We start from the raw sequence: 60,948 nt of genomic DNA on the forward strand, positions 1-60,948 counted from the left end.
GGTCACTTTTCGCAAAAAAGTCCTAAAATAGTACGAAACTGTTGTTAGAAGCACTTTGGGCAGTGGAAAGGGGAGACTTGTTCTGTTCTTGGTGATTGAAACTAGCTTGCTTGTATACTAAACAATCACCATAGTTACCTTTACTAGTTGTTTACACATCATGAACAAACATCATGCGTGTGTTGCTATTCATCTTTGTTGAGATTTGTCTCATCGAAGCAATCGATGGGACAAATAACAACATACACATAAATAATAAACAAGTATTTTGTGTTACCATGAAAATGGTTTCTGTATAAAAGACAGTTAGAAGGCTGCGAAATGCGTGTGTTGAGGAAGAGTGTTGAGATTAGACTCATCGAAGCAATCGATGAGATGAATAGTTCTATCACCAACTAGAACAAGTCTCTCCTTTCCACTGCCCAAGTGCAGCAGGTTATGGGCCAAGTTCTTGTGGAAAGGAGGAAAAGCGAAATCAACAGTGGCAAGAAGTGCCAGTGCCGATGGAAGGACAACGAGCCGAAGCCCGGGAAGATAACGAACCAGGAACCATTGGGAGGTCATCGAGGCAGGAACCAGAGCCATTGGAAGGTCGTCAGTGCAGAGCCATATGTCGGTTGTTGAGCCGGAGACCGTGGAAGGTTGTCGGACCAGAAGCCAACTGAAAGATCGTTGAATCGGGAAGCTAGGTGAAGGTCGCCGTGCCTTTTGTGAGGCGTCGGGCCAAAATAAGAGCGTCGAGCCGGAACCAAACAAGTCGTCGGACCCGTGCCATGGAATGTCGCTGGGCTGAGAAAACGAAGAAGTTGTCGGGCCAGATTCACTGGGAGGTCGTCGTACCGAAAGCCATGAAAGGTTGGCGGGCCGGTATCATGGAACGTCGTCAAGTCAGGAACCAGGTGGTGCTCGTCGAACTAGAAGTCACTGGTGGACTTGTGAGCGGGGTACCACGGAAGTCGCCAAGCCGGTGTCATGGAAGGTCGTCGGAACGAAAAGCCAAGTGGAGGTTGTCGGGCTGGAACCACTATGAGACAAAGAAGAAAGCTGCGAGCCGCAGCAAGGGAGTCGAGACTAGAATTTAGAAGGAAGGTCGTCGGATCGGAGCCAGATGGAGGTAGTCGGATCAGGGATCATGAAAGGTCGTCGGACCAGGAGCCAATTGGAAGGTCGTCGTACCTGGAGTTCAGTTGGAGGTCGTCGAGGCAGGAATCGTGGAAGATCGAAAAGCCGGAAGCCAGAAGGTTGTAATGAAGGCGAAGAATTAGGTCCGGAGCGTGCGTTGAAGAGCGGCAGCGCCGTTTTCAGGAGGAGCCTCGTGCTCGACGACCTCTAACTGGCCTCTAGGTACGATAACCTTCCAGATCCCTGATCCGACGACCTCCAACTGGCTCCGAACCGACGACCTTCCAGCAGAATTCCGGTCTCGACTCGCTCGAGGCTTACTCCTACGCCTCGACGCCATGAGACCTGACGCCACTCAGTGGTTCCAACCCGACCACCTTCACTTGGCTTTCGACCTTCTATGGCACCGGCTTGACGATCTTCCTTGGTACCCCTCTCTATAAGTCCTCCAGTGGCTTCTGATTCGACGACCACCAGCTGGTTCCTGACTTGACGATGTTCCATGATACCGGCTAGCCAACCTTCATAGCTTTCGATACGACGACCTACCAGTAGATCTGTCCCTACGACTGCTTCGTTGTCTCAGATCAGCAACCTTCCATGGCAGCGGTCCGACGACTTCCACCTGGCTTCCCGGTTCGACGACCTTCCAGTTGACTCCTGGTCCGACAACCTTCCAAGACCCCCGGTTCGCCGACCTTCCAGTGGCCCCGGTGCAGCCCTGACCGACGACTTTCCAGTGGCTCTCGTTCCTGCCTCGATGACCTCCCGAGGATCCTTGTTCGTTGTTCTTACGGGTTTCGGTTTGTTGTTTTTGCTTCGGCGCTGGCTGGCCTTGTCAGTGTTGATTCCTAAATCGCTAGATTCTTCTTCTTCTCCTTTCCACTAGAACTGGGCACATCAAACCCAGTAAAAAACATGGCAACCCCTATTCACTGTCAAATTGTTCAGAACTGCATAAGATTGGATCCAAATCTGCTCAGTTCTGGACCAATCCTTATACCAGTTCTAAAAAAAGGTGAGTTGAAACTGGTATGATGGACCACCAGTGCGGTTGCATTGGTCGGAATTTGGGTCTAAACCGGTTGGTGGGACCCCGGACCACGGATCTAATTTCTTTGGTTCAATTCTTGTATAAATTAGACCCAATAATAGACCACGAATACAGATGCTCTTAGAGCAACTCCTCCTCTTAGAGCATTATACCAGTTTCAACCCAATTTATTTTAGAACCGGTATAAGGACTGATCCAAAACTGATGAGATTTAGATCCAATTCGACGCAGTTCTAAACCGCGTTTGACAGTTAATGGAACACGAGCGGGGTTGCCAGTTTTTTCACGGGATTGGATCTAATTTCGTTCACGAATATAGGTGCTTTTAGTTGTAGAAACTGGAGTACTTTATTTTACTTTTCTACCTTGCTTTTATACTAAACAATCACCATAGTTGCCTTTACTAGTTGTTTGCACATGATAAACAAACATCATGCGTGTGTTGCTATTCATCTTATAGATTGCTTCGATTAGACGAATCTCATCAGAAACTAAATGGGCTATGTTTCTGAGCAAGACATAAAGAAAAACCGGGTTTCTATACTGAAATATCTGAAAGCAGATGATGTATACAGAATCTGCTCGATATAGCGTTAGGATTGTATTTGCAAAAAAAAAAAAAAAAAACATTTTAGTATTCAATTACATGGTTCGGAATTATGTGACAACTAGCTGACCCGATAAACTTCGTTTTACCTGTTACTTAATAAATCATTGGGAAATGTTTACAGTTCTTTAACTTCGTCGTGCTCGTGAATCAGTTTTCATGAAAATCGTCTTCAAGTTGTTCGAGTTTTGTCCCGTTTCTTGATTTTGTATAGGAGCCCCGATCTTTGACCCGAAAAACCATGGATACCAAATTTCACTAAATTCCGACCGACCATTCATACGTGATGGTGTTACAAAGAAACCGCCTCCATTTTTATATATGTATAAGATGTGGAAAAGAGATAATTTTGTATGGGGACCCCTCTTTCATAAAAAGTGAGATTTTTGAAACTATTCTATTACACAAACCATCTTTGACCCGAAAAACCCTCAGATACCAAATTTCACTTAATTACGACCGACCATTCATACGTGATGGTGTTACAAAGAAAACGCCTCCATTTTTATATATAAGATGTGACAACTTGCTTGTCGAGATAGCTTCAAAGCAAGAAATGCTCCGAAGCAAGAAACGACTGACCAGAGGATGCAAGGAAGGTCCATTGCAATCCGAATCTTTGGTTCGTTAAATGCCCCAGAAGATCAATGTGCGGTTCGACCAACATACAGTGAAACAGGCCAGATGCCAGATGTCTTGAAAGTTAGCGAAGCCTCCTAGCTGATCTAATAAGCATAGAACGGGAGTCAAATCCCGCGCCAGGAAACTAAACAAAAAGTGGGTCTAAACCGGCTGCTTGGACCACGGATACAGGTGCTCTCAAAAGAAACAAAATTAAAACAAAAACCGATTTTTACTAATCACTTACTTGTTGTAGAAAACCAGCGTGGTCCTGCCATCGGGCCGTTCGAACCCAACGACGGTGATACTGGAATCGCTGCTGGTCGTTTCGATTCGTGTCGAACCCTCAGCAATAAACCGGGAAAAGTGCCCCAACCCGTAGAAGATCGGTTGCTTGTAGAACTCCTCCCCGGTGGTGCTGTTCACGACCACAGCCGTTTCCACGTAGTTGTTGGCATAGTTTGGTCCACCGATTTCGTTCAGCAACAAATTCCAATCGATCCATCCGTTGACGCTGTGCTGTAGGTCCTGCAAGATGTACTTGATGTAGGACTCGGCTCGATCCCAAGACCCCAGAATCGGTCCATGCGTATCGAAGGGTTTATCGCCAAGTGACGCCTCGGTATTGAACAGCAGTTTACCCGGATACTGTTCCACCGTTTTATCCAGCAGACTAGCGGGTGTAATTCCATCCCAATACCAATGCACTGCTAGACCATCCAAATATTTGGTAGCATTCGGATGCCCTTTGTCCATTTCATTGAACCACCAGGGGAATGTATAACGCTGATCGTCGCCTGCAAATAGTTTGACATCTTTGAAGGCCGAGTTACTCAACGTTGGGCCGAGATTCTCCCCGACCCATTTTCCCTGATTGGAAGCAATCCAGCCGAGACTCATAAATCGAATAAACAGAAATCCGATAACAGCATTCATCGGTTCGTTGCCTGTGGAGATAGCCCAGTAATCCATTCCGGCCGCCTTCATTAATTCAAGATACTTGATGTGATAATCAGCCCAAGCCTGATAAAATTCTGGTCTCAAACGATTGATACCACTCCAATCATTGTTCGACTTCATCCACCTTGGCGGACTCCACGCTGCTCCCATAAATTTGATATCACTATTCTCGGTGACCTGAATCAATTCCTTAATCTGAGCGACCTTGGCAAGGTCCCGGTCATCTAGCCGGGTAAAATTGGACAACTTAACATCGTTTACCGGTTCTTCATTGTAAGCCCACGGCTTCAAATCAAAATCGCATCCTCCGATCGGAATCCGCATAAAATTGTACCCGATCCCGGCCGTCTTCGAGTAATAAGACGTGTACAAACTCTTCCTCAGCTCCGGTTTCATCAAATCCAAATTATAGGAAACGGCCCCGGTAAAAGCCCCACCAAACCCAAGCACCGTCTGGAACTTCCGATCGTGATCGACTACGATCCGCACACCCCGGGAGGCAGCTCGCCTTTGCCTTTGCTGCCCAGCTCGCATTACCACGGGCAAAAATCGAACTTCTTTAATTGCTGTGCTGTTGACCAATTTGCCCCGAGCCATTCGGAAGCGATCCCCGTTGCGGCCGCTCGAAACCAGCACAAATTCGCCCTGGGTTACCGGTTCCGCGAATTCAAGCGTGTCACAGTAGGTCACATTGCAGACGCAGACGGATCCGGACGGGTAGTTGCGCAATGCACAGGGCAGCGAAGTGGTCCAATCGCCACGGGTAGACGTGTCATCGGCTGAGATTGGAAAAAAAAGAAAATTAAGGTTACAAGGTTTTCAGTTTTGAACCCCAATAAGATTTTTTTCAGAGATCTTTTAAACCGTTAGAATTTATTCGGATATTACATTTAATAAAATTTTCCTATGTTTATAGTTGGAAGACCAAAAGAAGTCATAATCAAAATTATATAGTTTGAAAACCTATGCATAGATGAGCATTCATTTACATTTACATTTTCATTTTACAGTTGTAACTTTTAACTGTTTTTTAAGTTTCAATTCTAATTTTGGATTTTAATTACAATTTCTTCAAATTCACTTTAAGGCCTGATTTTTGTTATTTGCGTTGAAATTTCAGATACATATGTTACTCTTTTTTTTATTTTGAGAAGGTTGGATTTCCGATTTCTTGGTTCTGATTCTGATTTTAATGACTCATCAATATTTAAAAAAAATACAAAATACTAATCAAAAATTTCTTCTGAAGCTTACAATAATTCGGTTTTCAAGGAGCTAAACAGTCTGTTTTTCGTAGGTATTAACATGCTACAAAATCAACTGATCTCAGATAACCTTGTGTTGATGATTTGATTTTCGCTTAAAATTACAACATACCTGAAACGCATGTTAGCCGTTGTCCCCCAAAGATACACAGCAGTATTGGGATAACCAACACCCGGAAGTGTCCATCTCCGTGATACTTGTTCCTCATCTGTCGGTTTTCGATGCAATACACCTCCCAGAGAATAGAAAACAGACCAGTTCCAATATCGCCTTGATCCAAATCCGGCACGCAGCAATTGCTGTAATCAAAAGTAGTAACGCAATGTTTTGTGGTGCATTTTTCGACACTTATTTCTCTGCCGTCGTCTTCGTCGGCTCTTGAAAACTGAATGACCACTACTGGCTGACTCGTTTGTCTCCATAACATAGGCCGGTCATTGTTTTGAAATGTCTCTGTCGACTTGCTCTGAGGTGGTGGTCATCGCCCAATTTGCGGAGTACTTAAATGAAAGACGGATCAGTAAGTTATAAAGTGTCCTAAAATTTAGAGAACCTTCAAAAAAAATTCTCTATCGTTGCAGAATAATATATTTATATATTTGTAATCCTTGTTTCGTACTTACTTAAAAAAATATTTAAAGTAGTCAAGTTACACTAGAGTCTACTACCGTAGCACACTCCTAATTTCGAGAGACTCTCTGAGTGCACTTGAAGTTGGAACACAATTATTTAGGATTGACTGATAAGGCAGGTCGATTAACTTCGCTTTATGATTCAGCTTCTCCGTGCAAACGCTTGACTTTAAAGAGAAGAAAAATAAAACTTCTCTTAGGAACTTAGTGGTTTTGCCTTTTAGAAACAAAACTTAGCCAAATGCGGTACTCAACCTGCAGTAGAATTGTCTCTGGTATGTCATACTTTCATTATCTGTCTAATAGCCCTTATTGTACGAACATTCCGTTCCAATAATATATAATAGCTGTTCTCATGCTGCTTGTTGTTCAACATAAGTTGGAATTACTCACGTTCTCATAAAAATTTTTTGAATATATGATCCAGAGATGGGTCAAACATTCAGTCAACGAAACTCCTTAAGGAAAATCGAATTCAACTGTTCAATTTTTTCGAGAAAACGTGCGAAAAAAACGCCTTGTCTTCCGGTGCGACTTGAACCCACATCTTGTGTCTTTCCGAGGGCCTTGTATTACCATTTTACTACACATTACAACCTGCGGTGTATGAAAGTTATACTAGTCGAGGGTCGGAGTCCCTTGGTTGGAATAGATAGAGAATTGTTCTCCCATGTGATCATCTTCATCTTATTCCTTTCATTTTAACTTACAGTAGTTGGACTCTTATTTGGAATATTTTTGCTCGGCAGGATTTGCGTTGCTCTATCACATACTTAGGCTCTCATCGAGGATTTCAAACTACCGAAATCAACTGTTACTGCCAATGTATCTTGAATAATTTGATAAGTGGACCCAAGTATATCTTTGCAATCCTTTCAATTGCTCGTCCAATTTCCAAAGAATTCAATTGACATTCTTTCGTTGAATAAGCACTCGACTCCTTCGATCGATATATACCACATTCCTCCTTCGCTTTAATAAAGATTTTTCTGCCACATTCGAATTATTCCTCAACGATAGCGAACTTCAAACCTATAAAATCATTCTTATCGCGAAGAAACTTCCCTTTTTTAAATGCGGAGTCGTTTGATTTTTTTTTTTCATTTATTGCGAAATCAACGGATCATTTTTCGTAGATGGCGACCTAGCCTCAACTATCCTTAAGAAAGGCGAACGCGCTGGATCCTTTCTTTACAGTTGGCAAACCCGCCTGATGATTTTGTTTCCCATGGCGAACCCGCCTTATCTTTATTTTAAGTAATGGCAAACCCATCTCAACTTTTTTTTACAGATGACGAACCCGCCTCGTTTTTTTTAAGTTGGTGAACTCACCTCATCAGTTTTAGCAAATGGCGAACCCGCCTCTTCATTTTTTTCACTTGGCGAACACGCCTTATCCATGTTTTAATTTTATTGACGGCGAGGCGGGTTGCCTCATCTAAATTTACAAAATTGTCAATTTTTTCAAAATTGACAGGATTGTCAATTTTTTTTTTTCAAAATTGTCAGCACCGGTAAAATAAACAAAATACGGTGGTCAAATCGTGCGCAAAAATTCGCACTGCTAGTGGGGAGATATTTTGAAAAATTTCGTAATAGACAGCATAACTGTTTTCCCTGCAAAGCTCTCCAATACTTTATACTCTGCAAGTCCCAAAAAGTTAATACTCTATTTTAGTTGGATCTGAAATCGTGCCATTACGCAAAAATTTTGATGGAATGATAAAATGTCAAATATGTTGTTTATGTGCCGAAGGAAGACTATCGGCTTAATTCGTTATAACTTCGACCAAATCAAATATTTTGAGTTATTTTTAAGATCAAGCTTCGAAAACGTAATCAAAAATAGCCTTGATTTGAAAAACATGTGGTTCATAGTATAAATTATAGATGCCGCACGTGGTGCCCAAAAATTAAAGTCGAAAAATTTCTTCATTGGTATCTCGAAAACCACTTTCATCTTTAGTTTTACTAATGGCGAACCCGCCTCTTTTTTTATAGCTGGTGAACCCACCTCATCAGTTTTAGCGAATGGCGAACCCGTCTTTTCATTTTTTCGCTTGGCGACAGGCCTTATTCATTTTTTTAAATTTTATTGACGAATCCACCTCGTCAAAATTAATAAAACTGTCAAAATTGACAAAATTGTCGAAATTGTCAAACTTAACAAAATTGTCAAAATTTAAAAAAAAATGGCAAATTGGTCCAAAATGGTCCAACATATTCAAAAATTTATAAATTGTCATAGTAGACTGAGTCGATTTGGGGTCATTTTTGAATTTCCCAAACCCTGGGGTCTTAAAAGCTTCGTCTTGGTCCAAAACTCATCCATGATTTTTTGCAGAATTTTTAAGTAACGTTTACATGAGTAAATTTGAACTTTTAGGTTTGTATGGGAAAATTGAATATTTTGTACTGAAAAATCAACATCGTTTTTGTTTTGTCTGTGGAATCGAGCCAGCTGATGGTTTTTGTGCCAATTTATAAAATTCCTAAGGGAAATTTTCCGCTGAACAACTTTGTCGAAATTAGGCAAAAAAGTTATTAGCAGTTTAATAGGGATATGTCTTTTCGCATTGATAAACAGTAAATTCAATTGACATCACTGCAGGGTGCCTATCGAAGTATTGCATGACTACTTTTCATGCCATACTTCGCGAGGCTCCAGCAGTGATGTCAATTTAATTTACTGTTTATCAATGCGAAAAGACATACCCCTATTAAACTGCTAATAACTTTTTTGCCAAATAAGATACGAAGTTATGGTCTTCGACAAAGTTGTTCAGCGGAAAATTTCCCTTAGGAATTTTATAAATTGGCACAAAAACCATCAGCTGGCTCGATTCCACTGACAAAACAAAAACGATGTTGATTTTCCAGTACAAAATATTCAATTTTCCCATACAAACCTAAAAGTTCAAATTTACTCATGTAAACATTACTTAAAAATTCTGCAAAAAATCATGGATGAGTTTTGGACCAAGACGAAGCTTTTAAGACCCCAAACACGACGACCTCAAACACGAGGACTCCAGCTGACATCACGACGACGCCGACACCGACGCCGAGAATGCTGGACACCAGCTGTTAGAAGCGGTTAAAGTTTTGGATTCAAATTAAATCAGACAGCCGTAACGGAAGCACGCGGCGAAACAATTTGTAAGTGCAGAAAAGTGAAGTAATTTTAAGACATATTGTGAAAATTAAGTGTGTTAATTTAAAATTTTGTATATTTTTTACCTGAATACAGTTTTTCTGAAGATGGCTGAAATTGTCCAGTAGGCCGAAACGTTAAGAAATTGTTATTATTTGGCTCAACAATCACCGAAAAATATCAACTTAAAAAGATAACAACAACTGGCGGTGATCAAAACTCGTGAACACAGACCCCAGGGTTTGAGAAATTCAAAAATGACCCCAAATCGACTCAGTCTATTGTCATAGGTATCATCGTTATTGTTGAAATGTAAAAATTGAAAAGAAATTGACAAATCGTTAAAATTGAGGATTTGGCAAATTTGTCATTAGGCTGGAACAAATATCAATTTCTTCTTTTGTCACTCACCCCCCCCCCCCCCCCTCTTCGAAATTTCCAAAAAACCTGAAGGGGGAAATAAATAAAGTTTGAAGTATTTTACGTAAATTTTGATAAAAAATTCCAATATTTTAAAGATTACAAGATAAAAAACAAAATTAAAGAATTAAAGAAGATGGGAATTATTTCACCTTTTGTTTTCTTATTTTGATTGAATTATTCGATAAAAAATAACTTGACTTATAAGTTTTGTGCAACGATATAGTAAGCAATTTTGTTGCATACAAGCTTCCGTACAATTTATTCCAATTTATTTGTTTTTCGCATTATTTTTTATTGTCCCCCCCCCCCCCCCCTCGCACTTTTGCAACTTCGAGTGACAATATAAGGATTTTAAATTTGTTCTGGCCTTATTGACAATATGGAAAATATGGTCTAAACTGTCCTTATTGCCAAAATTGCTAAAATAACCGATATTTTCAAAACTCTCAAAAAAATAATTTTATCAATTTTACCAATTTTGTCACTTTGGTTCATTTGGACAATAGCGAAAAATTTTAAATGTAGATTACTTTTAACTAACTTAGCAGATTTGGAAATTTTAAGCATATTGAAGTATTTGAAAATTATGACAATCATAACCATTTTGATGGTTTGAACAAGTTGTGTTTTTTTTCTGAATTTTTAGACAAGTTTCAAAATTGCGTTTCTTTATTTTTTAAATTGATACAATTTTGAAAAATTTTGACATATTTTACAATATTCAACTTAACACTGTTCCAGAATTAACCAATTTTGACAATTCCGACTAATAAAAACATGTTGAAAAAAAAAAAACAATTGTAAACTTGTTGATAAATTTGGCAGTTTGATAATTTTTGTTTTGTCTTTATTAGAGAGATTTTCAGCTTTTTGATAATTTTGGATTTAGACAATCTCTAGACTGCAGAATTTTTCAATATTTTAAAATTTGACGTCATGTTAATAATCTGAAAAAACTGATAGAACTGACAGTTTCGACTCGATTGACAGAATGTTCAAAATGAACAAAAGCTACTAGTGTTTTGACTTGTAGGTGACGAAAATCTCATAAATTTCCTTAATTTTCGTCACCTACAAGTCCACTTGACTGGTAGCAAGTTGAAATCGGACCTTGACTTATTTTTACCGATGCTAACACTAGTAGCTTGTACTAGCGAAATCGCGACTAATTTTCGTCACCTACAAGTCCAACCCTTTCACGTGACTGGTCGCAAGTTAAAATCGATGATAAAACCCTTTCACTTGACCGGTCGCAAGTTGAAATCGAGGCCAAAGTAGTTTCTAGCGGTACCAACCCTTGTAACTTATACTAGCGAACTCGCGACACTAATTTTCGTCATCTACAAGTCCATATGACATATGACGAACCCGCCTGATCCATTTTTACAAACAGCGAACCCTTCGAATTTTTTCCAGACGACGGCGAAACTGTATGAAAGTGTTTTTCAAAACTTCCACTGGTGAACTTTTTGGTAGTTTAGTTTTCCTGAGATTCTACACTTGAGTTTGGGTGATTGATGGTGATTAAAATCAAATTGTTTCAAAACCACTCAAATACAGTTAAAAGAATGCATCTATCGCCGTACAACTTATTGGCTCACCGTGCATTCCGAGTACTTGTTTAGACTAGGGTTACCATATCCCGTGACACCAAAAAGAGTACACTGAGATAATTTACCCAACTTGTCAGGAAAAACGTCCATATATAATCGAGCTTCGCGCCCGGATGGTATGCAAAATGATGTACAGTAGAACCCCGCTTACCCGAAGAAGTCGGTCGAGGGACCACCTCGGATAAGTGAAACCTCGGATTAAACGAAATACATTGACAAACCCTTTTGCTCTAGTAAGGCATATCATCCAGGCGCAAAGCTCGGTTCTTACTTGGATTTTATTTTTCTATTTAATAGACATTTCCGGCAAGTTTAGATTTAAAACTTAATAATGTTTCGCGATGATAAAACACATTTTTACACGGATTTTTGATGAAAATTGTGACTCGGATGAGCAGAGTTCTACTGTACATATTTCGTGCTCTCTGAGATGGCACCGAGATATTCCATTTTAATCAACTACTGTTAATGTCTTAAAGGTTATGTGACTTACATGACAATTATAAACTTTCTTTTAAAATATTGTTGTACTTTACCTAGATTTTGTGCATATTGATTACTGTTTGCATATTAAAAGGCGCTTATCGCGCTCATCGTTTATAATGGCTCAAATGCATGTTTATTTAAAAAAAGTTAAATAAAGTAATTTGTTGTAAGCTGTATTCCTTTCGTTGTATTTGTATAAGACGTGGAACAACTTCATAAAATGGAAGGAATTCATTGGTTTTTCTTATCAAATGTCTTTCAACAAAAAAAAAGAGTACATTTGCTAAAATTTCACAAAAAGAAGAGTACGCTCATTTTTCGATCGAAAAAGAGTACATGTACTCTTAAAAGAGTACGTATGGTAACCCTAGTTTAGACTGCACTTTTTATTCTCCTACATTGTTTTTTTTTCATCTGATCGGTCGTCGTGGCATCTTTTTCCAATTAAATTGAATAAAAAACAACACAATTTTCAAACGACGCGATTTTTTATTTACAGTCCTTTGTACTTACAACGCTCACTTACTCCTCGTCGCCAATTTCGTATCTTGAATGATTTGTTTAGTGAACCCAAGAATATCTCTGACGATTGATGACTACATTTAAAATCCTTTAAATCGCTTGTCCACAATTCAATTGATATTCTTCCACGATGGATCGCGCTAAACAAACGTAGCTGTGGAACATTGAAGCGAAGACCACTACGGTAGTCAGGAATTGATTAAAATAACCAAGATGAAACCAATGCGAAACACAATTGCCTAAGCACAAAAATTAAAGAAATTATTTAGCATAATTTATTTTTTTAAACTTCATATCATTTCCTTTAATCATGATAAAATAATAGTTCAGAAAGCCTTGAGTTGTACACATTTGATTGCAAAAGAGAAATGAACAAGAATACTAACATAGTGCAACAACAGATTCCGTATTTTTTTTTTTTTTTGTATTTTTCCACAAATGTGAACAGCAAACGGATTCAAACATATTTCGTTGAAATACTTATACATATTTTGAATAATTGGAATATGATAAATAATGAAAAATACATATCTATCACTTAGCTTTCCGTTCAGAAAGTAGATCGGTTTAACGGATGAGACCGTAATGGGGACACACGAAGCACGGATAGAAGTTTTATAGTCTTCCACATTTTCCAACTTGCCCAACACTTGTCCAGAAGTACTCGAGGATCTGTCAGATATTTGGCCTTGCGGATGAGAATCCAAAAACATAACACTTTGAACACCTCTGAAAATTTCACATCGAACGTTTTCCGGTACGCTGCATTCTAATCCTAAATAGTTCCGTCCGTCAGATGGAGGCATTCAATCTGAGTTTAACTTAAATTTCAATTGAAAGAATAAATTTCATAAATATTTATATGGACGACATCACAGAACATTTCTACGGACGAAAACAAAAAGGCGTGCGTTGCAATCAAGTCAACGACTACCTTCGTAAAGCTTCAAATTCGCATTTCTAAGAGCAAATTCATTGGTGTTGGGAAAAAATGGTAAAAATTTTAACATTTTGAAAATTGCACCATGCAAAAATGTTTTCAAGATCTTTGGGCGTTGTATTTTTTTACAGCACTGTTTCTATTTCAGTCGTATGTGATAGAAATATACAACACGTGTTGTTAAAACACTTGAAGACCACAGATCTTGAAAATGTTTTAGCATGGTAAAATTTCCAAAATGTGCTAAAAGTGAAAAAATTTCTACAACTTTTTTTCCAACACCAGTGAACTTACTCTAAGTCATTTGGCAGCATGATTAAATTTTTGATTTTTCCGATTTTTTTGGTGTCTACTAGGTGATTTTTGAGAGTGAAAAAAACGTTCTTTGAGCGCTTTGAGGTACCCCTAAATCAAGTCCGATTGAGCTGAAATTTTGCTCAGGTCAGTTTTTTTGGCCAATCTACAAAATGTACATGGTCGGTTTTCGAAATTCGACATGACCCATTTGTCTGCCAGCCTAATATACATAGGTATTATAAACATTTTTCTGAAAATTTAATTGATTTAGAGTTGATATTTTTATCCAGTATTTTTAGAAGAAATTCGTGCTAGGTATGAAATCCAACAGATGTTTTTACATTTTTTTTATTTTTATATTCATAACATTCTATGCATTTTTTACTACTTCCTAGAAAACGTCAACGGTCTACTTGGATTTAAATCCATGGAATCCCTTCTAGTTCACTTGAGTACTAAGAGGATTCTTTCCTCAGATAATCTTTTATGCAACTTTTTCGCAGTTGTAACAACTACGTAGACCGCTGGCGTCATTTGAGGGAGAAAAAAAAACATACGCATACCTCACATCATACATCTCGATTATTGCTAAAATGCTCATATATGCGGCCCATATAATAAAAGACGATAAAAATAACTTACACGTATCAACCGGCCCGATCGGCCCGGCTCAACGAAATCCTAACTTCCCTTATGGTTCTTCGGTTCGTCTCCTGACTTCTGGGCCAGGTTGCTTGAGTCCTATATTGCGGTTCTACTAGTAGGAAAGTAATCTTTGGCATTCTAATGACTTGAAAAAGCGATACTGTTCTGCTACATGCTACATGCTTGCGTGTCGTCGTTCCTGCGCCAAAAAGGAACGCTTGAAATGCTCAGGAAACGAACGAACGAAACTAACGGCTACCAGATATATTATCTATCTATGAAAATTCCGCCGGTGTCTTCCCGTAGATTTTTCGTTTGCCCTAGCTATTAGAAATTCACTCCAACTGGTTGTTTGAGTTGGATGAGATTTCAGCAATTTCTTGCTGCTTCTTTTGACCGAAAACAGCGAAAAGCATTGTTTAATCTCAACGTTGCGAATATTTACAATTAATTAGAAGCAGCTCTCCTCACGGGTTAGTGGCCACTTGGATTCGGTTTTTGGCTTGCGGGAACGGACGATCGAGGGCACCATCCGTATCCAATTTCCTCCCAATGCGTGGTTTAGGGTGGGGGTAACGAGAGGATCAGCTGAACTATGGCATTTCAAGCCTCACCGGGATTATTAAGGTAACGCGAGAGTCCTCGACGTCGTTGCTGGCGGAGGATGCGGGGACACCGATGCTACTGACGATGACGATGACGAGGAGGAGGAGGAAGATGACGAAGATGGTGAGGCGTACGGTAGCAACCCGTGGTTGTGGTGATGATGGTGGAGGTTGTGGCCACTCGAAGGCGGCGGGACAGCAGTAGCAGCTGCGGAGCTGGTGGCCCCGGATGGAAGCGGCGACGAAGCAGAAGGAGAACTCACGTTGCTAATACTTTGCACGATCAGATTTAGGCAGTCTAGGCTGGATCCATTGGCGCTCGACGAGGACGATGTGTGGCCTGATTTGACAGAAGAAAGAAAATTAAAAATAAAAGATCAGATGAGGTATACGGGGGACTATATATAAACTGAGCAGCATAAATTAAATCTAAATCAAATGATTTGAATCATAATGAACGTTTCACTAAACATAAATTCAGTCATATTTTTTTTAAACTGTGCCGTGACTGAGCTGAGAGGTTAACTCATTCGAAAATTGCCTACAAGTACACGACTGAATATCTATTTTTCAAATCAAGTCAGAGTTTTCAAAAAATATAAGATGACGTTAAACGCCTTTGTTTAGACAAAAACATCTCATTTTGAGAAACATTATTGTCACAACCTGCGGAATGATGCACCTTCCATAGCATATACCTTGGTACATGCCGTTAGATAGGTTTAGGTTTTGAATTGATCATAGCAATCGGTCACATTTGAAAATTATAAATCTGTGCGAAAGAAGAATCAGTACAAGTCTTTTTTTTTTAGTCGTTTTAGCATCTTTGTTGTTTGCCACTTATATCAACGTTGCAGTTGGTGGACAATTATTGAAAAATTTATCCGGTCCAAGTACAAGTCGAAAAGCGTATAGCGTGTAGGTAAAATCAAAATTTAAAACTTATTTCCATTAACGTTAATTCATTTGTAAACTTATTTGAAATGGAGATACAGACAGTGCCAAAAACTTTAAACAGTAAAAAATCAGCAGGTATTTAAAAAAACTACAAATTTCAATTAGAATCAAACCTACAATTTCCAACAGCTCACGTGTTTAGGGTATTATTATTATTGGAGTGCGAACATAGCAAGGAGATTGAGAATTAAAAACCTATTAAAAATCGGAAAATATATTCTCTCTCTGTTAGTCGCTCGCGCAATAATTATTGTGATTTTCTCGATTGTCGCTTATCAGTTAACCTTCAACTGTTGGACAAAATACAGAGTTGAGCAAGTTTCAAGGTTATTTTCCAGCAGTATGCCAGAGAAATGGAAAGCTTATCCGAAAATTGACCGAGTATATCTTTTTTTTGCATCGGAAACAATGGTCGAACAATTGCACAGTTGCATTGTCATTATTTCTTTCATAACTCTTAAAGTAGTTGTTCGCCCACTTTGGTGTCTTCAAATGAAAGTTGCATCATAAATTGGGCTATAGGGGAGATAAGGGCATAACGAGCACTCGGGGCATAATAAGCACCCATCTTTTCTACAAAAGTGATTATTTTCTTAAATAAATTTTCATAAGGATTTGTTTCGTACTTCCTATAGTATTTATTTTTCACCAAAAAAGAAATTTCCTCATCATCTGTACAGAAATATTTAAAAAAAACCAGCTAGGTTCTAAAGTGATGAAAATATTATAATTTTTGAGCCCCAAGAAATTAGCTTTTATGACATTAAAATCATCTTGCAAACCACTGTACGCTCTGCAACATTAGGTACACATTGATTCTCAATTTTCACCATCATTTAACACGGTGTGTTTCGTAGAAGGACTTTAAGAAAAAAAAAATATAGTAACTCAATTTTTAGGTGGGCAGAAAATAGAGTTTTTTCCGGTACATTTCCATTAAAAATCAAAATATTTGGTCGGTGACCCCCCATACAATTTTTTTTTTGAAAGTTTTCCATTTGAAATCTTTAAAAAGTACACATATTTTTAAGTGTTTTTTTTTTTAATTTCAGAGGTGCTTATTTTCTTAGTTCTAACTTTCAATATTTTGTAATTGAACTGGTAGCTAACCAATTATATTAAAAACCTAGAAAAAGATTTAAAATTATTTCAAACTAGTTACAGAGTTATTAAAACGAAGAAAATGGCTTAAAAATATATTCTAATTCTAAAATTCTAAAATCAGCTGGCAAATCCTGTCAGCAGTCTGAGAGGGTAAAATTATCGGAGATGTTTAGAATTATCTGGAACGATTTGAATCCATTATCTTTAGATTTTCTGATTGTGAAAACATTGGAGGGTAGTATTTTATTAAAAAAAACTTAATGATTAAGAAAATCAGTTATTGCTAGAAACCGCTATAACTTTTTTGTGATAACGCTTATCACGATGCGATCTTGAGTAGAAATGTTTGTCTTAATTTAAGCGTTTAAAAAATTAAGAAAATCAATATTCGAAAGTAAACGATGGATTTTTGATTTTTGATGAGAACTCAGTTTTTTTACTTCTCCTGAGTCAAATGTCTTAAAATCCCATTCGCACTTCAGACTACTTAGTTTAAATTTTGCATGCTACTTTTTTTTGATAAAATGATCATTATAAACCTGGAGTGTTTTATAAAACGTCCTATTTCTATTTTTAAGCCCAATTTTAGTAACCCTCCTGTGCACTATGATTCACCAATTTTATTCTAAGAGCAAGCATTAACTTAAAGGGTAAAGAATTCTAGCTTCTACAGTTTTCAACCCACTATTTTACTGTAATAATTTCTTGAATTCTTTGTTTTAAATTGAATTTTAAAGTTTTTATGTTTTTTTTTAATGGATGAATCAAGTCTAAACTTGTGATTTGATTGAAATTATTTTAAAAAAAATGCATTTCTATCTTTTTGTCGGTCTTTAATTATAAAAATCAACAGTATTGTTGGCCAAAGTGAATTGAAAATGATCGATAGTAAACTAGCTTGAAACGCGTTAGATTCATCATTTTATGTTCTTCCCATTTTTATTTTAGTTATTCTATTGTACACTGCAGTTCTTTTATATTATTTAGTAGAATATTAATGAAGCATTAATGTTACAGTAAAACAATCACAATTTCAACAATTTTGGACCAATTGTGGAAATAACCTCTAGAAATCATTGGTTTGAATTTACTATAGAAATCCATAAAAACTAAAAATCTTAAAATACAAAAATCTGGCCTAAAGCCGTCGATGAAATTGAAACTTCTCCTGAAAACAAATAGTTTTTCATCTTTAATTCATTAATTCAGAAATATCAACTGTATTTAAATTCTTACGCGAAAATGAAGTTCAGATGATCGATAGAAAATTTATTCACCTTCAATATTAGAAAAAGTAATTTGAAATTGTTTTTATTTAGCCGAAGATGTACAGATTTCAGTGCAATTACTTTTACTTCTAACTAAATTTTATATTTCTTAAATTCTATTGAAAACTGGTTTGCTGAGATTATTTTAAATTTATATCAGAGGTAAAAGAAATTGAAAAAATACCATAATCGAGCGGTATCATCAAAAATTTTATTTTTTTTTATAAGATGCGTATTCAGATGCTTCTGAGCCCTGAGCATACACATATTGTGGAATCAATTCAAAGAACAAGTTTAAAACAAAAAGATTTTTTTTATATTTTTTTGGGAACCAATCAAAGGATGTTAGACGTTTTTATTCATGTATCTTTAAATTTCATTAAACCAGAATTAGTTTCAGAAATATACACATATGAATAAAAATTTAAGTTACATTCGGATAACCACAATTATAACAAATATATTCCATATAATAAACTTAAAATAAAATTTTAATATTATAAGTTTTCCAATGCAAACCACTTATCCTTCTTGGCGTTGAAATGTTTTATGATTCAGAATGACAAAAACTTGAATAAAAATGAAAAAATGAATTTTTAAAGAAAAACATTGCTATTCCATTGCACTGGAATAATTTTTCAGATTGAAAATTTATAAATATAGACCGAAAATCTTCAAATAACCAAATTGTATGGGGACAAACCGACCAAATATTTTAATTTTGCCAGGAAATGACTAAAAAAAGGCTAAATTTTAAATAACTGAAAAAATTCGAGTTACTGTTTTTTTTTTCTTTTAAACATCTTCTAGAAACACACCGTGTTAAGTTTTTACTTGATTTTGTCAACTCGGGGCGTAAAGAGCACTATCAATCTGGGCACAATGAGCGTTTTCTGCCGTATAATCTAGCAGCGAATTCGACTCAATGTAGTCAACTGAATTATAGAGCCTCAGCTTGACTAATTTACATCTGACATACATGTTATTGTAGGAATCGATACATAAAAAAATAGTTGGCTAGAGTTTGAATAGTTTGAATCCTGAAACTCAAATGAGTGTTTTCATCAGTTCTAATCATACAATCATTCAATCAATCATTCAATTGTTGTTTTTGAATACTGTTGATAACTTACACAGCAAGCATCATTTTTGTTTCCTATGATTTAAAACAAATTTTTAAGTGTCTGGTGTTTTAAATTCTAATATTTTGGCGCTTGGAAATGCTCAAATTCATTAGTTTCAAGTAAATTAATCATTAGTAACTGGTAAACCAACACACCTTTATGAAAAAAATACTCATTTTGAATCAATTTGTTATTCTCTAATCAGTTAAGGTTTCTTTATTTTTCCTAGATGCGTTGCGTGGCTTTTAGGTCTACATTTTTTTCAACGATTTCTATTTTGCTTCAAAAGTTAAAACTTTCATAAAAAAAAATCGAGAGCACATAGAAGAAAAAACCAAAGACGCCTCCAAATAAGTCATAACTATGTGCATCTCGGAAAAAGTAAATTTGGTAGACCTGTGTTATCAACACCTCTATATACCAATATATGAAGAAAATTGGTGTTTTTCTTGATGATGATTATAGTTCATCAAGTTGGATAAAGATTGCACAGTAAAATGCAAACAAAAGATAAAGATTTTACAGCCATTCCTTTAAAACTTTGGATCGATAGCTTTTCAACTGCCGATCAAGTTCGTAAGTAAACCATCTAAAACTTAGTCGTTTGTATACATAATGAAACTTTTCTATTTTTTATTTTATTTCATAAGTTCATGCGATGGATGTTAAATACCAAATAACCAGTTAAAAATATTCAGATAGGTTGTACATTAATGCTTGAAAGTGATTTTTACCTTAGCGTGCATGTTTAACGAAAATAAACAAATTTTCGTTAAGTTTGTTTTTAACGACATCTAGTGGCTATATGCTGAGTTATTTTTTTCTTTAAAATAACGGTTGACATTTTTACACAAGATTTGAGCTCCAGCCCGACCTCTGTTTTCTGTGCTTTTAGACACCATTTAATGCTTATTTACAATTTTTTATGTTTAAGGTCATTACTTAAAAATTTTGAAATACATTGTTTGGAAAGCTGATAAAACTTCAACGCATTTTGATGTGCTATTTTATGATTTCCGTTGAGAGTTTCAAAGCTTTCAAATGTGGCTTTATTTTATTTACAAAAAATCTAACCGATTCTTTATCCAAAAATAAAAATGTTAGAAATCTGAAAAAAATACATTTGTTTTTAAGTCGTAAAAATGAATCAAATTTTCAATTTTGGGAAAGATCTGAAGACCTCCAGCAAAAACCCGGTAGATGATTAAAGAACGCCAGTACACTCTTTTGGTGTTATCTCAAAAAAAAAAATTTCGTCAAAAATAGACTTTAGAATTTAAAAAATAACGTCGATTTTGGGTTAATTTTTTTGGTCCGTTTTTGACCCACTGTACATAAAGGGATTTAAAAAAAAAACGACTTGTTACTATTTTTATACAAAACCTGTTGCCAATGTTACTTTATGAAACGAAGGGTTAACTTCAAGGCGTTCGAGGATCACCTTAGAACAGTCCAATCAAAATTAAATTTGGCACAGTGTGTTATCTTGATAAGTGGATCAACCTTACGGAGGTGAGAGCAGTGATATTTCGGTTTTTAAAAACCTCCATATAGCTAAGGGCCACCCTGGTGTTAAATTATTCAATTCAAATTACAGTTCGTGGGCACCTTGGCGTCTGGAAAGTCACCAGAGTTGATAATTGTGCGCCAGAAACTGACTCCGTCTAGCCAGTGTCACGGCATCAGACGCTGTTGACACATCATTAACCGATGACTGTCTCGCGTCGTTCAATACGCTAGATGGATTATGCCTACCGGATCACTACCGGGTTTCATCCTGGCAACGAATTTTCTGCAGGTACTAATGTCACCGGTAATTTTACCGTCTCTGCTCCTTTTATTAACGACAACTTGATCGAGAGAAGTTTCTTCTATTAAAAGTATTTTTTTTAGGATAATCCTTCTAAAGATATTAACGATCCATTAAGAGCCTATGAACGTTTTCCTTGATGATTTACAAAATTTTAAAAACTTATTGTGATTCCACTTATTTCGTTATGATGAACATATAACAAATCTTTTTTCCCATCTATTACTGGTATCGTTTAGATAGTATACATTCAGGCGTTTTCTAACAGTACCCAAAATATGAAAAAAAAATGCAGGATAATTTGATACCCTCTTGAAACTTTTGTTGAACTAAAAATATTTGGTATTTCAACAAGAACACTTCTAGTCGCACATTGGTAACGTAACGGTACGAGGGAAATGGACGTTTTTCCTAATTTAGCGCCGAATCGTTCCTGGGGAATCCCAGTCAAGCGATCTGTTTTGCTCGTTCGCGCAAATGCCTTGCCGGAATATGAAAGTGATTTAGGATCACTCGAACGAAATGCTCAACGTGATTTAACGAAAGTGCGAGTACCCACGAGAATCTTACCTGTGATTGGCGAGTACCGGTCGCTGTCCTTGCTGAGCTGATGCAGTCGCTCCCGGAGGTAGCTGTTGGAACAACAATTCTGGTCGTGGGGAGGGGAAGAAATGGAGAGAAAGAAATCTAAATTAGAATTTTAAACCTTAGCTAACTACTATACACTATAGCTGACGCATTCTGTTTAAGATTGTATACGTTCCGGCAGGTCGGTTGAAATACCTTTTTTTGTCTCTTTTTAAATTTAACAAATATGTCGCAAAGTCACAAACTAGTCAAATGGAAGCGGAGAAGCACCTCGATCGCAAAAACCACTAACATTTTACGACACGCATCCATAGTCGTCAATTAAAAAGATGACATGCCGGCAATAAAAATGAAATTGAGTCGTAACTTTCGGGGAAAGTTTTTCACGGTTTTTTGTTTGTGTCTATTTTTTTTAGAATTTTCCTGTGAACATACGTACCCGCTGAAGGGACTATCGAATTTTGTAAAAATGCCACCCACCTCGGAACCGTTGGAAAGTTGGATGGAACGAGCGGTGGGAAACGCGTCAAATGTTATTTTTGGAAGTGTTACACTGTTCAGTTGGGAAAAAAAATCTATTCATTTAAACTGAAACTTTAGAAAATATTTCATGGAAAATAGAGTAGGATAATGCACATAGCATGTTCATTCTGGTAGAATTAAAAATATTTTCAACTAGAGTTTAGGCAAGTCGTGCCAAGATTTTGTTTTGCTGATACATAAATGACAAAACGTATTAAGATTCGTGCTGGCAACAAATTCACAACAAAATGGAGACTTCTGCTCATTGAACAATTTATAAGCAGTGCCAGATATCTGATCTGAAAATTGACATAAAATGACCAAACGGATTAAAACTTCTGCTGACAAAAAAAACGAGCGAAATCAGACTTCCTTGATCGACATAACTGATCGAGACTTCTGCCGAAACAGAATAGCCTATACTGCATTGAGACTGCTGATAAAGAATATTCAAAAAGGGGTAAAAATAACGGATCGCAAAAGAGGCTATAAGAAAATGTGAAATGGATTGCGACTTTTGCGGATTGAAAATCTGAAAGATTGAGACTTCCGCTAATATTAAATTATACAGCGCATTGAGACTTCAGCCAATTTAAACTATTTTTGGGATACTTCCCTAAATTTTACTCAATCTACATACGTGCATTCCGGCTTCGCTTCCTTCTTTGAATTAAGCTATGCGAAAACTCCTAAACGTAGTTGCTTAATTGCTTTTTAATTAAAACAACTGGTCTCTCGCTTGCAATAAGGAAGGAAGGCCGACCTCTCCTCGGCATACGTGAATAGTGCCCCACCGGAGGAATTTCAGCTCGGAAAACTGAATTACGTCTGTTGGTACATATTGTGACAGTTATGTATTACAGCAACTCGAGTGAGATTTGGCTTTTCCTGGGAATACAAATTGCAGCTATAACGCGGTATGATTTCCCATCTATCCCAGGGGGAAAATCCCGACGGGGATCGAACGACCCCTAGAGACATCCGACGCCCGCTCGTAGCAATAAGAGTGGCGGTAACATAAAATTTGTATTTCGAAACACCGAGCTATAGCTTATATCCTCCGGCCGGGAAAGTTTCGGTTTTGCTCTTCCGAGAAGCACTCCGCACAACATATGCACAATTAGGTGAGCCGCATTAAATCTTTTTTTTTCGGTAGGTAGCCAAACGACGATATCTCTGCCAATGTCGCTGCATCTCAGAGGCTGCAACCAGATGTGAAAATTCGTTTTTTCTTTTTTTTCGTTGTAGCCCGTGTTCACCACTTTTAACGGGATCCAGTATGTCATGAATTTTATTGAGACATGCAATTAAAGGGCAATTTTTCGGAAATAAAATTTGTATCTGCAAATGTTGAACAAATTTGAATAGAGCCAACAGTGCGAAACGCTGCGGATCTGTTTTAATGCTTCCAAAATTATTCCACAACTGAACCGAACCGGGGAAGAGGACCAAACCGTTTTTGGACGCTTGACAATTTTCGGCTTGTTTTCATTGATTCCATTGAGTCGTTCGTGGAAAACGAACAGCAGCTTGTTTTCTCGTCAAAATCTTCTGTTATTTGTAGATGGCTTGAAAACTCTTCATCATCTCCGAAATTAAGATCGATAATGCCTTGTTTCTCCATTTGATTTATTCAATTCCTGTTGTCACCAGACATGAAGACACCAATCTAAAAAATGTAATTCAAGTTGATATTTGAACAACAATGGTCTACGTACTCGTTTTCCAAGTACAAAAATAATTACGAATGTATTCCCGATATTCTTGAAAAAAAAAAAATATTAGAAACAAAATAACTACCTTTTTATTTTGAGGAAAAATTAACAGCGCGTACCGTTTAATGAGCTATTTCGAATGAAACTGTCACAACAAAATTTCCGCCATAAATCGCGTATGAGCGCTTAACGGCTTTCCGTTTTTTTTGCTTGCTTGCTTTCTCGATCTCGGAAAACCTCCGCTCATATAATTAGAACAATATTTTTCCTGCTCGCGTTGGGATGTTTTTGTTTTGATTTAACTGCCTAACTGCTAGCTAAGGTGTATGTATACTCTTGGCCGTGCTATGGTTGCAGGACCAAGATTCGAGCAGAGGATTCTATGGCCCAGTCAGACATTTACGATTCCGTGATGGTTAAACTGATTTTTACGATCGTAAATGTAATTATGCAAACACTTTCGGAAATGAGGAATTAATTTTGAGCTTCCATGGTGAACTAATAGCAACGCTGGGTAAAAGAACTGCATGAAAATTCCTCTATCGATACAGGAAAACAGAGATGCTTTCAGAGCTTCTTTCATTCTAGTAACATAAATTCCAATTTTATAAAGGGCAAAGTAACTATCCATTTAGGATTAATAATGTTCTTTTCTTGACTCAAGAATAACATCTAAGTGCTACATTATAACGTCTCCAAGTATGTTTTGAACACTTTTCAACATACAGACGGGCTTTATCATGCTGCTATTGGATATGCTGAATCTTTCTTTATGTTCCGGTCAACCTCGATCAGGCTTCCTAGAAGCAGGTACCGACAGAATATTTTTTGGTGGTAGTGGTGGTGGTCGATTACTGCCGGCCTAAGCAAGTGCTACCGAAAACGTTGATCCCAAGATGCAACGAACCGTACCACTTTTTTCGGTTTTTAACTCCTAATGCATTCTTCCCATGTAATAAAATTTATTTACAAATTGAATAAGCCGAATAATTCCTTACTTTTTGACTTAACCAGGGCCTTCTCTCAGGTTCCTCCGCGAACTATGGTTAAGCTATTCTCTAATGGTGTGCTCCATGGCATCTCTATTCTTCGCAACTCAAGGCCTGATCTCTCCTGTAACGAATCGAGAACCGACCTCTCCTCGTAATGACTCGAGGTTTACGCACACACCTTTCCTCTTGTCAACTCGAAATCTAATCTCTCCTTTGACGTCTCGAAATCTGACCTCTCCTCGTAATGGCTCGCATGCCCCTCCTCCTCTTAAGGACTCACCAACCTCTTCTCCTGGTGACTCGATGCCTGACTGTTGAAACTAAGTAGTCTAGGATAATTGGATATCCTTGGTTACCCTAAGTAGCCATGGATATTATAAAGAGAAAACAAATTTTCACTTGTTCTTCAGACGTCGGCCAGAACACATGTTTTTCCTTTAACTCTCAAGTGGTTATAGGCCCAGCGCAAAACGTGGTCAGCAGAAAAGTTTTTCAAGTTTTCAAGAAATCAGCGAGTAGTAAGTTTTCCCGCAATCGAAAAGGTAACTTTGGTTGCCGTCGGCCAATTTCTTTCAATTAGAAAGTTTCAAACGGTTTTTCTTAAAGTCTAAATTATGACAAATGACGAAGACTGCATTTCGATAAGAGTTAAGATAAGAAAAGTTATTAGGCTTCAAAAATTTTTCAAACTTTTTTACGATGGTATTCATTACTGTTAATGAGGTGTCAATATGTTCGACCGCCCTACTCATTAACAGTGATAAACACCATCCTTTAAGAAAAACTGTTTTTGAAAGAAATTGGACAACGGGAACCAAAGTTATTGATGAAATACAGGTTTTTTTTGGCATCACAAATCGTCCAGTCATGTTCCTAAGCCCCTGTGGTTATGCAATATATTTTTTAATTGTCAAGCATTTTTCCGCCCTTACTTCTTTCCGAACTATCAAGTGAATATCATCCAAACTCAAATATTATAAAAACATTAAAAATTGCAATCGAGCACAACAACAATGGTTAAAATCGGTCATTATTTGACGAAACGGCATGCATTTCACATTGAGTGTTCTGGTCGGACATTTAGTCTCCTCATTGAAACAGTGATGAATATCACCCTTAAAAAAGTTAACCAATTTTTGAAGCTTAATAACTTTTTTATCTTAGGTTTAATTGATATGCAACTTTCGGATGAAATATTTGTCATAATTTAGGCTTTGAGAAAACCCGTTTTTGAAAGAAATCGGTCGAAGGAGACAAAAGTTATTGACGAAAAACTGGTTTTTCATGTTCCTCCCGAACAAAATGTCTCAAAATCCCATACAAACTTAAGGTTCGTTGAGCGACCCCTTCCCGTGGTCCGATCTGGCCTAAATTTGGCATGAGATCTTGTACTAGGCCCAGGATCAATTTTAGCCTGCAGCGTATAGCTTTTTCAAAAGTCGGGTCATTTGGGGCAGTCTGTTGTGCAATCTTTGGTACTCTTCCTCATTTTCCAGTTCAACTTGGTCAATAAATTGACCTAGTGTTCCACCTTCAATGAGCATTCGATACGCCAGTGTCTTAATCCTGCTGACTTTTGAGCCCTGAAATGGCTTCAAACTCTTCATTTGGCACATTAAATTGCAGAGTTTGGATGCTAACTCTACTCTGTTACCATATTAGGAAGTTTCATATTCTGCGACAAAGAATATGCAGTCGAGTTAAAATTATTATCTAATCGTGCTGAAGCGTTGGAAAATGGTTTGACCTTCTCATCAGGCATGCCTTGCTGCGCTGACGTGCTGTTTAACAGGTTCAACAATTGGGAACCTGCTCCTTTATGCTGAAAACATCCATTTTTATGTTTTCATCGCTTGTTTGAGTCAGGATAAATGTCGAGTTGATCACGTTTCTCCAGTGATCATATGCCCGCATATTTATCTCCGTTTCACCAGAGAGAGGTACGCATTCAGAGATGTTAAAATGAGTCATCTGGCTTTTCATTGCACTGCATTCCTCCTACCCTGTTGTTGCTTTTCCTTCGGGGAAACTAGCCAAGGCCCGACGTAACTCCTCATTTTCTTTCTCGAGTTTTTTCCAATTTTTCCAATCCGCCCAGTGTTAGGATTAGACTTCCTGTAATTTGAAGAAATAATGAATTAAGTATTATGCCACCAAATAATTCATCGGTCAAGGCGTTTCAACTTTTTTTGTACTTCGCCTTTTCTATCGAAGCAATGTTTTGTTTCTGCTTTTATAGTCTGATGTCTGTTCTACCAGAGAATATCCATTTCAATCGAAGTATTTTTTTTTCTGAACTTGGCCTTTACAATCGATGTTTAAGACTCAACTTTAATAATTCCTGAGGAAAAACAACTCACCTTTTCTTGGGAGTTTCACCAAATAAACTTTTTATTGAAGTTTTGGCTTTCTCCTATGGTGGCTTTTTGTTTTCTTAGAGCTGCTACCGGCTGCGCCATCATCGTGATTTGAGCCTTCTTTTGCTGCAACGGATTGCCTGAAATTAGCGTTGGTGCTTATCCGCTTTCCATTGCGCTCGAGTTTAGCGCTCATTATTTAATTCGGGGAACCTCCTTCGGAGAAAATCTTCGGCTAAAGCCTTTTTCGAAGAAACCTTCTTCGGGGAAATCTTCTTTGGGAAAATTTCTTCGGGAAGACAATTTTCGGGGAAACCTTTTTCGGGCTTCTTCGGGGAAACTTTCTTCAAAAGTGAGTACTGATGTTACTCATACAAGCTCCGAATTTAGGAATCCGAAGGTTTCCCCAAAGAATGTTTCCCAAGAAGGTTTCCCTGAAGTAGGTTTCCCCGAAGAAGGTTCCCCGAAATAAATAATGCGCACTGAACTTGAGCGTAATGGAAAGCGGATCAGCACAAACGCTGATTTCAGGCAATCCGTTGCAGCAAAAGAAGGCTCAAATCACGACACATACCTTCGTGGTGATGTTGATAGAGTTGAAGTTTTCTTATCCAACGATCATGAGATTGATTCTTTGGTCTTCGAATTTTTACAATTCCCTGGCTTTACCATTTCTAGTATGCTAGTCATCAAATCCTTTAAAGGTGTACGGTCAGTGTATCTTTAAAAAGATCCACATTTGATCGCCAGTGGCGATAAGATAACACGAAAAGTTGTACCGGTTAACACCGAAATAAATCATGCAGCCATTCGAATAAAAATAAAGTTTAGCCATCACAACAATTCGTGATTTTCAATATTTTGATCAAAGCCTACGGATTATTGTACGCATGTCCATTTCCGAAGATCAAAGATTATAAGGTTTTCCTTTCTAGCGGAAATAATTATTACAGGTCGGGATCAGATAAAACGGTCACTTTATCTTGTAAAACGGCACACCTAATCCGTTTGAGTGCGTTATTTTTAAGCAAACGTCTCAATTTGACGCCCGTTAAAATGTCCACCCCAGAGGCCGCCATATTGGATACGTGCCGTATTTCGGGCGCACGATAATCCACGAACCATAACGTGCGGTGCGGCGCAGTGTTGATTCTGTTCCATAATCCAGCGGACAGTGCCGCCCGGTTTTACCTACAGACACTCGCATTCCGCTGGGTGTTTTTAAGATTGCGGCACGAATCGAGGATGGCTTCAAGCATAATAAATTAATTCAATCGCCATAAAATAGCATAAACGCGTGTGACAGTGCCACGGCAAGCAAATCCGGCAAAATATTTCAAAAACAAACAAAAGTTCCTTCAACGACGATTCTGACGCTGCTAAGCGGCGTGAGCTGAGCTGTCATAAGAAGAAACGCGTGCTTCGGGCAGCCATCTTTGTTTTTAGAGGGCGTCATGTGACAGATTTAGGGGATACTTATTTTTATAATTCAAAAATGAGAACACGATGACGACACTCCATGGCCATAATCGTAAGTTTGCTTGGTAAATTATTGTCTTTATATTTCCTGCCGGGATTTATTCTGGGTTTCTTTCTCTCAATTTAGGGTAGGATTCTCCCGTTGGCGTTCCGGTAAACTTTATGAATTCCGGAGGAATTTTTTTTCAAGAAGTGCTACCCTGCTTCTGAGTGGTTATCATTTTTGACATGAGGCTGTCAAAAAATCCATACATGTACCAGAAAGCGTCAACCGGCGTCAGTAGCTTGTTGTCACCTCAAATTTCAAGTGTTTTCAAGGCGATCGGTAGTCATTCAATTTATAGTCCCAGTCAGACAGTGTGTTGGGGGAAAAATTGAAGGCAAGGAGAAAAAAAACCCGAAGCCAATACAAATAGCCGGCTGTCTAACGGATACATGATTTTGTAATATGCGATCTTAAATGCCATCCTAAATCTTACGTTAAGTGGTCCGTATTATAGTCGACACTTTGAGCTTGGTGCGTGTGTTTTTCACAAAGTTTTTCCCCTTTTCGATGACGACTGTTCTTTTCGTTTTCTTGTTTCATTCTCCAAATTTTACGACCTTTTTCCGAGTTTTCGTGTATTTTTTTTTGTCTCGGTTCGTTTTCGGTTTCTATGTCACGGAATGTACGACTCGTGGGTATGAAGAGGTGAAGAGCAGAAGAGCAACGGATAAATATTTTGAGATGCAACTGACACCCTCGAGTGTGTTCCTCTTTGATTTTTCCCCCTCTTCGGAATCCGTCGAGGGGTTGTGCAGCACCTAAAGTGGCTAGAAGAACTATCTGAAGCAATAACAACCACGCCAATGTGTAAAAGTGTAACTTAATGCCACTATAAGTGCTAAGTACCGGTTTCAAGATAGTGACACCGGAGAGAAACTGTTGCGGTAGGCTCGTTATGAGGACAGATGCTGATTTTTTCAAATGTAACATTACTTAAGTGATACTTGTAAGCTTTCAACAACAATTTTGGACAGAATACGACACTACCTATCTAAAAATATAAAATTACGTACCTATACACAGCATTCATAAAAGAGTGAAATCTGATTAAGCAGCGAATATCCTTCCAACTTTGATTCGTTGCTATCTCCAGCTCAGTACTTTTACATGACATTTTCAGACAAACTAGTTCAATTTATCTACTATCATCCAGCAAATTTTGAGCGTTATACTTAAACGAACTTAAAAGAGGGATACATTTTTTTCGTAAAAAGAGAAATTTGATTTTTAAAATTGATAAGTTGATAAGTTGAACTAGTTTGTGTGAAAATTTCATGAAAATGTTTTATCTAAGTTAAAAATGGCAACATGTCAAAGTTGGAAGGATTTGATGGATCGAAGCAACCCGTTAGTTTTTGTTTTTTGTTCTTCTGGTATTTTAACACTACCGTGTTATTCATCCCCGATCGAAGCAACCAGTTGTTGTGAAGTGACATGTTTTTATCAAACTGCTGCAAAATGGGTCGAAAATTTGAAAATGTTCGAAAAAAAGTTGTTTATTGATTATTGAACCTGCGATTAAAACAGGAAAAGATGGATTCGTACGTTTTTACCAGACAATATGGAAGTGCCGATGTATAGGAGCCAGCTAACCAGGACGTGGGCGGATGGCGATGGAATTAAAGCTTCTTTAAAATGACCGGAAGTCACCCTTAAAAGTTTGGGGCGTTATCGAGAACATTTGGTGAGCTCGTTCCAGTTATTTTCATGATTATGAAAAATATTTAAGAAGTTCAATTATGTCTTCCTTAAAAAGAAAAAGAAATTCAAAAGTCAACTGAACTAAACTTTTCTTTTAAATCATCTTATAACACTAATATCAAGCTAAATTTATTCAATGCGTTGAATAAATCAGCAACAAATTATTCAAAGCATACTTTCTTTTTTGCTAAGTTTTCGTTGACATTGTTCATTCATTATTTTTCGATAAAGAGTTTTAAAAATTTATCACAGTCCTCGACCGGAAGTGTTGCAGGAAAAAACGATTGTATTGAGTGGATTGATTGTAGTACGTCCATTTTATATTCTTTTGAAATAATGATTAATGAAATAATTTATAAATGTTGAGGCTAGTTAAAATATTGTGCTATGAATTTTCACACAGTTAGTCAAGTTTTATGAAAAAAACTAAATTTACTTCAAAAAGAAAATTGTTAAAGTACATTTTTAATAATATTATCTGTCGAGTTTTGAAAATTCAATCAATTTATTTAAATGCTTCCTTTGAAATTTTCTAAGTAGGTACTTATATAAGGGAAAATATTAAGGAATATTTAATGATAAACTTTAACATATATTCTCGAATTTTCTAGCAGGCTCAATTTTTGTTTTGTTTCAAAGATTGTTTAAGATACACTTTAGTTTTGTTTAAAAAGTTTTATTAAATTGAAATATTAACTCATTTGAAAAAAAATCAATTTTATCTCAATTTTTTTAAAATTATTTTGCATTGTTCATTGGTAGAGCTAGAAGTTTCAGTACGAAAGATCAGAAGCATAAGACATCTACGTCGAAAGTTTACCTTCCCAAAATTACCTGTTACAAACCTCCACACGTCTATGGGTGGATCGTAGAAATCTCTGCATCTACTTGTTAAGTAAACGGGAATCACTTAGGTGACTAAAATTCCTACCCCTTTTCCCCGCACATTTGGCAGGGTTCAGTAAAAGCACCTTCAACATTCTGTGGAGGCTGGTTTTTCGGTTTAAGATATTTCGTAATCTGAGGCAACGAATTGAAAGACTTCAGCTTCTTATGAAACTATAGGTCAGAAAGTATAACATCATCTCAAAGATAAGGTGCAATTTCATAAAACTGTAGTTTCATAAAACGGAGAGTTGCTGAGTAGCGCCAACCGAAGTTTTAGGCGACAGTTCATGCGAATGCGAATGTCAAAGTTGGAAGGATTTTCGCTGCTGCACCCCATATCATTTTTTTGTGAACGCTACTGTCGAAATCATTGGTAAATATGTAGTGTTAGCTTATCAAGTAAAACGTAAAATTTAAACAAACCAAAAAAACAGAGTTTAGTTCTTGGACGGGCCAAAGAACCTGGATCACAGAAGTTTTGTACTAACATATTTATCCATCTTGATATTCCGACAAAAGTGCAACTACCTACCAACTGTTCTGTCCCGAGCCAGCAATGACATCAAAGAAAATTGTCCTGTACATTGAATCAAGCCATGCATTGCCAGTCGGCGAACTCCACGGGACCGAAACTGCCCTGCTTTTGGCGGGAAAGCTGTAAGGTCCAATTACGTTTTGCAAAGCCGCGCGCATGGCTGAACTAATGAGTAAGTGTTAATTGCATTAACTTGTGCACTAAACTGACTTCTAACAGCTTTCTGAGTGTTTTGGTAGAAGGGCGTGTCACTTGCCACTTTTATTCATCCGCCATCAACCATTGGACCGAGAATACAACATGTTGATTTGCGGTTGGTCGGTTAGATTTTTATTTTTATTTTTGCTCTCGGTTGTATCTTTGAGTTAGGTGGCCATCCCATGAACTCATCAGAGACAGATCCTACAACAAGTTTATGATCCTTTCAACGCGATCCGACGTTTGCCGCTTGTTGTTGCCTTTGACCGAAACTAGTGATGGAATAAATGTAGGAAAATTACGGTGACATTTTGCACTAAACAGCGATGCACTATTTGCAACTCTCTTCACGAACCGTCCCATCCGACTATTTTCTGTGAGTAAAGTTCAAAGGGATCTTGGCCGCGTGGTGCGCGGGATTTGGCGATGAAAACCTGTGAATGGAGGCCTGCTTGCCGGAATAGTTAGGTGACTGAAACGTGTCGCTCCACTGCTTTTGATTAATTAGGAAATTAGAACTACACTGAATGCAATTAATTAGCAAAAAAGGGGAGATGTTTGGCTTGGGTTTTCACGTGTTGTCTACTGTAAACATTCAAAACATTCTGGGCGTACCTACTTCTTTGAACTGGAGCAGCACCACATTTGGCAGTGCTGGTGGTTTAACAGAAAGCATGGGCGTTGTGTCCTCTCCATGGGCGAGTGTTTGAAGTGTGGTAGACGTTTCAAAAATACCCATGTCTCAATTAGCTGGATATGTAATCGCCTTACAGTTTTAGCTCGACGAGCCCTAGTATGTTAAGAATTCCAGACTTACTTTTTGTCGCAATTTATTTTGTCGGAAATAATCTTTAAAAAAAATTTATTTGAAAAAGTCAAATTTCAACTAAATTGTTAGCCAAATTGAACGGAACATATGTGTAAAGCCTTTAGTAGTAGTAACTTAATAAAGCTTCGAATACTTAAATCCATACCCTGTTTTCAAGCGTTATTTGTCCTTAATGAAATCTTGAACTCATTTTTAATTTAAAAAAATGTGTGGGTTCGAGAAACCCGTACATTTCCTTTTCATTTTCATCGATTCATGAAGCGCTCACATAAAATGCCGATACATAGAACGGTTCAACACTCACTGCTGAATACTATCATTGAGTATGAGGAGGTTAATATAAACGCTCTTCTTTCTGCAATGCCATACACTATGCACCGAAAACATTTCGATCTGGATCGATCTTTTGCAACCGATTTGTGCAGATGTTTCCCTATGTAAGGGTTCCTTAAGAATAAATAAAATAGCCGATAGGGGAAACTCGGGTAAGACGTGCCAAATGGGTCATGTAGGATTTCGAAAACCTAAGTCATTTTAATTCATAATTAACATTTCGATTTTTCCGGTTTCTTTTGGTCTCCCCTTAGGTGATTGAGAGTCAAAATACCGAAATTTTGAACACTTTGGACACCCGTAAATCAAGTCCGATTGAGCTATATTTTTGCACAGGTTAGTTTTTTGGGACAATCTACAAGAGTATCTATAAGGTCGGTTTTAAAAATTCGATAATGAAGGGAATACTGAAGTGTGTAAAATCGTTCGAAAATCTTTGTTGATCTACATCAAACAAAGTATCATAATATTTATAATAAATAAAATGAACAAAAGATATACTTTTTACTCAAAAAAGCGTCCGTAACTCGCTAAATTAATTTTCAGCTATTTTGGGATCTCACACCACGATCGTCTCCAAAAATTTTGATCGATGGACTGCTTCGATCAATGGTGTATCACAGGGGAGTCCCTTTCTTTTCTATATTGCTCTTAACGAGTTTCCTGAAGTGCTCGAGGAACAAATCATTGTACCGAATGGGTGCACTTAAAACAAAAATCTTGATATTATCAAATTATATATAACCAGAGAACAAATTAGAGTTAGAATTATGGAATTTTATTTTACTATTTAATCATTCGTGTAGTAACTAAAATACCAACAAGAATAAGACTTTAGTCGAATTTTATTTAAAAAAATGTAAACTATCTTTTGGCAGCCCATATAGCCCCCTTTATAAAAACATAGAGATTTAGCTTATTTACGTGGTTTTCTTACGCAGTTTTTTACACGGTTTCGGGAATTAGCAAGGTTTTTTACGCGGTTTTCGAAGTTAATACGGTACTTAGAGAAAATATTCCTTTTCACTGCAAAACGCTTAGATTTTTTTAAAGTTGGAAAAATCTTAGTTTTGAAGCTTGGGAGGTGATTCTACGATTCTACGTGTGTTTTTAGTACAGTCTATAAAGGAAGCCCTGGTAAGAACTACTTAACTTCTACAAAACTGAAGCATGAATTTCTCGTAAAATCTAAGTGGAGGATTACTATCCGTTTCATTTGTCTCAATGAAAATTCTTATTAGAAAAGGGAGTTGTCAGCCAGCTGATTTCGTTAGGTGTTGTGAATTTTTTTGTGTCTCTTTATTAAAAAATTAGAAGTTTTTAAAATCTTTTTCGGGAAAACGAATTGCGAATTGAAACTTTATTGGATTTAGCTTTGTCTTCTCGGTAAGTGATTATGATTATGAATAATGATTTAATTTTTGTTTTTCATCTTTTGGTAGCAATGGAACACCATTAACGCAACAATGGTAAGTTATTTTTCAATATAATAATTGTTTTTTTTTTATAAATTCGATTTTTTGTAGGATTCCACAAACCAAGCTGCGCAGAAATTGAAGTGTTTTGATTGTAGTGTAAGTGAGGAAATATTGTCAAAATAAAGTTTTTTCATAATGAAATTTGGTTTTAGTCCAATCATAATTATAAATATCGAAGCAAAAAAAAAACCGACAGATTTTATATCAAAACTGAAAACTTTCTCAGTAGCTTTCACAAACACACCGCGTTGAACCTACTTAAATTTCACGTAAATTACATTAGTGCCCCATGAAACACAAATTCCTATAGGGACGCGTTTACATATTGATTTTGTAGCATCTACGTGAAAATCAATTGAATAAAATTATGTAGTTTTTCACGTAGCCACAACGTGAAGATTATTTTGGGTGTAAGACCTGAGACCTAAAACCTGAGGGTGCTGGATAAATTTGACTATGAATCGCACGCGTTTTTCTTTCGGTCCGCGAAAATTTCACAAAATTTTAAATTTCAGTACGTAAAACAGTCGGGAATTAACCGGAAATGGCTTAAAGTGAATGTTGGAAGGAAGTGCAGAAGTGTCCATCGGAGTTTCCATAAATTTAGAGACGAATTAGTGTTTTTTTTTTCATAAAAAGAATTGCAAATCGGTTGCTGCAGAAACGGAGTGTTTGCACATTGGATTTAAATTTTGATCTAGTGTGGAAGTCTGGAGTTGTTAGGGGAAGCGCATATTGTGAGGAGTGTGTGAAAATTTAGAAATAATTTGGACCCTTGAAAATAACACATAACTTAATTGTGGAAGCCTCGAACGAAAAGGAAGAAATCGGTTCTGATGTGTTTAATTTTTCTCTTGTGCGGTCATCACAAATCGGTATCAAATTTTGAATAAGGCGAATGCGCCAAGACCTTTGTTTTGAGAAAAACGCATTCCAAGTTTCAGAAAATAAAATCAATTTCCTATTTAGCTGCGTACAATCATTTTCCTAAAGAAGTCGCTAAAATGCTTTCAAATTGGTTTAATTTCAACACCCGATCGATAAATATAGCTTTTCCGTACTAATTACCACAAAATATTAATAAATATAACTGTGGGCCCTTTTACCACAGACTGGTGCTCTCATTTTGTTCATTCGCCAAATTGGAGTGCCCTTTTGAATTGCAGAATGACTATTCGCCTTTTGGATCACTCATTAAAGAAGCAATATTCAAGCAAATTTCGGCTTGAAAGCGGGTCCAAATGATCACGTTAACACATTAGCACATTCAACGATCTTATAAATACTGATTTGTGCATCTCCTCGTCCTGGAAAATTTTTTTTCGAAAACTTCAATGCCCTTTTTCCATCTCGAAATAACTATTGGCCCTTTTGTTCGCGACGAAATTTTGAGGGGAATCGGGCGAATGAACTGTGGGATTACACACTCATAAAAAAAGCTATTCGCCTTATTTAAAAAAATTAAATTTAACTTCACTAAAATAAGAAAAATTGAAAGGAGATAATATTTTCGGATGTAAAATGAATAGTTTAACGCATTTATGTGATTATCTGGATTTGTTTACAGTTGGCGCATTCGCCGTATTCAAAATTCGATACCGAAATGTATTTTTCCTGCACTCCGCTTGCTGTGATCGATTTTTTTTCCTGCGATTCACCTGTACCTATCCGAATGTTTATAAGGTTAAATGAATCTAAAGATATCTGTGCAACGTGATACTCCCGGTCTTCTGGAAATGTGGTTCCCGAATGTGAAGGATTAAAGGATCAACACAAAAACATCGGTGAGATCATTCCTTGTATTAAATTGCTAGAAGAATTATATTCATTCATCATTATATACAAGTCAATCTTTTACTAGAAAGGCTAGGGTGATAATTTTGATATAGGTAGTAAGACGCATACATGAATATTATCAACATTAACCAATCAAAGATGCAAAAGATTGAAAGTCTATTCATAATCACATGACCCTTTTGGTCATGTGGCTATGATTGGGCGGGGCTTATTGACAATGAAAGTTACCTCGGAATGTGCAGCTGCCATTCTGAAATGGGTTTCTGGAATTTCAATAGAGCTAACACCACCAGCACCCGCGATTGAGCAATTTTAATCAAATGGATTAATATTGTATCTTTTGCATAACATACCTGCCAGCTCAGGGGGTCGTTGATTGGATCATACATACATACATAAGACCTGAGACCTAAAACCTGAGACTTGAAACCTGAGACCTGACACCTAAGACATGAGACCTGAGACTTGAGACCTGGTTTCTCACTTCTCACGCCTTATTTCTCATTTCTCATGCCTTGTTTATCACTTCTCACTTCCCCTGTTCTCACGGCTAACTTCTCACCTTTAACGGCTCATTTATACCATCTCACGTCTCTCTTCGTACTAAGACAGCTCATTTTTCACTTCTAACTTCTCAGGACTCTTTTTTTCACGTCTCACTTTTCACGGATCATACTTTTCATGGCTTCTCACGTCACACGTCTCACTTTGCACCTCTCAATTCTCACGTCTTATGTCTCACGTCTGAAGTCTCAGGTCTCATGTCTCACGTCCAATGTCTCACGTGTCAGATCTCAGGTCTCATAGTTTATGTGTCAGGTCTCAAGTCTCAGGTCTCATGTCTCGTGTCTCATGTCTCAAGTCTCAGGTCTCATTTCGCATATCTCAATTCTCAAGTCTCAGATCTCAGGTTACTAGTCTCTGGTTTCAGGCTCCATGCCTCAGGTCTCAGGTTTCGTGTCGCAGGTTTCATGTCTGAAAATCTCAACTTTCGGGGCTGATTCTTCCAGTACCAACTTCAAAAGCTTTTTTTGCACGGTTTTTCGCAATTAGCGCGATTTTTTAACGTTTTTCGGGAATTAACATGATTTTTTACGCGATTTTTTAGCGGTTCTTATACCAGCGTAAGAAAAATTTTGTTCGAAGTTCGTATGGAATTTTGCGACATTTTGTTCGGGAAGAACATGAAAAACCAGTTTTTCATCAATAGCTTTGGTTTGGAATACGAGTTTTCTTAAAACTTAAATTACGACAAATATTTCATCCGAAGACCGCATTTCCATAAGAGTTAAGATAAAAAGTTATTAAGCTTCAAAAATGGAATACTATTTTTAAGGATTTGTGGTATAGTTTTAACAATTTTTTTTATAAAAATAAAGCTATGAGACAGATTACAGCGTGTAAAAATTACAACCGAAAGTTAAGTTCCTAAGCAACTGTGGTTATGCAATTTTTAATATATTTACCAATATTTTCTTGACAGCTAAACACTTTTTTTGGACAAAGTCGTTTTAAATCATAAAACTAAACGTCTGTGTTTTTTCAGAGAAAAAAATGGGGTTTTAGATGTTTAATTTGCCCTGAAAGTCGCCGATTTAGGCTTTACAGACTAATTAAATGACATGGACAACTTAAGATTAACATGAAACACCCAGTACCGAGATAAGAATCGAACCCATCAGTGGATCAGCGATCACCGTCTTACCACGCTAACCAATCGAACACCGAAACGTACATGTTATGAAAAAACAAGAAAAGGGGACCAGTATAATCCACAACCAGATATTTTAAAAATCTAAAGATTTTACAATCTGACGCAACAAAAATGGTTGCAATCGGTGTTTATTTGACGAAATGGCCTGTATTTCAAATTGAGTGTTCCGGTCGGGGCGATCGAACAGTGATGAATACCATTCTTAAAAATGTTATCCCATTTTTGAAGTTTAATAGTTAACTCTTATGGAAATGCGGTTTTCGGATGAAATATTTGTCATAATTTAAGCTTCAATGAAACTCGTATTCAAAAGAAATCGGCCCTAAGGGACCAAAGTTATTGATGAAAAACTGGTTTCCCGAACAAAATGTCTCAATCCAATACAAACTTCTAGCTCTTTGAGCGACCCCTTTCCGTGGTCTGATCTGGCCCAAACTTGGTATGAGAACTTGTAGGGCTAGGTGGGGTAATTATGAACAAAATTTCTTCATTTGGCACACTAACAGCCACCATACGTTTATTTCTTATCATAAATTCTGAAAACTTGCCAATATTGAATGTTTCCGTGTTCTTCATCATTCTGTAGAGCAACTTTTTTTTCTTGGTCGCAACCCACGTCCTTGAGACGTCTGTTCATAATTATCCCGTCTGTTCATATTTACCCCCCTGTCTAGGGGGTAATTATGAACACGGATTACGAACTTGGTATAAATTTTTTTTAAAGTAACAGTATTTATACGTTACATTTACCCATAGTAAGCAGTGTATGGTGATTTTTTACTTAAAAAATTATGTTCATAATTACCCCAAACTCTGTTCATATTTACCCCGAGACTTGTCCTATATGATTTATATGGTGTCAGAAAATCTCAATTCAACACCAAATAATGAAAATAATTTTCAGTCGTAAGAAAATGGGTTGTTTTATAAAAACTCAATTCAATTCATGTATAAAACTTATAAAATAAACAAATGTAATCAAAATTTAAAGGTAAAACAACGCAAAAAATAGCTATTTAGTGTTATTTTGTATTGATTTTTCTATATTTTGTTTCGGTAGTTAAATTTTTTGTTGCATCTTTTACGTTTTGGTTGGTTTCTTTTTCTTTCGTATCTTTATGTCGTTGTAGATCATTTTGATTTGATAAGACCTCTCCATACGTGTGAAATTTTAGGCGAGTTAGGCTACTCGATAGTTTTTACATCCGTTTTAAATGTCCTGCGCAGCAAACATCATGCTTTCACCTAAATGTCGTAGGTTAGGCTTTTCACGTACGCGCGAGATATCATGAAATTGAAGCCTATACGTATACAGAAAATTCTAATTTTTTTTTAAAGATGGTTGTTTCACAAAAAACCCATTAACATCTCCTTGGATCAGTGAACAGCCATATTTTGCAAAGCTTGTCAATTCTGTATGATCGACTATTTTGAAAAATATTTACACTAATTAATTTTTTTTATCCTGTACGAAATTTCACATTAGTAGCTCTATTTTCTCAAAAAAAAATATTACTGCAGAAGTTTTCATCACTAAATTGAGAGAGAAAATCTTCAATCAAATAGTTTTCATTTTAAACTAAATTTTAAAAATGTATTTGAACGAATAAAGATTGAAAAAAGTAACTAAGTATAAAAATAAGATTGCAAGAAAATAGATTTTGGATCTTTGTTATCCGAATGTAACTCATAAACAATTATTCTTTGCTGTAATTCTAATGCTCTCAATAACAGCACGTTGTCCAAACATACAAGAAAATTTATTTTTTTGATCTTTGTTTTGTGGACTTACTCATCTATTAAATTTATCATAGTTTTTCATATATTTTACTATTGACCATAGAAATTTAAGGTTTATAATAATGTTAAATTTCACGCGGTAATGAATAAAAACTCGAGCAGTAATTCTTTTGTTAAAAAATGGCGAATTATACTATTAGTAAAATAAAAAATTTCTTCAAGTCTTGTTTATAACCTTGTTATTGATCAATACAAAAAAAAACTGGTTTTGGAAGGACGTAAAATCTTTATACGGTGTTAGAAAACTATTCCTGGGATACAGGTTTTCGGTTTCGGTATTACCGGTAAACCGGTAAATTACTCACTTAACCTGAGAAAACATTAGACTGCCTTTTTTTTTATCAACAAAAAGCAAGTTCTTATCACAATTTTTTTTATACAAAATTAAGACTCGTTTGAATGCTGATTTAGCTTTTTTCAAAATTTCTGTTTTGTAAACTTTTTTCACTCTTGAAGTTTTATTAAGTTTAGATAAAATTGTGTTCAAAACTTTTTTTCAAAGACTGAAAAGAACTGGCATAGCTTTTTTTTCCAAATCCGAATCTTATTTTTGGAAGAAAAACAATCAATTTCTCAAAAATTCAAAACTTAACACATTGCGGACTTCATTTAATTATGAAATTTATAAAAATTGGTCCAGTAAGTTGCTTGAATATAGAATGCCGAGTGTTGATGTTTCCTGGCTAAGATTTCTTCACGGTCCTGTGTTAAGATCATACAGAAGGGGGTGCGGGGGGGGGGGGGGGGGGGTAGTTTTGTGAAAAATTTCTTACAAGGGGAGGAGGGGGAAGGGGGTCTGGAAATGCTTGGGTAATAAATTGATGGCCCCCTAAGTAGATGAATAAAACATGTGACCATCAAAATGCCAAAGAAATGTCAGGAAATGTGTGTTCATAATTACCCCATAGGACGAAAACTATGGGGTAAATATGAACACTCATCTGTGAATCAGTGCGAATAATTTTTTTCAAAATTTCTTCAAAATCTAGACAGAGCATCATAAACTGGATGTAAAACATGTGATAACAACATTCCAGCTGGATTTCCTATGATCAGATATTCAAAACAATAAACATTGTCCGAAACGATTTCCGTTTCACGAGGTAATAGTTTTTTAAAACATCTGAAATGATATCATTAGGATTTCAAAACAGATCGGAAACAGCTTAAAGCTTTCAATCGGATGTTAAACTACCACTTTTGGAACTTTTTATGTTCATTCATCCCCCACACCAGCGCGTATGGCACTTGCTCGGAATTACCCCGTGTTCATAATTACCCCACTTGACCCTACTAGGTCTAAAATCAATTTTAGCTACAGCGAATAACTTTTTCAAAAGTCTGGTCGTTTAGAGTTCCTAAACGATACAATGTAATGTACATATGTATATTTCATTATTTTTACTATGCGAACTCCAAGAAATCTTAAAAAAACAGAGACAAACTTCTGCTGGATTAGCGACATCGCTCATTTCCTTCCACGAGGAAAGAGAAATGTCTTTTTCTACCAACCTATTAGCAGCGCATTTTTCGCCACCCTGAAGGTTCGCCCAAACGAAGTGTCAGGAACGTTTAAATTTATATTTTCTTTTTCGTTAACTGGCTGTATGAATTATATGGTCATAGAGTAGGTGCCTACAAATAGCACGAAGACGAGCGGACAAAAAAAATCTCGATGATGCATAAAAATTCACGCCTTGACGCATTTTTTGCACTCGAGCTTAAATTACAAAGCGACCCCGGCAATCGAGCGCATAAACATTCTCGTTTTATGCCGCGCCCCGGAAAGTGACAGCCAGGAATTCGGAAACCGGTTAACCCCGCTAATTCATTTGTCTGTGTTTGTCTTCACCCTGTGCGGGGCACACTCTTCGGAAAATGATTTCTGATCTTTGTAGACAAATGAAAACAAAAAATCCATCCCGAAAGGCTTCAAAAGCTGAACGGAAATCCAAGCCTAATGCAAAGTCAGTTTACTTAAAGGCATTTCGAGTTACTCACGGAGCAATCGATTCCTCAGTAGGAAAATAATAGTAGGTAATCAAATTAATGTTTAATGTTTAATGTTTAATGTTTATTGTTGAGTACGTGAGCCTGTCAGTTATAAGCTAAACCATGTTCAAATTAATGTTTGAACTTCATTTCGTTTTTTTCTCTTAAATAAAAGCGACTCAAGTCCAAAAACGTTTGTCTCGATGACTTTTTGGTGATTCAATTTCAACAAACACTGGCTTTGGGGATGTAAAGTTGAGAACCTAGTGACATGATCTGTCAGCATCCCGCCAAGAGTACGAATCTAAACGCTATCCAGCTTATTTGAGCACATAATTAAAGTTTTCCGATGAACAGAAATGCTGTCATCACCAGCAGCATGTGACAGTTTATCCATTTTCACCCGTGCGCACTTGAGTTTGCGTTCAACGACGGAGGACGGAATAGATTTTCCAGCATCCAATCATCCTCACTTCGGTTAAGTTTTTCCATTGGCAGAGCTAGGGTTCCTCTAAAATGATTTCTTTTCATTAAGGTTTGCATATTTGTCACTGCTGAATTGACGGATTAAAATCTTATTTCAATCATATTTCAAATAAAATGAGAAAAAAATGTATGAACATCGTTCGAGCTTCTTACAAACTCCTCACGGTCTTCATCTTTTTTTAGTGGCGAAAAGACAATTTATTTTCACGCTAGTCATAATATGTCACGTTGTCACGCTTCGGATTGCGTTGTACCTACTGGAGATTGCTGCGCAGACGGCAACTTCAACTGATTGTTGGCATCTTAGAAGGTGATTTTTTTCCTATAACAGAGGTCGGCAACCTATTTTTTAATTGAAATTTTGAACGAGTATTTGGTTTATCCTTTTTCGACCATCAACACTATAGAAAAACCTTTTAAACCGTAAAAATACCTGATAAATTATTGGAAAAAGATTTTAGGATCAAAACGCTTGTCATTGTTAATAATAAAAGATAAGTGTTCCTAAGTGACTTCCCTGTGGAACACCAGACGGCATATAAAAACCAGTAGAATGAATTCCACGAATATTTATAATGCCATTGTGTGAACGGATTAAACCGACATCGCGTCATTCGTCATTAGCGTGCAGGAAGTCAGTCAGTCAGTCGACTCGTCGATCAAGCGAGCAAGTCAATGAGTGTGTGTTCCCCTGGTATTTCGTGATCCGGCGGTTCACCGGTGTTGCTTCCGAGCTTCGGAGCTCCGGACAGGTCTGCACATTTTGCGACCATGACAGGTAATTTCTCGTAAACGAGAAATTATAAAGAAAAATCAAACTCTTTTTTTTCTTTTCTTTTTCTGGGATTTTTATTGAAAAACTGGGTTGCCAGGTGCCCAGATTTGTCTGTAAAACCAAGACTTTTGACCCTTCGTCCAGATATTGGTCAGACACAGATTTTGCCCAGATTTTTGCTCAGAGTGCCCAAATTTTACAGACTTTTGAAATTGAGTGATGAAATCAATATTCATGTATCGGATTTGATCTGTAAGTGCCAGATTAGACTGTAAATCTCGCTTGTATTCATGGGTATTCAAACAATCATTCATAACATTTTTTTTTCGGCATGGTACGTGGTAGGAAATAGTGTTAGTTATGTAATTCTCAACTCGAAAATAACCCGAATACAACACCAATCCACCTCCCCCCATTTCCACCCCCCGGTCACACGCATCGAAAAACTTCTTGTTCAGTATCAAATTTGTGATTTTCCTTATGCACAGACACACACAGACTTTTTTTCAAAATTGCCCAGATTTTTTATCCTCAACACCTGGCATCCCTGTTGAAAAATCGAACCGAAAAAGGAGAACAAACGGTTCACGTTGAGTAAATTATCATCAAAGTTGCTTGAAAATCAAACACTTTATTAATTACCTATTACGCAAAAAAACGTGGTAATATGAGTAATTCAAATACTCATTAAGTGAAAAATAGTTGAAGAAAAAAAGTAATGTAGTTGGGTGATTTTCGGAAGCTTTTTAGACTGAAGTGAAAAAAAAATGAAAATTTGGTTCCATGACAAGTTTTTTTTTTTGGAAAAGAGCGTCTTATGAAATACCCAAGCAACCAAAAGTCTCGTTAAAAGGATCAAACACAGCTTAATCAGCATAATCAATGTGCTGAAGTTCGTTTTATTCAGCCCAAAATTTAAGTTCTTATTGAAACTTTGAAGTACAGATTTGAATGACCTTCTATTCAGCTCACAAGTCATCGTTTAATCAGCAAAAACAAAAAAAAAACTACTCTCTTCTCTTACTTCGGTCACCACCCGCCCATGTGGTGCTGCCGGTTTCTCGGCATCCATCTTTATTCCTCCCATCACCTCAATCCATCTGCACTCATGCCAGTTCTGATACACATTTGATTTATTTGCTTACTCAAGCAGTCAATCAACCTAATGAAAAAAATTTGTCCTGATACCAGATTTGAACCGCACCCTTCGAGATGATAGCCAAACACGCTGCCACGAGGTCACGCCTAGATGTTGTCTTACCAGCAGCTAAAACTCGAAGTGGTAAAAAGCTTCCCTAGAATACCTGCAAGAGCAGCCAGCAGCGAAGACGCCAGGCTATTTGAGGAACTTTTTGGAACTGGAAATCCATAAAAGGCTATTTGAGATCCAATTTGTAAATTTTATACTGCAGAGATGCGATCGACATGTCATAAAAAGGTTATTTGAGGAACTTTTTGGAACTTGAAGTCCATTTTTTTTTCCTGTAGGGGAGAGCCCACTGCGACCAGTAGTTGATCTATTGTGGTGTTTACCCCGCGTTACTATATGCTGTCAGGTTCACCTGCACTATTGATTGGAGTGACAGTTGATTGCTGACTAAGGATTTTATCCCAATCGGGTATGATATCAAAGATGTATGATATAACCTTCTTAGGGATGATATGCAACCATATGTCATGTTCGCTTATTAACTTTGCCCCAAGTACACGCTCTCTCCTATTTAGGAGGGCGCAGCAGTTGCATAGAAGATGCTCTGCAGTTTCTTTTTCGAACCCGCAGAACCGACAGTCATCGTTCAGAATTATGTTTATCCTTTTGAGATGCTGTTTTGTTGGACAATGTCCGGTCAAGAGACCTGTGTAAGTACTTAATTCGTGCTTACTTAAGTTCAACATGTTGACTTGAAGTCCATGGAAGGCTTTTTGAGACCCAATTTGTAACTTTTACTGAATGGAAATGATTGACATGTCACAAAAAGGCTATTTAAGGAACTTTTTGGAACTTTCATGCTCGCATTCGAGAAAATTCGGTACCAATTCCCTTTGGAACCTTTGTTCAGCGAAATTCGAACTTCGTCGGCACGCGTTTAAGTAGATATGGGATTTTTGGTTGCTTGGGTAATGCTGGAATAAGAATAAAAATGAAACATCAAGCGAGTCGTAAGGAGAGCTTGATCATATTCACAATTTCAAGCTAGTTGAGAGGACAGCTTGAAATTTGAAGGCAAGTTGAGAGGACAGCCTGAGTTATTGATGAAAAACAAGCCAGTTGAGAGGACAGCTTGAAATCGAAAGGCGAGTTGAGAGGACCTGAGTAAATAATGAAAAAAAAACAGGCTAGTTGAGAGGACAGCTTGGAATCGAAAGGCGAATTGAGAGGACAAACTGAGTTAGCGAATTAAAAGTACAGCTCGAAATTTAACAGCTAGTTTTCATATCAAATTGGAAATCAAGCGGATTGAAAAAACAGCTTGAGATAAGCATTCTATGAAGCATTGCGAGAGAATAGTTCGAATTAATTGTTCATAATTCAAGTAAGTCAAAAGGGAAGTCGCAGCAATCCGTGCTTGAGAACGGAGGTTTTTTTTTCGTCGTCGCGTTTTCCCGTTTGTTTATTTCTCGTAAATAGAAAATTTGGTGAATTTTGGAGACTGCGTCCGCGGGAAATTTTTTAAGTTTTTGAACGTGGGAGAGTAAAGTTCAATCGGCAATCAAGCAAAAATTTAGCTTTTGAATAGTTTTGTGAATGGTTGAAACAGCGGGGCTGGTTCTGCGCCATCCAGACTAAACCAGGTCCAGAATATTCGTTCAGGAAAGAGTGGCATGAAATTCAACCCGGAAATAAAGTTTGTATACTCAGATAAGTAGATCGCTTCTGTTTTTTTTTTTTTTTGATAAAGTACCAGATACCTTTTTGATTCAGAAAATTTTGTAGCTGATATTTTTGCTACAAGTTAGGTTATTCATTCATGATCGTATTCATTTCAATCTCATATTTTATTTGTTTATGCCGAGTGTTGCACTAGTGTTGCACTGGTGCACCACTAGATGCTGTAAAACTGTTTGTTTATTCGGGCGGTGTTGCACTGGTTTTGACCTGGTGTTGCACTGCCATCGGGCGGTGTTGCCCCGAAAATTTTGTCAGTGTTGCGAGAGAGCGTGTGAGTGAGCGAGGTAGCAATACACTGGCGACGATTTGTGTTTGTTTTTATCGGGTACGGTGGAACACTCCACGAGTGGAGAAAACAAATACAGTATCAAATGCAAATGTTTGTGCAAAAAAGCTTCTTAATTCTTTTTCCAGCTAAACATGGTTTTGTAGTTTCATACCTTTTGACAATTTATACTTGTCCAAAAGGTTTGCAATGATTTCACTCGAGGATTTAAAAAGCTGAATAAACTATTTGAAGGGTAACTTAAAAGGTTCATGACCATTTTTATATAATTTTTTATCTTTCGAATAATCATACATTCTAATTAAGTGTAAACTATTTGTTTGGAAGTTTTACCCTAAGCAGTTGTATTTCACATGTTTTCATATTAAATCTTATACACTTTTAATGATCAAGTTTAAATTTTCTCAGGTTTACTTATAGTTTATTTAAATCATATCCACAGTATTTTTGTTTCAGTAGAAGTTTGTAATGCTTATCATAAAAAATTTTGATCAAATATCTTTTTTTTTTCAAAAACACATTTCTTTTTTACTTTTCTCTTGCTGCTTTCAACATGTTTTCAAACTGCATCATCTTTAACTTTTTGATTCTTTATTCTGTTTTTGAATGTTTATTTTTTTCAGAAGTCGTTTCGAGAATCAGTGATGTGTTAGAAATTCTAGTGAGGGAAACAGCTACCTTCTAGGAAATTCGAATGGTTGCTTTTCTAATTATTTGAGAGTGCAAAATTCTTTCTAAATTTTCAAATTAAAAACACCACATAGATATTATTAGGAGTTTCCTTAAGAAATGTCTAGGAGCATAGGAGGTGTAGGTCAACCAAAGATCGCACCGTTTTCCAAAAATGGCTCCTGATCTAAACCTTCCTGAGATACTTGAATATAGATTCGCAGACGTATAGACGGCTTCTATAGGTGGTGATACTGACTTATCATTGTTTCAGAGTTTTTCAAAACAAGCTTTTGAAGGAAATTGGAATAACAGATTTAGGGTTGATCCTAAAAAGTATCTTACTAACAATCCTTCCTTCATCCCCCTTTGACTACTAGGACGTGGCCGGCGCCGTTATTGATCATTTTCAAAGTGAGAGCATGAGTTTTGTGCATTGAGAATGAGTTGCTAATCCCAAGCTGCATTCTTTTGGCCCTTGTACAAAATTGATGGCCTCGACCAATCACGGAGTAGCAACCATTGGCGATGTGGAATCCGTTCTACTTAGCCACGCCAGCGATCATGAAATTCGAAATGCATTGAATGATTTGATGCAATATAATATTATATTTTTTTCCAAACCATGAGAAAACGGTGGTATTTTCGAAGACTAAATAAAGCATTTCGGGCTTACTGATTTAAGGTGGATATGAGTAGTCAAACAAGCTAAGCTAAGCTAAGCATAATTCAAGTAAGTCAAAAGGACATCTTGGAATTTTAAAGCGTTTGGAGGAGGCAGCTCTTATAACTATTCATCAAGCTTTTTGAGGAAAAGAGATAAGAGAGTAAAATGAAGTGTAGGAGTCAAGCATGTGTGTGAGATATTTAAGAATAAATAAGGAGGCCACGTTTAATGATTTGATCAGATCCTCTCCAAACGTCAAAAATCTGTAACAATTATAACCAAATCTTTCGATCCAGCATCCTATAATTCAGAAGGGGGATTCAAGGACCAAAAGACTGCCTGACGTTGCAAGACAGACAGGCAGTTCTGGAGCTAGAGATCGCGGAGGATGTGCGGTTTTCCTTCAACCAGGCGATGCGGGGAGCATCCCAGAGAAGGTCATGGAGCTAGAGAAGCCAATAAGAAAAGTTTAAGAAGAATGTTAGGGAACATAGGAAAATGAATTCATTTCCGGATGTTGGCGAAAATTGCTTCAATAAAAAAAATCAAATTCCATTGAGGAAAATTCGAAAAATACATAAGTGTTAAGAGTGATGTGTCTAGATAAAATTGAACTTCTAAATCTGATGTACCTTCATGTTTTTTAAAACTATTTTATTGATATAGATTAAATCGAGGTGTATGTAAATGTTCAGGATAGCCGAGCTGTAGGAGTCTAGCATGCGTGTTAGATATTTAAGAATAAATAAGGAGGTCGCGATTAGTGATTTGATCACATCCTCTTCAGACGTGAAACAGATCAGTGACAATTGTCAACCTGTATACATACCTCAAGTGGCGATGCTAAGTGTTAGTAAAAGTTTTTTTTTGTAAACATTGTAACAAATAGGTAACCATTTTCGCTGTACCAGCCAAAACTAGAGAGAAAAATCATTGACAACTGCTGTTTACGATTCTCGCCTGGGATACACAAACATCCTGGCAAGTGACGTAGGCTTTGTTTACCTTTTTACGTTTTGAATAACGAGTTAAGTAATAGTGTGCGTGTTTGTTTATCACCTTCTTTGTATCACATTGAACAATTGTAACCAAGTCATTCAATAAAGCATCCCATATGAACGAGTTATCGAAATAGGATAGCTTGAACAATCTGTCTTACTTGACTACAAGTGCATAAAGACCTGTCTTTGAAAAAAAAAAAGCAAATCGAGCAAAAAGCTCGAAATGCGTTAAGAGAATACCAAAACAGCATGTTGAGAGAACAGCTTTAGTTGCTAAATAAATCAATGACCAATGTGTATGGGGCTCACAAGCCTTAGTTTGTCGACCCCTGTCCTAAAAGATTATTGATATATCTAGTCGTCCTATTCTATCGACTGTTAATTACTATGTTAGAGATTCGAGGGGAAATCGAAACATCCCAGTTGGACATTTTCAATTGAATAGTTGAGTACGTTATTATAAATTTCAATTACAACACCGCGTCGAATCTGCGTAGAATTTTCAGAACGCACGACTCGGTCAACATGGTATTCCGTAGCATCTCCCGTGTCAAGCGGAATCACTAAGGCACCCGCCAACGATCACGACGAGATGACGGTGATGATGCTGTTGTTTGTTATTCTCGAGCATCGTCAACAGACAACGCATTCGGTTGGGGACCAAGGTTCCAATCGGGTTTATGCCTGGCCAGAACTTGCGTGTCTTGTCTCGGAGAAATTGAGAAATTAGTTTCGGTTCGAGTTCAATGACGCTGTTAACCTGAACGACAGGCGAAATTTGTTACGAACGCCGAATTCCTGGTTCGTGTTCTGGGTGGCATATTTTGTATGCACAATCAGTCACCGCCCCAACGAACGAGAAGAGTTCGAACTAACGTGCGTGGATCAAAATAATCCGAGTAGATACATATTGAGAAGATCCAAGCCTGGACTATGGTCGGAAAATCAGAAATTTAGGATTACAGTTGAACCGAATAAATGATTTTGAGTTGAAACTTACTTAAGAAAAAAAATCATTCCAAGAATTTGAAGAAAAACTGAATACAATTGCATTCAACACGAGAAAATAAGCTAACGATGATGACACTTTGCCTAATGACCAAAAGTGTGACCTGATATGAGAGGTTTGCCTGTGCGCAAATTCCCATCTCGAGGCAGACCCAACCCTCAAGTCTCAACACTTCTAACGAAACGACCCAGCCAGAGTCGTCGTCGGATGAAAGCTGCTAATTGGTTGATGTGTCTTTTTCTTTGCTGCGAGTTGTGTGGGATTTGTGAGACCGGTCGAAGTGTGATGAAAAGTTTCGCAGATTTTTGACAGTTGCCTGCTGTTACCATTGGGGCGTTTAACATTTTTAAACAATTCATAATGGCGACCATTTGGCTACTCACCACGTAATCCTGGGGTGACGAAAAGCCGGATATCGAACTGCCGTCGGTTAGAATGTCCGGACTTTGGCGGATGGGTGGAGTTTCCTGTGGGTGGCATAAAACATGTTTTTATTAGATTATTTTTTCATCTAGCTTCTGGCACAAAGAACAGACGTACAAGCTCGAACAAAAAATCTTTAAAAAAGTGTGTAAAATTTCAAATGCTGACACCCAAATAATACGTTGAAACTTGACTTAAAACAGTGCCATCTATAGCGCCGTTCAAAAGTTACAAATCAAATTTTCACAGCTCTCTTTGACGTATTTGGAGACATCTGGTGGTTAAGCCAAAAAGGAAAAATTGGTTAAAATGTTCGTTGGAAATTTTACACAAGTTTCGTGAGATAGCTTGTACCTACGTCTGTTCTCTGTGCTTCTGGCTTACCTCAAGCAAAGCTTGCAAACTGTCGATGTACTCGATGGCGTTCCGCAGTATTTCCACCTTCGGTAACCGTTGGTTGGGATTTGTACTTGTTCGTCGCTTCAGCACTTCGAAGGCTTCATTCACCTGTGGAAACAATAATTGGTTTTTTATTCTTGTTTTGCCTTCATTGAAATAAGGATAATAGAAGTTTTACGAATAATTGAAACTAAACATCAACAAAATTATGTTACATTTCTGTCAGTACTTGTAGAAAGTGCCAGAATTTATACTAAAAATTGATTTTCCATTCAGGAAACAACCCATTTACGGATGTAATGTGACTGTAAGTGGTGCAGCCTAGGCAACGCCGGATAAACACGATCGTGTATGCTCCAGATGAGGGGCGGCTCAAACAGCGCCTGTTTCGGATCGGGAGACTGAATCTACTTATGCAAGCTAAGTCCAAGATGGCAGCCCCATCGAGGGATAGGCGATCAGCCTACTGCTCCCGAATCAAAAATTTCGTTCCGCATTTTTTACAAAAATTTCCAAAAGAAATCATACAAATCATGCTAAATTGATCTTATTCTAAGCTAAGGTTCAGCTTAAAATAAGATCAAGTTAGCTCATAATAGCGTTTTCGTTTCCTGCACTGACATGAGGGCAGACTTTTTTTTAAATAAACAATAAGAATCGTCACCCGGGACGATGCAAATATATAGTTACTCGGGTAAATGTACCAGAACTTGGCCCCCTAAGGCATGGTTGACTAGATTTCCCATGATTGTAGTCTTCCTGTGATATGTACCTTCAAAAGTCCTTCGACAAATATGATTGCTTACTAGCCTGAAATGCAGTAAAAATATGTCCTTGCTTTAAAGCTGTGGATAATTTGAGATAAATCTGATCAAACTATTGATTGAAATGCTCCTTATTGTAGCCCCCGTTCCAAATTGTGGCCCTTTATGAGTTCCTTAAATTGGCCGTCTCTAGAAGCAATTTGTCTCACTAATACAACAACAGCCCTCACGAATTCGTTGATAATATCCTGGAAGGAAGCACAACATGTATTCAAAAAGTCGGAAATACGAAATGTCAATTAATTTTGAGAATTGATATTTTCGTGCAGAATTATAATGTTACTTAAAAAAGTTTCACGTGTTTATTTCAGTTTTTGGTGTATTAAAAATCTCTATTATCAAAATGACAATCTAAAACAAATAGGTTCCAAACATTGCATTGGTTAACATAAATACGTTTATTAACCAAGCAAACAAATCGTTCGTCCAATTTTTAAAAATGAAATCATGATAGATCTGTTTCCATTGAAGTTAACTTAAGATAGTGAATGCTCATATTTTTTTTATTCCATTCCCATAAAAGGAGGAGAGACATTTTAAAAACCATTATGACCGAGGCAAGAAGCAAGCTACACAAATAACAAATAAAAGCAAAAATTACAAAAATGTAAAAATGTCAAAAATGACAAAAAAGTCAAATATGTCACAAATGTCAATAACGTCAAAAATGACAAAAATGAAAAAAATGTCAAAAATGACAAAAAAATATATATAACAAAACTGAACAAAAATGTAAGAAACGACAAAAATCACAAACATGAGAAAAATAACAAAAATGTCAAAAATGACAAACATGGCAAAAATAACAAAAATGACATGTAACAATTATGACAAAAATGTAAAAAACGACAAAAATTATCAAAACGACAAAAATGAAAAAAAAAATTAAAGAATTACAAAAATGACAAAAGAACAAAAACGACAAAGAAAACAAAAATGACAAAATTACAAAAACAACAAACATGTCATAAATTTCACAAATGACCAAATTACAAAAGTGACAAAAATGAAAAAAGACAAACCAGTCAAAAATGACAAACCAGGCAAAGATGACAAAACTGGCTAAAATGACAAAAAAAACGATAACAATTACAAAAAACTGACAAAAATGACAAAAAACTAACAAAAACGACAAAAACAAACAAAACTGACAAAAAACGACAAAAATGACAAAATTTAAAAAAAAACCAAAATTAAAAAATTGACAAAAATGACTAAACTGGAAAAAATTGACATTAAATGACAAAGATGACAAAAATTTAAAGAATTTCAAAATTGACAAAAGAACAAAAACGACCAAAACGGCAAAGATGACAAAAATTAAAAAATAACAAACATGACATAAATTACAAAATGACAATATTACTAAAGTGTTAAAAATGAAAAAAAAGACAAACCAGGCAAAAATGACAAAACTGGCTAAAATGACAAAAAAAAAACGACAAATGACAAAAAACCGACAAAAATGACAAAAAACTGACAAAAACAGACAAAACGGCGAAAAGGAAAAAATAATAATGAAAATGACAAAAAAACGACAAAAATATGACAAAATTACAAAAATTCCAAAATTAAAAGTGACAAAAATGACAAAAGGAAAAATCGCAAAAATGACAAAAAATTACAAAACTGATAAAAATGACAAAAAACGACCAAAGTGACAAAAAATCACAAAAATTTAAAAAAAAGCACCAAATGACGAAACAGACAAAAATGACAAAACTGGCAAAAATGACAAAAAAAAATGACAAACATAACAAAAATGACAAAATTGACAAAAATTTCAATTTAGATTTTATTAAACCATTTTCGTCAACTGGTAGTTTTACTATCTGACGATTTGCGCCGCGTCAGATAGTAAATTTCACCAAAATTTGCAAATTTGGTTCACGGGTTTTTTAAGTTTTTATTTTTTTATATTTCGAGCTAGATTTGGTTAGATTATTTGTAAATAAAAAACCATAATTCAAAGCTACATAACTTTGACATTTTTAAAACGGAAATCTCAAAATGTATTTAATTTTTGAAATAAAATATTATTAAAATTTTAAGTAATAGATAACCTATAACATGAAAAGTAGTAAACAAACTTAAAATGATATCCAAAAGTACCGTCTGCATCACCGAATATTCTGCAAAAAATGCCATTGTATTTGATGCAACTTTCATCTGAAGAAACCAAAGTGGGAGAACAACTCCTTTAAGAGTTATGAGCGAAATAATGACATAGATATTCCGTCTGCGGCACTTTTAGATAACATTCAAAATATTTAACTTAAAAAGTTCATAAAATTTCAATGCGTTTTGATGTTCTATTTTATGATTTGCGATGAAAATTGACAGAGTCATATAGCTAAAAAATATGTTTTTTTTTATTTACGAAAAAGAATCGAACGAATCTAACTCGAAAAACAAAAATTTTAAAAATCTGAAAGGATAAATGCGTAAAAAGGAACCAAATTTTTAATTTTGTAGCAGATCTAAAGACCCCCGACTCAAATTTTCAGATAGTAAAAAAAAAATCCCAGATTTCAATTTTGACATTTACATCATTTTTGTAATTTAAGTAAATATTTTCTCAATTTTATCGATTTTTTGTTAATTTTGTCATTTTTGTTATGTTTTTAGTTTTTGTCATTTATGTCGATTTGTCTGTCTTTTTTGTCTTTTTTGGTAATTTTTTTAATTTTTTATCATTTTAGGCCTTTTTTTGTCATTTCTGTTCCAAACCTGGTGTAATTTGTCATTCAAATTGTCTTATCTGAGTTTTTAGGGTTTTTAATTGTTTTAGAAGAAGGTTACCAGATTGCCCGGTTTTATCCGGGTTTTCTCGGATATTTCATACAAAATTTTTAAGAGACTGATCGGGCCCGGATTTATTCAATTTGCTTGGATATTTCCCGGATTATTGCTCGACAAGTTTTAAATCCAATGTCTGGCCATTTAGGTAACCTTATTTTAGGACCATTATAGTGAAAAATAAATCGATCACCCTAGTGCGAAATGAACTCTTAAATTCGATAGAAATCGAACGGTTTTTTAAAAAAGACGTCTTAATCGCGAAAAGTCGATTCTCGCCAAAAACCAATTTCCAGATAACACCAGATCTCGTCGTTTAATGCTTTTTTAAGCAATTTGGCATAAAATTAAAATTTCCGCTTTTCTGATTTTCTTTGGTCCTCCCATTTGGTGATTTTTCAGGGTAAAAAAATCGAAACTTCGAGCTCTTTGAGGCACCTCTAAATCAAGCCCGACATTTTCCTGCGCCAAACTTCAAAATGTCATTATATGGTCGGTTCTTGACATTCGGTGATGAAATTTTTCCCATACATCCATTGTCGTTCTATATTGATATTACATAATGATTATAAAGTATTTGGCTCCTTAAAGTTTTAAGGTATGAGCCGTTTCAAATAAAGAAATTTCTAAAAAAAGACAAACAAAGTAAGTCGAGCCATAAATCTAAATTTTAACTTTTTTAATACAGGTCCCAAATCAAACTGGTCTTTCTGTAAATCTTAAGGAAGCTTTTAAAACACTAATGCTCTACTGGCAAGATTAAAAAATAACTGAAAAACCTTTTATTTCGCAGTGTTTTTGAAACAAGTTTTCGTCTTTAAACACTTTTTTTATTGCTCTATTATTCTTTTTTTTTTGTAATTTATTACTTCTTATTTTGTTATATTTGTTGTCTATCTATTTTAATTCAAATAACACTTCTTCTTCTTCCACCAACATAGCCAAAACATGTAAGCATCCTGAAAAATGAAAAGACTTGCGTCCTTCATTTTTCTTTTCAACGTTATCTCTGTTACATAAAACATGCATTGCAGAGATAACTACGGCCAGGCCAACCATGTGGTAAATACCGCAAAAGATTCTGGAGCAAGGGGAGGAATAAAGCGTGGAGTTCCCTACCAAACGCTTCATATGGATTACTTATATACCAACAGCATAATTTGAAAATAGCTACACTAATCAAATGTCATTGTGTATTAGTCAAATAATACAATAACAACGTTTAATATAATGGAAAAGGTTGGATCTCACCAAATAAGTCTTGAAAGTTTTCGACTCTTCCTCTATAGACTATAGGCCGGACCAGCTGACTTCTAAATTCCTTTCGAACTCCCCCAACCAGGATTCAGCATTCCGAAACAAAGCCAAACCACTCCGAGAACTACCGCCAGTCACTTAATCTATCATTTTCCACTGTTTAGTTCTAAAATTTCTAGATATATTTTAATTTAATTAAAATATTTAATGGACGATAACAAAAACGCGTGCGTTGCCCAAAAGTCATGGCTTACCCCTCCTATTGTAATTCAAATAATACTAGAAAGGAAAAAAAATATTTGCAATTTTGCAATTTAAAACTTTCAAAACAAACAACTCAAACTTGTTTGCTATGTACACCAGAAAAAAATCAAAATTATATAATTTTAAAAAATGTTCTAGGGGGACAGTAAAAAGGAATCAAAAATTTATTCCTTCAAAAAGTTTTAAAAAAGCGCCTTTAATTTTACAGTGACTAAACTTTACGAATCGTTTTTTCTAATCTGTGAAAATAGAACCTAAATGGCCTAAAATAGTCAGTGAGGTTTTTATCATTATATTTTGTTTGATTTCTACCAAGGGTTTGGCCCTCCTGAATAAAGTCTCCTTTAACATTTAAAAATATCATTAATTTTTTGGTCTCACGAAAATTCTTCTAATTCATTTACAGGATCGTTTTTACTTTTGGAGTCAATAAACTTGAAATTACACCCTGTCATAAATTGCAAAAGGCGGCTAGTTGCTATTTTTTTCCAAAAAGATATGATGAAAATAAGAAAATGAGATCAAGTCTCCCCATTCTGCCCTCTACTGATTAGAAGTAGAAGAATACAAAAAAAAAATATCATGGACTTAAATTTGTGTTTTAAAACAAACGCCAATCCATAACCGACCTTCCTTAACCGTCTCCTTTCTCTGAGGGTGGCAGCTTTCCGTCGATCTACAGCAACACTTTTCTTTTTGCAAGCCTTACAGGCCCAGGCCAGACAGGGCCGATTCGGACTAGCCATACACCCTGCCGCCGGAGCTAGCACGTGCTCTTCCGCCGAACTGGCACTGTTATCGTCGAAATCATCATCGTCATCGTCGTCCTCATTGATAATGCTACTGTTGCTACTGTTGGTACTGTGAAGTTGCAGTTGTCTCTGCCGAATTTGCAACTGCTGGATGTTCAGTTTGAGCTTCTGTTCTGCACTTAATCCCTGACCCAACGCACTGGCACTCGTTCCAAATCCACAGCCGAAAAAACCACCCCCGCTTGCTCCACCGAAACCCACAACACTTCCCATTGCACCTTTATGGTCAAACTCGTATCCGGGCTTAGAATCACCACACGAGGAAGCACCGAAAAACTTGTTCCGATTGCCTACGTTCATCCCAATGTTGCCACCGAAATTCCTGTTGAACTTGGTCATGGTTCGCTGATCACCACTGCCAATCAAAACACCAGCGGCACTAGGCTCGGCAACGTCACTTCGCATCTCGTTGACCCAAACGGCGGATTTTGCACGCCACCCCCGCCCAGACGGAAAGGTCGTGATCACGTTTCACAACTTTTTCCGCCGATCAGATAGAACTCGACTCTAGTGACAATATCCCGACGCACAGGGAACACACGTTTAACGACGGCGGAATTCACGGCAAGACTGGGACTTCTTCTGGTTCACCGTGAGCGTTTCCTAGCTAGATGATCGCACACCGCCGCCGGTCCAATGACAACACGACGCGGCGACACGGTTGCACTTCACGGATCGTGCTTGAACTGTTTTTTTTTTCTCTTTTCGTATGTTCTTACAGATTTTCCACCAACCGATCTGACCGGCTGTCGTGGTCGTATTTGTCACATCTGTGGTGATTGTCTCGTGAGGCGGGATCGGATCGTGTCTCTCCTGCCTGCTTGCCAAAAGGTACCGGTATCGTTCGTGAAAACTGCGTGAAAATAGGGTGGCTCAAAAAACAATTTAAAATCTAGTATCAGGGGAAAACTCGATAATACACTAACCTATGGCTTCGAATGATGTTATCCTTCATTTATACTGTAGCAAATAAGCTTTTTCATCATATATTAGATGAAAAGTTCACAAAAACGACTTCGTTTCTTAGAAACAGAAGGATTAATGGAATTGACGTGAAAGTTGTTATTTTTCATGGGTAACATATAAGATTTTATGGTAAACCAGCCTGCACAATTTGATGAAACTACAGCTTATCATTTATCCACTCGTATGACTATAAATATTTTGTTGTATTCTACTAACTTCCCAAAAAATTTTACCAAAATCAATCATATCAAAATTGAGGCAGAATGCCTTCAAGACGCACGTTTTTTGGTTCAAACTTTGAATGCTTTCAACTTTTGAGAAAACCCGAATATCAAAACAAAATGCTATTTTATCTGCTGACTCAGAAATTACGATAACAATGCATAATAATATAATTTCGTCTTGGTTCGAATTTAAAAAGTGCACTAATATTCGACTCGAAAACATTAACAGCCGCCATGTTTGCCGCGATATCAGTCAACAAATTTAATTTCATTGCCTACCTGAAGGCGTTTCACCTCAGAGGATATAAAAAAGTGTATTTTGAAAAGCGAAATTTTCAGTAAGAGTAGCAATAATGAATGATTTTTTTGCCAAAGTATGGTTTGTTTACAAAAATACGATGAACATGTAGTTAAACATTTGATGTATAAATTCTTTCATTCCGTATAATCATTGTTCCATTTCTGACCACCCTTTCGGTATGGTGCGTTCTGTCCACTAACTTTGGCGTTCTACCACGATGTTTGTTTTCTGTTTTAGTTTTTTTACAAAAATATAATCAAAATCGTGTTTTTATCAAATCGTCGTAAACTTTCAATTTAATTCTTAGATTATTGTTTTCGTTGTAAATAGGAACAAACATCCTGCTGTCAGACTAGATAGTTGAGTTGGCGATCGTTTTCCATTAGAATTTTTTTTTTATAAATTGTACTGCTGCATTACCTTGTTAACCAACAAAAGTTTTGTAACATAATCTCATAACAATCCTTCACGAATCAGAATTATTTATAATTCATTTTATTACTAAATTTATGCATCACATGCTGGATTTATATATTTGTTTGTAATGCATTTCTGTACTATTGACCCTTTAATGCATGATTTTGTTTCAACAGGTAAAGAAATTAGTGACACAGTCAGATTATTTTATTTCAACTCGCATATCATAACTGTAGGGGAGAATGAGGATACTTGATCCCTGGGGATACTTGATTCCTTATCTATATCTCCAAACTGGAATGTCGTACAAAGATCAAATGTTCTAGAAAAATGTGCCAAACGGAACAAAACAGCAATGGTTGAAGCTCAAAAACTTTTAACAAAATAAGTTTTTGGGTTATTGAACTTTGTTTGAAAAATTTCACAAAATGTGACTTGAAGATCTTTTTTCATCATTTTAAAATGTTCCTAACATGGAAATATTATAACAAAAATATTTATTCCAATACATCAATCTTTCGAGTGTAAAATGAACTTCAAAGTACAATATTTTCAAAGCGGTCGGGAAGCGCCCTAAACTAGCGACCGCTTGGAGTCGCCACTCTCAGTGCACGCTCACTTCAGTATACTCAAATCGATACACGCTGACTTTTTTTCTTAATCTAAAACACACACTTAAATTTATAAAACTTTACACATTATGCAGTTTACGAATATTTAGAATGGAATGGAAATATAAGTTTTTAATAACTGATCGTTGCAGATTAATTTTTGAGTTACAAATGTAACCATTTATTAAAAGCAATGTTAATAATGAATTGTATTCGACATCCCCAACATTAAGTTTCAAGCTTCTCGATCAGAATATTCGGCATAGATTGTTCTGTGTGAGGATCAGAACACGGATGTCAATAGATAAATTGAATCATTCAAAAATTCAAATAATTGAGAAATTGTCCGTTGCATGGTTGGATTTGTTGTGCAGTTGCAGCCATTTCTCCAACTTGCCAACATTCTTCCACTTAGTTTTTTAGGTAAAATTTATTTAATACAATGAAACTTTGGTAAAATATGATAGCATCTAATCAAATTCTAATAGTGTTAGTTTGAGTCATGGTTACGTGCGCTGCATACCTATCATGATTTTCTCATGACTTGAGACGACGATGGGGATGGTTCGAACTTTGGATCGATGACTGTTGGAGACAAAACAAACACAATGATTTTGATTTCACTCACGTTTTACTTAATCCTCTAATTCTGATAATTTAGAATTTGTATGGTTATTAAAAATCTAACTCCAGTTTGACAGCTATATATTCGCTATTTATGTGTGGAATAATCGGTGTAAAAAGTAGATAACTTTTCTCGCTAGCTATAGATTACTCAGATCTCGCCTAAAATAGCGCACTCGCCTGCGCTATCAGCAGGACGATGACATAGTGAATGCGAAAATTCGCGAACGCGAAGCTTTTGAAACCTTTCCCATTTACATGCCATTGAAATCCCTAAGACTCAAATGACACACATAAAAATCGCTTTGAGGTAACATTCTAAATGCAGCGAATCAGAATATCGATGTCAATTTGTTCCTCCGCTTGAGTTTGCATTGACCGCGTTCGTCAATTTCAAATATTTCCAAATCCAGCAGTCCGAATGCATAGTTGTTTCATCACCGAAGACGGTGAAAAGACAGCCATTTCGTTTGTCCGTCATCTTTCAGATTCTTGCCTGGAGATTACTGAGGCCGCCGCAACCTAGGACGCAGGCTTTTGATATGTTACCTTGGTTATAGAGGTGCCCTTGTAAATTTTCGTGGCCCTGATGAAGAAATAGAAGCAATCGCTAATGATAAAATTTCAGGTATTTATTTTATTTTATATAATCACCATTCTTTATCTAAACTCTTCCCGGGTGAACTTTTGATTGATTTAAACACTTTTCGTTATCAATAAAAAAAACAGCACCAAATTTCCACCCGTCTTCCTACTTGAGTTGTTGGAACATTTTTGAACATGGACTTCAACTTGCACACTACACTTGAGTTCAACTATGTTTACCCATAAGAAAGTTCAACACTTACTTCGATGGTACTGTACAAGTGTGTATATGAACTTCTTTACACAACGCACATGGGTTGCTCTTTGAAGACTGGTTACTAATGATTAATTGACTAGAAACTAATGAATTTAAGCATTTTCAAGCGCCAAAATATTAGAATTCAGAATACCAGACACCTGAAAATTTGTTTTGAGTCGTAAGAAACAAAAATGATGTTTGCTGTGTAAGTTATAAACAGTATTCA

The 60,948-nt window shown here is 36.5% G+C and overlaps 2 protein-coding genes across 2 annotated transcripts in view; both read right to left on the bottom strand.

Moving 5' to 3' along the window:
* LOC129739458 (lysosomal acid glucosylceramidase) overlaps positions 1-6,104 on the bottom strand; it is a 6,942-nt gene extending 838 nt beyond the window's left edge. Inside the window, exons 1-2 of the mRNA XM_055730914.1 lie at positions 5,742-6,104; positions 3,652-5,143 (exon numbers count right to left, since the gene is read on the bottom strand). Coding sequence (XP_055586889.1) covers positions 3,652-5,143; positions 5,742-6,057 — 1,808 coding nt within the window. The 5' untranslated portion in view covers positions 6,058-6,104. The remainder of the gene's footprint in view (positions 1-3,651; positions 5,144-5,741) is intronic.
* An 8,069-nt stretch (positions 6,105-14,173) lies between these two features.
* Positions 14,174-57,482, bottom strand: LOC129739459 (myogenic-determination protein-like). The gene is made up of 5 exons (XM_055730915.1): positions 56,553-57,482; positions 50,765-50,887; positions 50,341-50,424; positions 21,781-21,859; positions 14,174-15,287 (listed from the first exon to the last, which is right to left on the bottom strand). Exons 1-5 carry the CDS (start codon positions 57,138-57,140, stop codon positions 14,965-14,967), a joined length of 1,197 nt encoding a protein of 398 aa, XP_055586890.1. The 5' UTR covers positions 57,141-57,482; the 3' UTR covers positions 14,174-14,964.
* Positions 57,483-60,948: the final 3,466 nt, after the last annotated feature.

Source organism: Uranotaenia lowii, chromosome 1, assembly GCF_029784155.1.
Source record: "Uranotaenia lowii strain MFRU-FL chromosome 1, ASM2978415v1, whole genome shotgun sequence".
Taxonomy (NCBI): domain Eukaryota; kingdom Metazoa; phylum Arthropoda; class Insecta; order Diptera; family Culicidae; genus Uranotaenia; species Uranotaenia lowii.

Bases quoted from the DNA above. Each gene is read 5' to 3' on its own strand.
- LOC129739459 (XM_055730915.1), bottom strand. From the start codon at position 57,140: ATGCGAAGTGACGTTGCCGAGCCTAGTGCCGCTGGTGTTTTGATTGGC. The intron at 21,860-50,340 runs GTGAGTAGCCAA...CCCCACGACCAG, and splicing joins CGTCACCCCAGGATTACGTG to AATTGTTGTTCCAACAGCTA. The intron at 15,288-21,780 runs GTAAGATTCTCG...CTGTCAAATCAG, and splicing joins CCGGTACTCGCCAATCACAG to GCCACACATCGTCCTCGTCG.